Source organism: Cajanus cajan, chromosome 1 (assembly GCF_000230855.2).
Source record: "Cajanus cajan strain Asha chromosome 1, NIPB_CcT2T_4, whole genome shotgun sequence".
Classification (NCBI taxonomy): domain Eukaryota; kingdom Viridiplantae; phylum Streptophyta; class Magnoliopsida; order Fabales; family Fabaceae; genus Cajanus; species Cajanus cajan.
In genome coordinates, this window is record NC_138517.1 from 83,533,215 (window position 1) to 83,605,019 (window position 71,805).

A 71,805-nucleotide genomic window follows, 5' to 3' on the forward strand; every position below is an offset into this window, starting at 1 on the left:
ATAAATAGAGGGGATTATTATATCTAATATAAAAATTATTGTACAAAATAATGTATTATATTATATATTATAAATATTTTATTATTTTTGTATATTATATTATATAAATAATATAATTATAATATAGTTTAGAGAGAGAGAAAGCAAAATTAAGGATTGGGGGAGATTTATCTTATTGTTGTTTCCTAATTTAATTGTTCCTTTCATGAAAAATATAATAACTTAAAATGGTAGGATAAAAAAATTGTGATAAAACTATCATATTTTATTATTGTAATAAATAATTGGTTATAAATAATTAATTGAATAATATTCTATTAGTTAAGTTTCTAATTTTAGATCTAAAAGTGCAAGACGTTATTATGAAAGATGAAATTAAAAAAAAAATCTAAAAAATGTTTTTCGATATTCAAGTTGATTCTTAGATGGGTAATTATCAATTAATGCTATTAACTACTATTCATTCTATATAACTATCATGTAACATGAACCAATTTAAAGTGATGTTATATAAAAGTGACTAATTTGGAGTATTTTATAACATTGATCTTTACATTACAAATAATAAAATATTATTGAGTTAAATTTGAGTCATTTTTAATCTTAATTTGACTTTAACTCTTAAATTGGTTTACATAATTTGGTGTTTCTGTATAAACATGAATCAACAAGGTTATCACTTTGAGGAGGAACAACATTTAAGGTTGAAATTATAGTGATTTGTCTATTTAATTAAAATATTGTTTATAGATTTTCTCTCATTATAAAATATTTTTATTTTAACATTAATAAAAATCAATCTTAAGAGCATAGATAAATTTCCACATCTTAGATGTGATCTTACAATTATGAGAACATAAAATATATTAGTATGATACTTATTATGCCATGTTAACTTTAATAATAACAACTAACAATCATCCACTGAGAGATTAATTATTTTTTATTTATTAAAATTAAAATTATGGTATTATAAATTAAACTTAAAATCCTATGTACACCGGTCTAAATTCCTAACTGTTTTTATCCATCAAAATAAAATTACAATAACTGATACAAAATTTTAAATTTATACCTTAATTATAATTTATAATTATGGTTTCTAGCCCCCTTACTTGAATGAAGAAAGCTATTTTCAAAGAAATTTTTAAAATTGTTTTTTAATTTATCATATTTGTTAGACGAAATTGTAACGACCGTATACTTTCACATATTAATTAACATGAGAGTTGATCGTATTGAATCATATCGGATCACGCAGGAATATGTATATATTGAAAACGAAGGGGCGGCGAAGGGGAAGGAAAGGAAAGGAAATAGATAAGGAAAGGTGAGAACCGTACCGTACGCAAGTGGATCTGCTGCAGCGAAGTGCAACCTCAACCGGAACGCTCGGGTTGAATAATCTGCAGAAGCGATTCGATTAGATGCGAGGGCACGATTGGATCAACACGTTGCTACCCGACGAGATAATCGTCGAGATCTTCCGTCTCCTCGACTCCAAGTCCAGCCGCGACGCCTGCTCCCTCGTATGCACGCGCTGGCTCCGCCTCGAGCGCCTCACACGCGCCGCCATCCGCATCGGCGCCTCCGGCTCCCCGGACCTCTTTGTGCATCTCCTCGCCGCCCGTTTCTCCAACGTCACCACGGTTCACATCGACGAGCGTTTCTCCGTTACCGTCCCCACATTTGTAAGCCCTAAATTTCTTCGTTTTTAAATTTTTTTTTATCTCTTATAATTTCTTCATTTGGAATTTGTCTTGTTTCTAACAGGGGAGAAGACGTACGAGAGATAATTCCTCTTTGTCGGATAAAAACGGAACTGCATCCGCGGACGGCGGTTTTGATTCGCACTGTTTGTCTGATTCTGGTTTGGCTGCTCTAGCCAAAGGCTTTCCCAAGCTCGAGAAGCTTAGGTTAATTTGGTGCTCTAACGTCACTAGCAACGGATTGTCATCGCTGGCAAGGGAATGCACTTCTTTGAAGTCCCTGGACTTGCAGGTATTTTATTTTGCGATTTTGTTTTCTAGCTGATTCTATTTTGGTTAGCGGTTGCAATTGTTTATCTTTATGTATTTGGTTTGACAGTGTATTTTTATTATTTTATATAGAAGGTAGAGTGTTTAGCCTTCTTGTGAAATTACATAAGCATGTATACGACTATGGGAGTAGTTTCCTTGTGAGTCTACCAATATATGTGACTCTGGGAGTAGTTTGGCGTGAGTTATGCATATCCCTCATTTAATCGATGAGTTTTTCCTTTAGGGGTGTTATGTTGGAGATCAAGGTTTGGCTGCTGTTGGGCAGTGTTGCAAGCAACTTGAAGATTTGAATCTGCGTTTCTGTGAAGGCTTAACTGATACGGGTTTGGTTGAACTAGTGTTAGGGGTGGGGAAGTCATTAAAATCCCTTGGAGTAGCAGCTTGTGCTAAAATAACCGATGTTTCAATGGAAGCTGTGGGATTACACTGCAGATCCCTTGATACCTTATCATTGGACTCTGAGTACATCCATAATCGAGGGCTGCTTGCTGTGATTAAAGGATGTCCACATTTAAAAGTTCTAAAGCTGCAATGTGTTAATCTTTCAGATGATGCTTTGGAAGTTGTTGGCACTTCTTGTTTGTCTCTGGAGTTATTGGCTCTATATAGTTTTCAGAGATTTACTGATAAGTGAGCTGCTTTCTCATTATTACTTTTTTTCTGGATTTGCTTTTATTTGACTATGGTTGAATTAGCAAAAAATCACATGCAGTGGGCTTAGTACAAATAGCATATTTTTTTCTTGTGTTATGACTTGATCAACAGTTTGTAGAGTTGATCAATTCAGAAAGGCTTTTCGAGCAATTCTTTTTGATGATTTTTTTTTTTTTTTTTTTTAATTTCTGGTTTGTAAAATAAAGTCCAATGGGGTCATTTAATCCATTATGAACTGCAGCATTTTAGTTTTACATGTGGGCAAAGTCTTTTTCCATGTCTCTAATTATTAATTTTGCTTTCTAATAATTCTCCCATTTTTTTTGTTTAGTAAGTAATACTTTTTCTTTTAATAATGTCTAAATCCAGGGGTTTGTGTGCTATTGGGAATGGATGTAAGAAGTTAAAGAACTTGATTTTAAGTGATTGCTATTTTATAAGTGAGAAGGGTTTGGAAGCAATTGCTACAGGCTGCAAAGAACTTACTCATCTTGAAGTGAATGGGTGCCACAACATTGGATCTTCGGGGCTAGAATCTGTTGGAAAATCTTGCCAGTATGTTTCAAACTAAGCTAAGTTGTCTAAAAAAGTTATAGATGCATATGCATGGACTATAACTCTTATTTGCAACAAACTCCATATTTAGGAAAGATAAGTGTATGGAATTAGATAACTGTTCTAGAAGGAAGAAGCACAACGAATTTTATGTCTCTCTATCCAACATTTGTGTTGCTTTTTCCCTGCATGCATTTTTGTTTTATGTGCCTATGCATGTGCGGAACTGCATGCATATTGTGATTCACCTATGTTGCTCTACATGCATTATTAAAATCTGATAAGTACTCCCAATGTAAGCTGCAAAAAAAATTTATATATATATATATATATATGTATACATACATACGTGTGTGTGTGAGGAGGGATCGACTTATTCCAGAAGTAAGTCTATCAAGATTTATTATGTTTAATAACTCATGTTCTACATCAAATTTCAACGATCCATCGTTACTTTAAAAGTTCTTAATGTTTAGATTAGGTTTACAAATTTTTTAAAAAATTGAAAAATATTTGATATTTTGTTTCATTAATTCAAATCAACGTATAAAATGTTTTTATGATTATCCATAAACTTGAATTAATGAAATGAAGTATCAATTAATTTTTAAATTTTAAAAAACTTGTAAACTTGATCTATACATTAAAAACTTTTAAATTAATGATTGGATTGTTAAAATTTGACGTAAAATATGAGTTATTGAATGAAATTTATGTTTAGGGTGTAGGGTTTAGAGTAAGTCTAGGTAAACTTACTTACTATTGGAGTAAACGAATCCCTTTTCTCTCTCTTTCTATATATATATATGAGGAGGGATCAAATGATTCTAAGAGTAACTCTTAGTAAAGTTACTCTACTCAATAACTCATGGTATATATTGAATTTCAACGATTTAATCATTAAATTAAAATTTCAAGTCTACAAATTTTTAAAAATTTTGAAAATCATATGACACTTCATTATATAGATTCAAATCAATGTATAAAATGATTTTATGATTATTCGTCAATTGGAATTAATAAAATGAAGTATAAAATAGTTTTCAAAATTTTTAAAAATTTGTAGACTTGATCTATATATTATGAACTTTTAATTTAACGGTTGGATCATTGAAATTCAAAATACACCATGAGTTATTAAGTGAAATAACTTTATCAAGAGTTACTTATACTCATTTGATCCCTCCTCTCTCTCTCTCTCTATATATATATATATATATTAAGAATTTGGGTTTGGGTCTAATTCAACTCTACAAAAGTAACAAAACTATGTAAGGTGAGGATTGTGTTGTGTTTAAATGCAAGCGTAATTACAATGGAAAAAGTCTAAATATCAAATCCAATAAACTAGGTTCAAACAATTACCAACTTAATTTTGGATTTTAGCATGTTGAAGAAATAAAGTTAGATTGGAGATAATATTGATTTAAGAATTAAGAACAAAATACTAGAAAATTGTTATTAAAATTCTAAGATAAAAGTCCTAGAGTTATTACTTATTGTTCTCGATCTCCCAAGATATAATTTATAAATTATAAGACAATGTTGCCAATTTTACTTATGAAATTTTTGACAATCCTATGGTTCCATGAAACCAATAGTCTTTATCTTACAAAAAAACCTAAATTGATTATAAGAGTTTTATTATAAAAATAAAGCATATGCGTGCAGAAGCAAATTAATTTAATTGGAATTTAAGAAAACAGTTTGATCATTGAAATTTCTAGGGTTCAATTATTTTAGGGTTCTGTTAATTATAAGACTTTCATACACTTCTAATTAGTTGAGATAAGAAATAAAATACTATTATAATAATACGATAGTAAAAGCAAACAATTCATGGATTCATCATTGGGGGCTCACAAAGAACAATAATATCACAATCCTAGAATGGAGGAACTAGCCAGACATACTGCTAGAACCCATTAAACAGAGGAAAAGAATTAACTGTAATTGAAAGAATACTTATTCAAGGGTTTGCCTTTAGCCTCTTACAAAACCTCAATACCAAATACGAGAGAAAAAAATATAGAAGAAACTAAAACTAAAAATTGAATGATTACAACATACTTTGGACATTCATATTTATAATAAGAAACTAGGGCGAACAAGCACGATCATGTTTAACAACATGGGTGTGCTTCAACAATGATGAGGGCATGCTTTGTTATCTGAGGGCACTTTAGAGGAAGCATGGGGATGCTTATGGGCAATGAGGCCTTGCTTCGTAGCATGGCCGTGTATCTGAGCGTGCTTCTCTTGAAGCAAGACCGTGCATCAAACAAGCACAATTGTACATATCTTCAACCTTCACATTTGCTCTATTTTATTCCTTAATTGTTCGATATCATTATTTTTTGTATTTTTCCTATTTATTGCACACTTAATAAAGGAAGTGAAGTATTGCCAAAGATTTAACATTAAATTAAGGCAAAACATTAAATATTAGGTTCTTTTAGACGCAACATTTTGATGGTTTATCATATTGTTTCCCACTTATATATTCTAATATGGCCTCTTATCTATTGATGTGAGATTTGGTTTTTCCCAATACACCTCTTAACACCCAGCATCATTGGGCTTGCTACAAGGATAAACAAATAGTGACCTTTTTTTTTTATCCAAAATAAGCGAAACTTGGGTTTTTTTCCAATATACTCCCTCACACCCATCACTATTGGGCTTGGGGAGTGACCCTATTTAGGATATCTAGGATATCTTTGATATCATCTTAGCATGTGGTAGTGTGAGTTTAAACCTAATTCAATTCTATAAAATTGATTTATAAGATGAGGATTATTCCCCACTTATAAACTATATTTTGGCCATACCACTAGTCAATATGGGATCTCCAACACACCTCTCACATTGACAACTAGACATCTTAATCGTGAAATTTGTAGAACTAGACATTTGCAGGTGATCTGATTGTGGGTCGATAGCGGGTGACACAATAGGCCTAACAACAATCAATAATTGCTAGGATATAGGCTTTGATATCACTTTTGTGCACCGGTTGTGCAACCATATTAAAATGTGGGTGAGCCTAATTCAACCCTACAAAACTGTTTTATAAAGTAAGGGTTGTGTTATCTCTAGTCAATGTAGGACATGGGTTTTTTCCAAAAACACTCCCTCACATCCATCACTATTGGGTTTGGTGCATGGATAAATGGTAAGTGACCCTTGCTAATGGATATAGGATAGTTTTGATACCATTTTAAGAAAGTAGATTGGGGATTTAATCTTACAAAATTGGCTTGTAAGGTGAAAGTTGTCCCTCACTTATATATTCTTTATTTATCTTATTTGTAGTCAATGTAGGACCTGGGTTTTTCTCAAATAATATATATATATATATATATATATATATCACAAATCTACGTCTCCTAAACTCAATGTGAACAGGAGATACTGCTCCTATTGACATTGCTGTGTGCTTGGTAACAGACCTGGTTTGATGCCAAGAATGTGAACATGGAGACTACGGATAACAATCTTCTGGGTCCTGTTGGTGGTGCTATGCTAACAGTCTCAATTTAATGTAAAGCAGCAAACTTTTTGAACCACATGCTTTTTGGATATTTGGCTAAAATTCGTATTGTTTCACCAGCATTCTAAAACATCATTAAAAATATGTTTTGACCTAGGGGATTTGTGTGTTATCAAGCTTGTGTGAACTTCTCAGTTCATCTTATCATCCATGTTATTTTCATCTAGCTTTGTGCAAACACCTCTTAAAGGTTTTAACTTAAAAATAAATACCATACCAAGGTAATTTTTGGTTCAGTTTTACTTTCCCCCTTCTCTTCTCTTTAAAAATACTAAGGTATTTTTGGGGACAGAGTGCTCCCGGTCATTGAAGTTTATGGAATCTGATTTGGAGGAGTGAGTCTCATCCTCGTGAGAAATACTTCCTTTAGGAGTGCCTTCATAATGGATTAATAACAAATGCCTTTCGATACTCAAGGAGTATGACACATTGTGATCGGTGTCTGGTGTGTCATGGCTGAAGAAACTAGTATATGCATATCCTTCAAGATTGCCCAATGGTTGAATGGTTTGGCGCTTCTCTTCTGCCAACTCTGATGGATCAGTATTTTATGCAGGATATGGTGGTTTGGTTGGAGGAGAATGTAGGCAGCAACATGATAATAAAGAACGGAATTAGGTGGTCTTCAATCTTCTCAATTTCTCTGGACCTTATTTGGAAAGGCTGTGACAATCTGGTTTTTAATCAGATTGCTTTTGTTCTGAAAGACATTGCTACTACTGCTATTAAGCAAAGGGCCCGTCAGTTGACTTGTGCAGGAAATAATGTGGATACGGCCAATTTCACAGGTAAGGCTTATCATGGGTTGCAGCAAAATAATTATGCAGAGGTGGATATTTGTTGGTACCTGCCACAAGGGGGCTGGATTAAAGGAAATTCTGATGGGTCTCTTGTACAATAGACAAAGCTGGCTTCTTGCGGGGGGCTGTTTGAGAGATGAGTATGGTAATTGGGTGGGTGGATTTATGTGAAATCTTGGTTCCACCAATGTTGTCATGGCTGAACTTTAGGGGGTTGTGTCTTTGCTCCAGCTAGCTTGGAATAAGGGAGTTCACAAACTCATTTTTGAGTGACTCTAAACTGGTCATTCAAATTATTAATGATGGTGTTCATTCCATGCATGATGCACCCTTATTGGCCTATGGTTAATTTCATTCTGCATTGGCAATATAGGGATCGAGAAACCCAGTTTGTTCATGTTTATAGAGAGGCCAACATGGTTGCTAATTGGTTAGCTTCTCAAGCCCATGAGTATATCCAGTTGGGTGTCATACTTTTCCTACTCTGCCTGTTTTTCTCTGTTGCTTCTGGATGTATGGTTTATCTTTGGCCTGTAGCATACTTGTGTAATCTCTTTGGGTTATTGCCCTCCTTAATACCAAAAAAAAAAAAAAAAGAGAAGCTGAGCCAAACACATTTCTAGAAAAGCTCTTAAATAATTAAAGAGCTTAATTATAAAAGAAAAGAGGGGGAAAAGTAGCCTCTCTTCCCCTCACATCTTGAACTAGTCAATGTTGAACACCGAAAAGAACCTTTTAATTTAAATGTAACTTCTAAGTTAAAAACTGTCTAAAATTATTTATTTTTAATGTTCTTATTTTGAACTTTAACTTTGTAGTGGATTTTTGACTCTGAAAAAAAAAAAGCTCAGCCAAACAAGCCTGAATGTGAAAGTCAGTCAGACACATATCCATCTTGTGGCCCTATGTTTGAATATTAGCTCATGATATTGACATAACATTTGATCTGATGTCACAAGTTGAAGTTCCTAAATGTTGAATTTTTCCATCACCCTTTCATCAATGATGCAAATTTCAGCTTTCTATTGCAGACATCTGACTGAGTTAGCATTGCTTTACTCCCAAAAAATTGGTGATGTTGGCCTCCTTGAGGTTGGACAGGGATGCAAATTATTGCAAGCGCTTCACTTGGTAGATTGCTCAAGCATTGGAGATGAAGCCATGTATGGTATTGCCAGTGGATGCAGGAATTTAAAGAAACTTCATATCCGTCGCTGTTATGAGGTACTGTTGTTTGGTTTTCTGTGTGAAAATGCCATTTTGTGTGTAACTTCATTTTTGGCTTCACTTTTTTTGTCTTGCTTTCAATATGCACTCTCCACCTTGTAACCTGGCACACATTATGCATGCTTCTATAACATTATCCTTATTTATAATTATAATGTATAAATATTTTAAAATAATTTGTAGTTCTTTTGGAGATTTCCCATTCAAAAGTAATTTTACCTTAAGGTGAGTCCTTGGCACAATCCAAACAAAACTAATTCTTACTTTTAGTCAAAAGTCTCCAAATACGAAACAGTTTTTTAAAGTATACTCTTGTCGAAAGTCTACACAAGATATCTGAACTAGCTATCTCTTTATCTCCTCTCTCCCAGTTTGATTAAAAAAAATGGAAAAGATGAATTTCTTTTGTTGCTCTCGACACTTCCTATTGCATTGTTTTTGTCAAGGTTCCTTGATAACTGGATGACTACTTTTAGTCTCTCCTCTTTGATTTTAATTTTGTTGAATTTTTAAGCCGACAAATATCAGGTTGTTCTAAAAGAAGGGATATACATACACTGCATTGTATCTTGGATTTAATGAATTCTTAGCAGTATCTATATGTTATTATCTTTTAGGGTTTCTGTAGATTTTAAAAGATAGCATAATTAAACCATTTTTTTATGACCACAAACCAATTGTGCAAGTTAGTTGCCGTCCAAGTCCAGTGCTGTCTCTTCCCTTTTAAGCAAGATTGCAACTTGTTATTTACCTTGTTACATCAACTCTAGCCACCCCCTGTCAAACTATGATATAGTTGAAGTATTCACATTTGATGTAGTTTGCTACTGTTTTTGACTCAATGGAAGTGAGAGAAATAAAAGTATTTGAAAGTAGTGTAATACATGAATGTTAATTATACATCCAGTGTAAATCAGTAAGCAATTTTTTTTTATTGACTTTATATTTAAGTTCTATAACAGATTTTTGTAATTCTGTTTTCCCTTTCTCCTCATCTGCCTTGCTTTTTCTCCCTGTATCAGATTGGGAACAAGGGCATCGTTGCTGTTGGTCAGCACTGTAAGTTACTCACAGATCTTAGCATCCGATTCTGTGATAGGTAAAACCTTTATTTATTCTCCCTCTCCACTGAAATCCTCTCAGATATAGTTATTCTACTACTATTACTACTATGATCCTGTTAGGAAGTTTGTATTATATCTTTTCTTCTGTAGTTTCCTTTTGCATTCTTTTGCACGGTCTATTTTACATTTGAATAAATCTTGTATTGTTCATTGTGCATGATGTCTACCTTAACTTTGTTAAATTATTAGGGTGGGTGATGAGGCCCTTATTGCTATAGCTGAGGGCTGTTCCCTTCATAATCTGAACGTAAGTGGTTGCCATCAAATTGGAGATGCTGGAGTGATAGCCATTGCCAGGGGTTGCCCTCAACTCTGTTATTTGGATGTTAGTGTACTGCAGGTGTGTATTGATGTCTCTCTTTTTATTCCCGAAGCAATGTAGTCTTTATTTAGTTTATTATAGCCCTGTTTTTCAGGAATTTCTTGTGCTTTCTTTACTCAGTTATAATTTTTATTAGAATATTGCTGATGAAACATACAGATCACGGACTGCATAGTTTTTAGCATATATTGGAGACATCTCAATACCAAACCCTTTAAATACATATATATTATCATGGATGTTCTCTGATGCGAGGAAGGTTGCTTTACTTAAATAATGTCACAGAAGCAACTGCCTTTTGTAACGTTCATGTACTATCTATGTGAATGAGCTTAATTATAAGTTTTTACACAAGAAGCTATGAACTGGTCAACTTGTAAACCATATCCCAAGAAGTCTATCTACTTATTTGCTCTGCTCTGCTCTCCTTTTTCTTTTTGTTCATTCTGTTCCTCAATACAACTGCAGAATTTGGGTGATATGGCTATGGCTGAGTTGGGAGAACACTGTCCATTGCTGAAAGAAATAGTACTCTCACATTGCCGGCAAATAACAGATGTTGGGTTAGCCCATCTTGTAAAAAGTTGCACGATGCTTGAGTCATGCCACATGGTTTATTGCTCTGGTATAACTTCATCTGGAGTGGCCACAGTGGTTTCTAGCTGCCCCAATATAAAAAAAGTCCTTGTGGAAAAGTGGAAGGTTAGCCAACGTACAAAGCGCCGAGCAGGCTCTATAATTTCCTACTTGTGTGTAGACCTTTAGACCTCCTTCGGTATAGATGCATATCCCCAAGCTTTTTACTGTTATATGTGTGAATATATATAGAACTGCAGGTTATGACAATCGGCACAATAGTAGGATGCATGGTTGTGCATGTTTTGCTGGTGCAGGACTTTCGATCCCTTGGTGAATAAGGTTTTTTCTTGTACATATTAATATCGTTCTAGTGTCAGGGATTTGTCATAGGAGAGTGAAGAGTATAGAAACTAATAGGCCTGGATAAAAAGGTGTGGCTTTCAATAACTTGATTTATGTATATATATATAGTTGAAGAAATACTATGACTCTGAAATTGTTTATTCCAAAATTAAAAAAAAAAATGTGCCTTTCATATTGATGTTTCACACAAAATTTGTTGAGTAAAACCAAGGTTTGCTTTTATCTATTTGCTTTTAGCCTTGTATGGTAAATTGATTATTTGCTGAAGTAGCATGCAGTAAAGTTGGTATTCTCCAAACAATGTTTATCTCATGTGAAAGTGATTCACTTGACATTTAATGAAATTTTTTGTTACAAGTAAAACTTTATTTTTATTAGAGAACAATATCAACAGTACCATAAGTATTGTATCTATGATTTTGTATATAAGTTTTGTACTAAAAATAATAGATTGTTTGAGATTAAAATTCAATCATAAACATCTCGTATAATACCATTGATCCCACCACCACCTCTTCCCTAATTGTAGTTGTCATTGTGCCAGGTCAGCCTAATAAGTGAGGTCAAAATAAATTGAGATAATTTTTTTTCTTCAAGTGAGAAAAATGTTTTTTTTTTTTTGTTAAAAATGTTATTTTATTACTTTGTAAAATTAATGCAACTATTTTTTGCTGGGTGTAAAAACTGAAATAAGTTTTTGTTGGTGGACATAAAGTTTAAGTTTTAATAACTTTATCTTTGGATTAACCATGCAATTGTAGAAATTATCATATTATTATTATTGTCAGTACTCTTACCATGTGGTGATGGTAGCAAAAACAACATTGATATATCTAAAGATTTATTTATAATTGAATTTTAATTTTAGTGGTCTATTAATTATAATCCTAATCTAAGAGTTATTATTTTTTATTTTCATGTTATCACAAAATCAAGTATTCTCAGAGTAATCATTCCCGTGTATAAGCAATTAATATTCACCGAAGGTGAAGATTAAGGAGACTAACTTGAAAATAACCCAATGAAGTCATCTTAGGTTTAGATAATTTACAGAGGCTTGATTGTAAAATACACAATCTAAAAAGAAAAAAACTTTTACATTTTGAGTTAAAATATTTGTTAACCTCTATAAATTTATTTATTTTATCTTTTAATTCTTATAGTTTAAAATAGTTTTTTTTATATAGTTTCTATACTTATCCTTTTCAATTTTTTTAATCCTTATAATTTAAAATATTTTTTTAGTACTTACATTTGTAACTTTTTCCTTATTTTAATTTTTATCCTTAATTTTTTTATAATATTGTTTATTTTGTGTTAACATGTCAAAAATATTAATTTAACTTTATATGTTTGAAGTTAAATTTATTTTGTTAAAATTATTCAAAATTAAATCTCTCAATATTTCATATCTCTTTATACCCTCACTTGCAGTGTTTACCTTTATAAAATTAAAATTCTTTATTATAAAACATGAAACAAATGATTTTTTTTTAAAAATAATGATAAAGATTAAAATGTTAAAAAAATTAGAAATATAAAAATTAAAAAGATATAACTTAAACTATAGAATTAAAAATATTTAAAAAAAATTAAAAACTAAAAATATTTATTTTAAATTATAAGAGGTTAAAAAAGTATTTTAACAGAGTTGAATCAGAAGCAATTTTGCTCCATTTATTCAGTATTAAAGCGTGCAAGAACAGGAAGTATAAAAATGTTGGTATTTAAGGCGGAGAGAAGAAATTTCTTATTCTTCTTGTTTTTATATACTTTTTTATTAGAAATATTTATATTATTTTATATACTTATTTTTTTCCTTTTCCTTTTTTTCATACAACCAAACAAGAGTAAAACTTTTATCTTTCTTTTTTGTCATTTTTTTCTCTTAAATAGCTTAAAAATTATCTTACTTTGTACTCTTTTTTTTTCCTTTCCTTTTCTTTTATTCTCTCTTCTCTAAACCAAATATATCATTAAACAAAAATGTAAGTGTTTCTCTCTCCACACTATTACACACAACAAGAGAATAAAAAATTATGCAAAGTTGCTAGAGAGATCGCAGGTGGAGTGCTTAGGTCAGTTCGGTGGATATTGAGATACATATAATGGTGACACTCAAGCCAGCCGTCACCGCCTGCCTTCCCTCTTAGAACAAGACAGCTCTGCCATGCCGGAGAAGACACAGCCACCGTCGGGAAAGACAGGCTCGCCGTCGTAGAAGACAGATCGACGGATATCCGCCGGGGAAGACAGATCCGCCGGAAAAAGAAGAAAAAATTTATCGCCCACCCGCGATCGCGCCGCCACGCTCCTCCGCTTTCGCGGCCGCTCCTTTAAAGCGCTCCGCAACAAACTTTCTGTAGCGGCACGGAGCCGCTCCGCTCCGACGCGTCGAGATAGCGGCCGCGACAACCGCTATTGACTACTATTGATTCGGAAATATTATCAGTGTAGAGTAAAAAATGGAGGCACTGAAAGCATGTTATGGGGATGGATCTTCTGATTCGGATTCTGAATCTGCCCCTTCAATTCCAACCGCTGCTCCCTCAGAAGTATTCACACCCTTGCCACCACCTCCTGTCTCACTCCTTGATCCTCCAAAATTTCTTGGTATTCTACATTGTATGATGGTTTTATTTACTCATCACTAGAATATAAAATGAGATGTAAAAATACATTGTTTGATAGGTTTAAGTGCTCCATTAGGAAACAATAAGAATTGCAAATTTTACCAACCTCAAAATCTAAATTAATGGTACTTTTCTTTTCTTCTGAATTCATAAACTCATATTTCTTATATCGAAAGTTTCGTTTCAACTAAATAAATATTCAGTTGTTATTTATGTGCAAGTATGTTATGTTTCTTTGCAACTATTCGTTGTTTTGACTGTAAAGGGCTTCTAGATTTTCAGGTAGGTCAGACAACTAGAGTTAGGAGCTTCCCTCATGTTGATGGTAACTACGCCTTGCATGTATACATACCAAGTAAGTTGGTTATGATCTCTATAGAAAGTTGTCTTAGTTTGAACATACTAATTAATGTTTTTCATGCAATGGTTATGCTGTTGCAGAGATTTTATTGAATTTACTGTGTATTCATTTGTCTATGCACATAATAATGCCCCACGTTTAGATTTACCTGCTAGCTGGCAGATCAGTATATATGCATGTATATGAATTAGGAAAACTGACCATCATAATTTTCTTAATATGCTTCTGAGTATTGTATTATGTGTCTTGCTTTATACTGTACAAATTTTTTCTTGTTTCTCCCTTGTTATCACCGTTTTCTTCTTTTCTTGGAGACATGAATGTATAATCATATTCTCAAGTTGGGCTGCAATTGTTCTTGGACGAAACGGGTTTTAGCTTGCATGGTATCTTGCATTAGACCTCCTTCTTTGTTATTTATAAAAAGGAAGAAACTTAAAAAGGGAAGATTTAGGTTGTGTACAGATGCTTTCTGTCATTAAAACCCATGTATAGCACAAGCCTACTTCTGATACACGTGAGGGATACTCATTAAAAGGTTATTTCCTAACAGTAGCATAAGATATCTACCCCTCTAAATTATTGAAGTTATTTTAACTGATCCCTCCGTATGTTTAGATGATCACCCTGGGCCCTATCAAAATCAAAATATAAAAAAATAAAATTAGTTGATGCATCTGCAATGGTCGCAGAGCAAGTTGCACATGACCTGGCATTTCAAACCGATGGTGGAGCTGTACAACTGAGACTGAAGGTGAATCTGCTATTTGTCAGATATGGACAAACACACACTATCTTTTACCTATAACAAGGTACCTCCTTAGGTCAAGGATAACTGGTTTATTGTTTAATGATCATTGGTGCTGCTAATACCAATGTGTGAACTTTCCTCTTTTGAACCATGTAAGATTCTGATGTAGGCACTGAATCACACGCAGGATACAGACTTATAAAAAGTGATTCTTGAAATTGAAAGGGACATGCTAAGATTCACATATGATAAATTTGTTAATAAATTATTAGTCTAACCCAGAAAATCCTTTGAAGATATTTAAAGGTTTTGCCCCTCCTAACCTGTTGATCAAGTTCAACCACTGCATGCAAGGCTAGTTTTCATTTCCTGACGTACCTGTACCTTTTTTCATGCATCTTCAATTCAATTCACCATGCTTTTAAATTTGTTCAAAAGTTTTTCATGGTATATAGTATAAGGTGCAGTCACCTGGGACTCAGACTGTAGTATTTTTTTACAGTTTACATTTCATCTCCAAAGAAAGAACTGGTTGCTTTCTTGAAAAAAGTCTCATCTCAGGAACCAAGTCTTAATGTTGTTGATGTTGACGTCCCACTCAACATCCTCTGCAATAATGATGAGAAGCTCGAACAAGTTGTCTTAGGAAGAGAATTTCACATAAGTTTAGGAAGAACTGTTCCAATACGAGTGCACCAAATTGATTCGATGGTCTCAATGCTCAGACAGAAGCTTCAAACTCAACACCAGTCAGTCTTAGTTTTTGTATTGATCAATTATGAAAATGGAACAGCATATTTGTGTCACCTCATCTGTTTACCTAATTGCTTTCTTGCCTTTTTTGAAAAGCAGGTATTGGATTAACTTTAACAAGTGGGAGGTTTTTGTTAATGATGATCACACACGTACCTTTGTCTCGCTAGAAGTTGTTCAAGGAGGGTTAGTAGAGATAAAGAAGCAAATTGAAGCAGTCAATACAATTTACAGGCTTCATAATCTTCCTGAGTTTTACGAGGATCCACGTCCTCACATATCCATAGCATGGGCCCTTGGTGACATTTCCCATTCCCTGAAGAAAGTTATCAACGAGGAAATGAAGTGTTCTTTTGGGAAATCTTTAAAGTTTATTTTTAGCTGTAAATTTAAAGGTATCGAATGTAAGATTGGCAATAAAACATATACAATATGCAAAATTTCAGATGGACAATAATACGTGCACATTAAAGAAAAAGCAAGAGGTTTCCTGAAATATTTCAGGTTGAATGGAATTCTGTTTGGTGGGTTTCTTGGCTTGGTGGAAACTGGAAACCTGCTCATAAATAGATTTCTAGTTTGATGTGAATGAGTAACTTGGGTCTTTATTCCTTGTGAACATGCTTTGTTATGTTACGTGTAGTGTAATTGTAATTTCTATCAACATATCTGTAGTTTTGCTAGATGCGGTATCTTACAAAAACAAAAAACAAAAAAGACAATAGAATGTAAAAAACTAAGAACATGATATTATATAATTCTATTTTCTAGATATTCTCATCTCATTTCTAGTCTTTTCCTAATCAGTGTCAGTTTCTGTGCAAGATAAAAAAGAAACAATCCGCTCGGGCCCTCAACAGCAGATTTTCTAAAAAGATTTCCTTGTATGAGACTTCGGAAGATTTATATTTCAACCTTGATTTAATTCAGTTGTCATGTCACCTTAATGATGAATGACATGATATAAAATAGCCCAATGTTTGCAATTTCATTTAAATAAAGCTGCTGATTTAAAACATATTAATGCTGTCTAGACATTAAACATAGGATTCTATCCCTAATATCATATCAATATCGATTTAGGGAGGGGTGGTCAGATTAGATATTGGGAGGGGTGGTTAAATTAGATATTGACCGAGACTACTTATATAGAGGAGTCAGATCGGATTGTGATCGACATAGTACACTTATATCTCAGTTAGATCGGATTCTGATCGTCTAATATTTCACTATTATAAAATTGTATATAAATAAAATTATAAAACTTTATATTCAAAATAAATAATATCTTACTATTATAAAAATTGTGTGTAAAATAATCTTGGAAAAATAATAAGTTATAATCATTTCTTTTTATATAAATATATTCTCTCAAAAAAAATTATCAAAAATAATCCTAACAATAAAATCAAATTGCTTTGAACTGATCATGTACAACATACAAGTCTACAATTACAAAGCAACAACTAGGGAACAATCATATGTGCAGATGACTCCGAATTGGAACCTTACAAGATGCCACAAGCTATAGGTATTGCCCTATGTCTTAGCCACGCAAAAATATAAGAAGAAATTGTCAATATAATATTTATTTGAATAATTATAAATTTTCTTACACTTTGTTCCTATTAATCTTTTTAGGTATTAGATAAAGAAAGTGTTGAAACTTTTTCTTTAATACTCTTAAGATATTAAATCCATTCTTATATTTAATAATTTTTATAAAATATTTAAAAGATGAGAGTATAAATGAAATTTTAAGAAGACATAAAATTAATCTATTTATTTATTATGATCCTTCACCACTGTTGAATACTTGGATTCTCATTCTAGAGATTAGTGAACTCCAAATGTGAGTGAGAGAAAGTGTGTGATCTAATACATGTTTGGAATCGTATGCAATAAGGTAAATAAAATTTCACACCTTTTTAAATATAAAATTAAGAAATAATATTAGGTTGTTTTCAAGATGAATGATAATCTAAACACACTAATAGTTTTGGTTACTTTGGATGGATTAAGTTAGAAACTTGGTTGATGCTGAAAAAAAAGAAAGTTAACAATGTAGGGAATCAATTCAGTTAAGTGTTTGCCTTCTGTGTACTTTTCCTTTTTTTCTCAAAATAATTTTGGTATCATTTTCTCCTTTAGTTACTTAGGTTAGGTGGCATGAATTTTCTTTCTCTAGTGTTTGGCACATCTATATTTGTTAAAAAAAAATAGATAAGCCAGTAATAAGAAGCAAAAGATGCTTGATGGATTGAATATTAGACCATGGGCATCTTGGTTGATAGAACAAAATGTGCATCTTCATGTACTTCATCTTGACATAAAGGTGACATTTTTTTTATCCGAAGCTCACACATGCATGGTCATCATCAGGTTTGACGATAACTATAAATTCTTCATAGAATCGCTACAGGACAAAGCTCTCCCTCTAACTAATTAATCCCATATCTTGGCTAATGAGTGCAGCAACATTGTCTAATATTGATGCAACTATGTTATCTGCATAATTTTATTCATATATCCATTGATCCATTGGGCTAAACTGAGTCCGTGACCCAGCAAGATACAAGCATTATTCACGTCACGTTATGTATATGTAATATACTCATAACATAACAACTTTATACTAATTATATAATATCTATACTAAGATTCAGACCTTTCCTAATCTTAGTACCAATCCTTACAGACAGCTCTAAACATTCTTTATGGCTTACTAGAAGATTCTTGTCCCCCTGTAGATTTGCCATTTGTTTTTTCCCCAATACAAACTAATACGTATACCATCTAGATTAATTTCTTAATCCTATTTATGTTTGGGTTGAGACACAGAATCTTGGCAGGGAAAAAGTTCACCGCAAAAGGCTATGGCTTCTAAGCATGCCATACATTTTGAGACAGCTATCAACTAAATTGTTAAAAAAAGGGAGAAATCCAAAGTTCAAACAAACAGTACAATAAAATCAGAGTTCATGCTATGATTTCGATTTAAGATTTCTAATTGATAATATGCGCATGCCTACCTATTTTATTGTTTTTTAAACAAACCCAGTAGCTACTTTATTAGTTGTTTTTCTACATCTAGAAGCAAACATAAGACCATAGGTACTCTGATTCTTTACATATATTTAAGAGTTTAATAACCATATACGGCCAATCAATTATAAATTATGATATGTATGATTTTTAAATAGTTTTGTAAAAATTAATAAATTTATTAATTATAAATGACGATTTCTAATTGAACAACAATGTGACGAGTTTTTCTATAATTAAAAAATAACCAAAAAAAATCAACATTTAAAAATGAAGATTAAGAGTTCCAAGACACAGAAAACCTAATCAGATTTAGTTCTATTTGCCCTTTGGGAGGGGGTAGATATTATTAACAATGCTATCAAAGCTTTTTCAATGTCCAAGAGATTTGGCTTTGTGAAAGCTAGAAATTAATGGATGTTGGGAACAAGTTGGAGTGAGGGATATAGAAAGTTCAATTAGTAAGAAAAAAATAGTGGAATTAATTAACCATATAAGCTTTATGAAGAGGACAGATAGTTAGGAGCAGAGGGAACATGATGACTTGTATCCATGCCAATGCCTCAACCTCTCTCTCTCAGACATTATTAATTGCTTCAAAGGCATCTCTTGGTTTTGTGCTTGAGACTTGCAGATATCAAATCTAACATCTGTGACTACAAATTATTTTTATACTAATAATTATTCTTTTTTTTTTAAAAAATATTTCATGTGACCTTTTGCTATATTGAAAATGTTTCCTATTTATCAGCAATTCAGCATGGAGCATATAGACTCTATGATGTGGTAATTTTCTTCCTCTCTTTACGTTTCCCGAAAAAATCAGATTTAATTCCACATACTTTTTGTTAAATAATTTATTACTTGAATTAACCAACACTTGTATTTGGTATATATCTCTTTGTGTAGAAGAATATTTGGCCCCTCACTCTATGAGTATACGCAGTTTGATGCAGTTCAATATATATGTTACTGAGCCAGCAATAGCATCATCTTGGTTGAACAGAGCAGACATTCAGATAGATTTCCAAATTTGACAGCTGAAATAAAAACTTTAAAATACATATGACCCTTTCATTACTTAAACAGATTAATGTATGTTATTTTTTCTGTGCTATTGGTGTTAGGTTCGAGCATTATTCATTTTTATCGATAAAAAAATTATAATAACAATAATAAAGATTAAACCTTATTAAATTTTCATGCATTTATTCCTGTCCTAATATATTAAGCCAATCTTAATGGTTTGATTACTTAACTCCTTGTATTGTTTTCTTTTTATAAAAAAAGAATGAGTACGATAATGTTCACTATTTTTTTCGGTAATATTATATCCTTTTATAAATCTTCAATTCCTAAAATTTTATGAAGAAATTATTAAGTAAAAATTAAATAAATTTAAAGCTTTAGAAATTTAGAACACACCTTCAATACTTTATTTAAGAAAATTAGTAATAAAAAAAAAAACAATTGTAGAAGAATTTGAAATTCTATTTTATTTTATTCAAATTATAAGAATTAACAATAATAAAAATAACCCGTACATGACGATATTTTTCTTCTTTTCCTTCCACGTACTCTTCTTAGAGCGTGAAGCAAAATAACATTCAAATTAGGGTGAATCAGTGCAATTCCAATGGTTATGACACCACGTTTATGTCAGCACTTGCTCAGATTCCACTAGTGTTGGTAGTTGTGGTTGGGTATTCATAAGTTGGTTTAACAGTAAATTAATTAATAGTTTAAGGTTTAGGGTTATATTTAGTCAATTATTATTTATTAACGTTAATGCTCTAGACCTTTGTTCGGGGGATTGCTCCGGTGCCCTCTTATTTGAAGGGGTTTTGGTGCCCCTCAGTACAAAAGTTGGGTTTTTAGGGGCAATAAGGTAAATTGATAGCCTTCGGTCAATTTATCAATTTATCTTATTGCCCCTAAAAACCCAACTTTTGTACTGAGGGGCACCAAAACCCCTTCAAATAAGAAGGCACCGGAGCAATAGCCCTTTGTTGGGGTTAGAAAAATAGGTAGTTGTAAGAAAAATGGCTATTATTGTCTCCAACTTTGTTAGATTCTGTCATGATTGGAGAGGGTGATTTTACATAAGAAAGTACTTGTAGTATATTTTAATTAACTAATGGTTTTATTAGTTAAAATTAAAATTTATCTCATAACAAAGAGAAGGTTGGGACTATAGTTATATGAAGTGAAAGTCTAATTTTGAATGAAACATAATACCCACATCCCCATTAATTTATTATATTTTTAAGGTATATATAACAATATAGAAGAGCAAATAGCACAAGAAATTTGAAAGACAAAATTTAACTCGCAATAATTCCAACAATGCAAGCTTGCAAAATGAAAATCAGACGTACGTCACAGTTGCTAGTGGTTACACTTACAGGGCAAGAGATCTTCTCAAGTCTTAATTAAGACCCCAAAGTTACGTCAATAAGATCTTGCATGTCATCCACTTGAGTGCCACTACATTCTCTTTTTCAGGGTCAAAGTTAAATATCCAATTACATTATAGGTTTTTTTTCACGGGTAAAATTTATTTAAGAGTAAACACGATCAATTTACCCCTTAAAAATATTACTTCATATCCAATTTAGTCTTTAAAAATAATTAAATAGTCTTTCAAGCTCTCACTACCAAGAAAAAAGAAAATAAGTGTGAGACTCTTTAGATGCTCCCTACAGTTTTAGACCATAATTGATCCTTAAAAAGTGTATTTGTTCAAACCTAGTCTTTGGTATAAACATTAGGAACTCAAATTAGTCGGTAAAATGTTGACTTAATAAAAGAGCTGAAGAACTAAAGTGTCCTACATCTATAGTTAACTAATTAAGTCGAGTGGTTTCAATTAAAAAAGTATATTTAGTCTTTATTTAATTAAGATCACAACTTACTTCCATCGATAATAATAACTAATAGATAGTAGTCTTTTTACAAATCAGAAAAGTTAGACTTAGATAAAGCTAAATTTAATTACTTGATAGTATATATCATCACACGTAAGTTTCAAAATTTGATTCAAACAGGAAAATTGCGGTATACTTTAAATTTGAAATAAGATAAATTCTACCTTCTGTTAATAGTATGGTGGAAGCCTTCTTAAATTGCATGCATAAATATGTTTAGGCAGAGAATAGTAAAAAAAAATATATAATTTTGAATAAAAAAACAGTAGCATGGTTGTGAAGATGGTGCAAGAGGGCATGATTGGGTAGGATTTGTGTGTACACCAAACTTGTATTGTACGGGAAAGTAAACGAATAAGACACGTGACAGACATGAATGATGCATGCCAGGAGCAATCAACAGATATTCCAAATTCAATTGCAAAAAAATTGATAAAATAGACATGCAAATGCAATATTTGTTTTCAAAATCAGAGGACGCAATGCAAGAGATTTGGTTTTGTTAAAGCACAAGAGGAAGGAATGATGTGCCATGTGTATATATATGTAGGTATATGCCAAATGCCAATCCAGTATCTCTACCTTTTAGAGATAGATTAGATTTTGTTCTGCCATTGCCAGGGCTCGAGGTCTCACGTTAAACATTTCAAATAATCAATTAAAATATATTTTTTTTATTATGCACTTTCTATTTTCAAGAGATTGGCCACTTAAAAGCTCAGAACATGTTTTGTTTGTTTCAAAAAATCTCAGCACACCTGCGAGGAATGATTCTTGTGGGAACCATCCTTGATCCTTCGCAACAATTATATATCTTTTGTTGATATACATTTAATTACTTATTTGAATTAATGTAGTTAAATATTAAAACCTTTTTTATTATTACTAATCATGCACTTATCCTAAAATTTTGTTAAGCATGTTCATACAATCATCAAGATTCTACTTTGATCAGAACTGCTATATCTTAGTCTCACAATCAATTAACACCTGAGGTGGGGTATTAAAAAATTAATAGTGTTGTGCTTATATTGGTTTGTTTATTTCATTCAATACTATTGAGTACACAGGATTAATAAGTTCCTGTTTATCACATTTGTAGGAGAGATGAAAATGTCAAAAGAAAAGAATAAAACGTATCAGACCCACACCAATTCAGCTCTAACCATGAGCTAGCCAAAAATCAGAGATATACAAATTTTTTTTTTAAAAAGTAAAAAAAATAGAAGAAAAAATAATAATAAAACTTAGATGCAAGTATAATGTTATTCTTTGATCAGAATTAGAATTTTACTGCATAAATCATGTTTATGAATAAAAAAAAATTAGATGTTTATCATTTGATGAGTTTTTTTATTGTACAGAATGTAAAAATAAAACTTCAACTTTAACAGAAAAATCTAAGATTTTGTCACAGAAAATGAATGAAGCATCCACCACTTTTCATGGTTATGCACTAAATATGAATATTATGAGGGAAGGCTTTCCAAAATTTGATGTTGCAGCCAGGTGGGGTCCTCTTGAAGCTACAATTTCACCAAATATTGTGCGCATGGTACAGTTGCACTTCTAGGATGATTATTATTAGTAGTCTACACTCTTGTGAAATGAATTTGCAACACTTATTTGTGTGCCAATTCGCTTCATCCATTCATTCATTCATGTATGCTGAAACTTGCGCATGCAAGCAAGTATGGCGGCTAAAGTTCACTTGTTCCTTGCCAACTTATGTCACATTGTCTTGCAGTTAAGGGCTTAGTGGGGTCAACATGTCCCTCAAATCTCATTAAGACTTGAAACAAAGATGGACCTAGTTGTGCCATGAAGTTGGGACACATGCTTAGATGATGTGTACCCTTGTGGGGTCATCCACGGTGGTTGTCTAGGGGGCACATAGTGGGACCAATTATGGGTTTGGGGTTTGCATTATTATGATCATTTGAGTAAGGTGGAGAAGAAAGTTAAGAGGATGTGTATGTGGCGTTTAGGCTTGTATGGGGTTTAGAAAGGTGACCACTTTTAGTGGGACCAAACTTTAAGATTAAGATGGGTTTCAATTCCAAACTTTTTACACTTTTTTGAAAGGAAAAAAAATACCCTTTTCTTTGTTTCTTTAAATTACCGAAGTCCTTGCCAACAATTAATTTAGGATGACCAAGATTTTGCTTGAAATTTTCGATGTGAAAAGGTGAGATTTCGTTGAGAGTTGTTTTGAGACTTTTAAACAAGATTTGATTCAGCAAAGTGGGTGACCATTTTTATGAATATGCACTAATGCAAGGGAGTAAGTGACTGTAATTGCAGCAGGAATGCCAAAAAACGCCAAAGAGATCCAAATTATCCAAAAACCAATTTTATCCTGATTATAAAATTTGATCCATTTTCGAAAAATACTCAAACCAATCCATTTAGGAAAAACAGTTTGTTTCCTCGATTCATTTTTATAAAACAAAACTGTTATGATTTGATTTGATTTTTGAAAAAAAAAATACTTATTTATAAATATAAAATAAATAATTAAATTGTATTCAATCGTGTTAATCCAATTTTAAAAAATCTAATATATTTTTGTAAAACGAATTATTATCAGTTAAATTTGTATTTTTCAAAAATCTGATACATCATCGATTCTAATTTACAAGAATCAATGTGTGTACGTGCACGTATATATGGTTTTGTTTGGTTTCCTTGCGTGTGAGAGAACCAAGTGTGGGCTTGTGAGATAGTGTCGAGTTTGGTAGTTCGCGTGCATCACAAAGAGGTGGATATTGTGCTCATTATGGTGGCTGCCAGCCACAACCATAAGATTTATTGATGACGACATACACTCTACATCATTTCAACCCCTTAAAACTGCAAAATTTTGATTCTAACTCACAATTTTTCATCATTGCCTTCCCTCAATTCTTGTTTATTCACTCCCCTTTACCCTTGTGTTGTAAATAGTGTATTTTATACTAATTTTTCCTTTTCATTTCGTCTTTATACAAATTAAGGAGAAGCTTCTATGTAGTTGATTATGCTGAATTATTATTGATATAATCTCCTCAATACTCGTAAATTGGAAGTCAAGGAGACCACCTATATGATGGAGAACTTAGTTTTACATGTCGGCAGAGACAGGTTACCAAAACTTGTTCCAAAAGACCATGATATACTAATTACTTCCTTTTACTTCAAAATTACTGTTACTTCTATATGAGACTAGTTAAACATTATGATCCAAATCAACTTTATATATGTTCCAACAAGTTACAAATATGTGACCTGGGGTTTGGTTAATTAGTAACAAAATTGCAAACTGAATGTGATTTATAATCTGTTGCTGATCCGCAGTAGATACAAGTCAGAACCATAAGCATCTGATGGTATTATTCCATTAGTCTCTAAAAATATTTTATGTTCAACTTTCATGGTAACATAATGATGAATGCTATTTAGTTGTTTTATAACCCAGACTATTAAAACTAAGCACTTGGAGAATAAAGAGAATCGTTTTTAATTTAGATGTTGACATGGTTAACAAGTGTGCATGCATGTTTTGATAAATACAGAAATTAAATTGATAAAATAGGTTAAATAACGATAATGCCACCTAGCTACATGAAACTGCATGAAGAATAAAAATGATGTTGGTGCTTTTCATTTCACGTACGGGCCTCCCCAATTCAAGGATATTCTCATTATTTACCTGACACGCCTGATTTCTTTTGATTTTTTCATTTGGTTCCTTCATGGTTTTTGTTTTTCTTCTGCAAAATGGTAATAATTATTATTATTCTAACACCAAATACGGATATGATATTTTGAGCACGTCAAGATTTTGGTTAATTAACACATGCTCTCTTAGCAATAGACAAAGATGTCTCCATCAACTGAGGTGTCTTCACTTTTCCATTATGCAGTGGCCATTATCTATATCAGAGTATGCTCATATCTAACAGAGTCACAAGTGATTGGGTTTCTTACTTCTAATTTTACTTTTTGGTTACAAAATGTTCTGTTTTTAACTAGATTAGCGCTTTGTCAAAAAAAAAAAACTAGATTAGTGCTCTAATTAAAACAGTCTATTCATCATAATTGTTGTTTTGCATAACAACAATACAGCATCTGGCTCCGGATTATGATTGTGTCTCTATTTTAATAGAATTATCATTGAAATAGTTAAGTTGAATGCTGCATTTTGACTCACCTCACCAAATCAAATTTCTTTGAATGAACAAGGTCTACTAAATCTCCAGTTTATTTATGATTGTGAAAAGAAATGTATGATATGGTCTCAACATAATTATTTCTGGCATTTCTCATCATCAGTTCAACCAATCATTCTAGTCAAATTAGCCCCACATATCGTTAAAATTTCAAATTTAATTAAGTTCACTTTAAACTAAATTTCTAGTTGCTAGACATGTATACAGAGTCCAAAATGTATTGTAGAAAATAATGTTTGAAATATTAAACCACTCCCCTAACCCTCTCAATACTCGACCTCCACTTTTTCAAATTTATTAGTGAAAAAGGAAATATAGAAAACCACTGTTGATATTCTTATATATTATTGGAAGCTACCTAGAATTAGAAAGCTGAAGAAATGTAGAAATTAGTATTTGACCTATATTAAAACGACGTCCACCCTTCTCCCACCCCAAAAAAAAACCTGTCAATACTTTCTCTCACTTTTCCAGACTTATTTAGGTAACAAAATACAGAAAGTAATATGTATGGAAATAATCCTTTTACCAGAGAAATTATTATTAGTGGATCACATGATTCCTAGATTCTAACTAGTCTTTATATAATTGGAATGAGTGTTATTAATTTTTTTCCGTAAATTGAAAAACTTAAATATACATCCTATAGTAATTAATTGAGATTATGGACATTTAGTGATTTTAGATTATTTAATAGTTTTTCCTTCCGCAAGCTATTTGACACAAAAGAAAGAAAATTGCCGGTACAATGAGTGATATACACGATATAATAAAAAGAGAGATAAAAACTTGCTACGAAATTTATTAATATATGAATGTCTAAATATTATTATTTAGTCAATTATTATTCTAAAAATAAATTTTTGTTTAATAAAGAAGTATAATTATTTTTTATTGATAAAGCGATATTTTTAATCATATTTATTTTACTAAATTTTAGTCCTCGGTTAATTAAGAAACACATGTTAAATTATTTATACTAACCACTTTTAATATTATTCTCAAACTGATATATGATCACCGAATAATCCGATAGATTCGATTAATAGTTAAACATATTTATATACATTGTGGAATAATCTATAGAGTGAGAAATTGGTGTTTGATTTTGGATATATCATATATGTAAAAATTAGTGAAACTAGCAACAATCAGAATAGTACTAGGCTTTGAGTGAGCTAGCGAGGCAAATGATACGGTGGTAGCACCAACACCAAGTATTGCTTGCACTTGAAAGACTCTCCGTTATATGAGTATGACATATATAGAGAGAGAGATTATTTAATATTTAAAAAAGCTGTGTTGTGTAGATTTAGAAGGGGTGTAAGAGTGATGAAGGTGAGGCAATGAGGGTGTTGGTGTCTGTGAAGATTGAAGTAAAAAAAGAGAGCAAAATGGTTGCATATGATGATCCTAGCTACTCACTTGATTATGGCTAGAATGATGATTCTTGGTTCCATCATCCATGACCCGCATCCGCATCCGCATCCGCATCCGCATGCCTATAAATCCAATCCTTTCTCCCTCACACCAGCTTCAAGGCTTAAACTTCAACACACATCATCACCATCTCCAATGGCAGGTTTCGAGGGGTTCGAGAAGCGTCTGGAGCTCCATTTCATCGGGCACGATCCAACCACCCTCCAACTGGGCCTCAGAAAACTGGACTTCCACTGCATACAACAAACCCTACAAGCAGTCCAATGCAGCGTCGTTTCAGCCCTCGGCAACTCCTTCTTCGACGCCTACGTCCTCTCCGAATCAAGCCTCTTCGTCTACCCGACCAAGATCATCATCAAAACCTGTGGCACCACGCAGCTTCTCAAGTCCATAACCCCTCTTATCTTCTACGCACACACCCACCTAGGCCTCACTCTCTCCTCCTGCCGCTACACCCGAGGAAACTTCATCTTCCCCACCGCACAACCCTTCCCTCACACAAGCTTCAACGACGAAGTCACCTACTTGGAAACCACCCTCCCCACAACCCTCTGCTTCAGAAAAGCCTCCATCATGCCCTCCAAATCCTCCTCCCTCGCCTGGCACGTCTTCACCGCCACCTCTCACCTCCACCACCACCCTTACGCTTACACCCTCGAAATATGCATGACCGACCTCGACCCCACCCTCGCCGCCAAGTTTTTCCGTCGCCCCGCCGACGGAAAAAGCGGCCACTCCGCCGGGAAGGAGATGACGGCGGCCACGGGGATCGGCGAGATTAATGAGCACGCGCTGGTGTGCGATTTCGCGTTCGACCCGTGTGGGTACTCGATGAACGGAATGGATAGTGAGTGGTACTCGACGATCCACGTGACGCCGGAGGAGGGTTACAGCTACGCGAGCTTCGAGTGCGTGGGGCACGTGAGCGGTGATGACGTGGACGTGGACATAGTCCACGTGTTGAGGAAGGTGGTTCAGATTTTCCGACCTGGTACGATGTCGGTGTCTACGACGTCGTTGGGGAACAACGAGGTGTGGAGAGAGGTGGCGGGCGCGGTGGAGCCGATGGGGTTGAAGTTGAGGAGTTGCGCGGTGGACCAGTTCCCGGAGTGTGGGAGTGTTGTGTTTCAAACGTTTACGCCCATTCGTCGGAAAAGTGCACACTAGGTAGGGACAATAATTGGACGAGGTAGGGTTTAGGGTGGGGGATTTAGGAGTGCTCACGTGGCGGGATGTGATTGGTTTTTTATGGTGGTGAATATAGTATATTGTTTTTAGTGATAGAGGATTGGTTTTGGAAAAGGGTGAGATGGAGGATCATGATAATGCACCCCACTTAGGCTTGTCACGCCTGAGATTTTTGAGGATGTGTTAGTGGCATGGGTGTAAAAGTGCTCTTGTTTTTCAGGTTATATATATATATTCAACTTCCTTTCTTTCTTCTCTCTTTCTCTTTTATGCTTTCTTTAACTTCTCATACAACCTGCTCTGCTCTCTCCTACAGTTAAATCAGCCACACCTCATGATTTTGTTTATAGACAAGTTTAGCGAACTAAATTATACACTTTTGAAACATCTTATTTTCGCTTAATATTTCTCATTGTTGCACCATATGCTTTAAAGGATGAAGATGCACGAATTAGCATATCCAGAGTTTACAATTATAAGCAATAATATTGAGCTGTAACCACTTTTGCATGGGCTTTTGTCTCCTTATTTTAATTAATTATGTAAATTCAAAAGGATAAAAGAAATCCTTATACACGTCAGAAAAGGAATTGAAGCGCAACAAAAAAAGGGTATTTGTGAAAGCGTTCCTGTCGTCTCATTCTTGTAAGAACATTAGTACGTGAATTATATATACTATAAAATGTGAGTAATTTGAGTACGTTAATTAGAACTGATGCACATGCATTACGCAGGAGTATTGTACGTAGTGGTGGCATTGTATGGTTATTAAGAAACTTAAAGTGCACGTGGCCATAATTGAATTTGGGTGACACGCCATAGAGAAGGCGAATATATAGTTGATGACGAAAATAATTAATTAGAGACAGGTAGAGAAGCATTAATAATATATGTTCCCAAATTCTTAGTTGCCTTTTTATAAACTAGGAGATCTTCCGAAAAAGGTTCATGATTAGTGTACCAATTTGACATAATACAAATTACACGACAAAAGACGTAAATACAACTCACTGATTTGGGGTGACGATTTCTTGACCTTATATACACGTTCATGACTTTGAGTGAAGTCAAAATAAAGGGCACATTACGTAGGGTACACTATTTAACCTTAACTTTCTACTTTAACGTTATTGGTTTAGTTAGTTTCATTAGAAAGTTAAATTTTGAAATTCAACTGATTGTCTTTGATCAAGTTCAATATCAATGACCGATCAAAAAAAAAATCTATATCAATTACTAATTGTTTTGAAATATTGCATAACATGTTTATAACTCAAATCATGAAGTAGCATATATAAAATTTAAATAATACATAAACAAATTGTTCTTATATTAAATATCACCCCCCCCCCCCCCTCTCCAGCCCTGCATTAATCCAAATCACATAATTCTGCAAGCAACAAATATTCCCAGACATGCACAAATTTCCTAGAAACAACGTTTGTAATCTTTGGATCAAAAAACATCATATACGGAGTAAGTTCTCAAGGAAAATGAGGAATAGTATTTTGCTGGTTTTACTCTCTCTTTTTTAATTTTTACCAAATAGATTCAATATGGATCAATTTCAGGCTAACCGGTTGGTGTTGATTCATTTCATAAATCAACTGTATCTGATTGGTTGACTTGTGGCAAATCAACAACATATTCTATTATCGGATCTTTTATACCATTGTCAGGACGAAATTATATAAAAGACATAAGTGATGCATGTCTGATCCATTAGCGGGGAGTCGTGAACCCTTCATGAAATTAAGTGTCAAAGTACCAAAAATAGCCTATCTGTTTTTTTTTTTTTTTTATTTCTTCTGAAACCCTATTAAGAATCATATTTGGTTAAAAAAATTAACATAAATAAAATTTCTTAAGTTGTCCAAAAAAAAAATTGAGCCTCTAACTAAAATAATTTAAAACTTAACTCGAGTCGAGTACATATTTAGATTAACTTAGTTTGAGGGGAAAATCTTATTTTATAACTTCTTAAAAAAGTTAAAAGAATATGTTTCTGAATAAATTGAAATGACACAAAGGTACACATAAATCAGTTAGTTACTTTAATACAATTGAATGTATGAAGACACACTCAATCATCTGGCTGGTTTGCCCGAGAGGTTAAGGGGGAAGACTTAAGATCTTCTGCACATAAGTGCGCGTGGGTTCGAACCCCACAGCCAGCACTTTTTTAAATTTAATTTTTGGTGTAAAGTTAACAAAGCTTAGCGTTTATCTTAATATTTAGAACACTCCTTTTTATTTACTCCTCTTATTTTAAAATTGGGCTCTCTTATCCTTAAAAAAAAAGTGGGCTCTCTTCGTATCTTAAATTGGGAATTGTAACCAACCCATTATTCTGATGGATGGGCTACATATCAAAGGCTCACTTTACAACATTTGGCATAATATAGTCCCAAATCCGGATATCCCAATGTTGAGGTCACTTATTACATATTTAGTCTAAAATATTATCATTTAATTTATTATAAGAATAATCATAAAGTAAAAGACATGATTATTAATTAGGAGAACACATTAAAAAAAACTTAAGAAATTAAAAATATCAATAGTTTTGGAATAAAAAAAAAAACTAAAACTTAATAGCTTTGGATACAATTATCAATGTAATATTGACAAGTTGTGGATCTTTGGTTTGAAAATTTTCTGACTACTTGACTAATTACCAATTGTGAGTCACTTAACATATATCATCACTCCCAAGTCCTATTTCCTTGGCTATTTTAATTTTGCAATTCAACATGATTTTGTATTCAACTTGGTTATTATTTGTCCTAAACTCAAAGTTAATTAATATTTTTATTACTACTTCGCTTAGACCTTCAATAATGACTCCTAACCCTACTATACTTGAAATCTATTGACATGATCCATCTTTTTAGTCTTTTTGTTCCTCTGATAAGGATGTCAACCAATCCACAAAATCAAACAGCACGTATGTTATGATAGAATCTTTAACCTCATACATTATGTTAGAAAATTGGAAGGCCCAATTCTTAATGGGCTCAAACGTAACGAGAAAAGTCCTTCATGGTTAGTGGGCCTAGTTTTTATTTTTTTTGTTGTTTCTTTAAAGTCTAGATTTGATTCTTGAATGGCTCAGATTTGTTGACCGTTACCTTCGTTTTAGCTATTTAGTTGTTGAATTGTAATGTTGGAGGATAAGAAATATGATGAATTTATTTTGAATTTTCTATTTATCTCTCTTTTACCCTTGGTTAATGTTAGAACCTAACATTTTGGTGCTTTCATTGTTGTCCCTATGCCTCCCAAAGCAACTTCCTCCAAAGAATTTGAGGACATGCTCGCTAAAAAAATTAACCTACTCACTACATAGTTTGATAATGACTAGTCCTTCAGTACTCTCGACATGAAAATGCCATTATGTTGCTGGCTGGAGTTATAGAGCAACTTGTTGTTTCAAAACCACCTAATGCTCTACCCTCCCTTCTTAGTTCACTTTCTGCCATGTCTTGGGTATGCCTTTAATGAACACCTCTAGCCCACTCGTTTTTCCTACCATTTCCTATCTTTCCAACCAACTGAAACTTGCACTCCTCTTTCCATTTCACTTCCATGACATTCTAACCATCAATTCAGTACCATACTCATTACTTACCAACATATTTTTGACTCACCCCTCCTTGTTCTCACAACCACTATATTAATTTGATTCCCAATCACATTCTAGTTATATTGCCACTCACAAAAAGAAACAATATATGACAAATCTTATACAAGAGACGTTGATGGTATTGTTGTCCTCAATAACAATCCTTATTCTTTCCCATAATTATTAGTTTAAAAAAATGGCACTTGACGATTTTGTGTTAGATTATAAGGCCTTGAATGTTCTTACTATTAAGGACAAACCCTACATATTCATTTGCGCTTCCAACAAGGTCTTCTTCACTTTGCCACCAAACTCACCATGGCTAAACTATAAGCTACATTTGCATGGCCTGGCATGCACTTCGATGTGAAAATGTTCATTAGATGTTGTGCAACCTGTCAATACAACATATACATACCCATAAAAAAAATCAGGATTTTTGCAACCCTTATAAGTTCTTGAAAAAGGTTTGGGATGAATTATCAATGGACTTTGTCACCCATCTACCTAGTTCTTACAACCACACAATAATATGGGTGATTTGTAATCGACTTACCCATTTTGCTCATTTTATTGCCCTTCCTACTTAGTACTCTATTCAACAACTCGCACAACAGTTTTCTATTGACATCTTTTGCCTACCTAAGGCACTACAGCTTATGATCCCATCTTTCTTATTTCCTTTTGGACTCACCTTTTTAAGGCGCCCAAGGCAATGCGTTAAAATGCATTTTGTGGTCAAATAGAAATCTTAAACCAATCCTTGGAGGCTTATCTTCACCGCTTCATGAGTCAAAATGCCAAGAAATGCCTTAGTAAACCAGAAGGCCCCATGCTTAATAGGCCCAAATGTGGCAAGAACAGCCCTTCCTGATTATATGATTATTATTAAATAGTGGACTTATTTGTTTTTTTTTTTTATGTTTTCCCTAAAGTCTAGATCTAATCCTTGAATAACTCAAATTCGTTGACCATTACCTTCTTTTTTGACTATTTAATTGTTGAATTGTATCGTTGGAGGATAGGAAATATGATGGATTTATTTTTAATTTTAAAATTCTTGTATTTTTAATCCTCGGTGAGATCTCAAGGTGTTGTTTTCACAAGGCTGGTGGTGAATGGAAGTGAATAATAGAAATAGTGAAATAGGTATGAAGGTGCTTGTTATGTTTGGATTTGCAAATCAAATGACAATGACGCAGAAGGAATGCCACACCAATTCCTCATCTCTAAAACAAAATAATGAACCAATTTGAGAAAGAATAGAATGGGTAACGTAACGTAACGTGGATCAATTCGAACCGGTTACTACAACTCCACAAACAAACCACCTAGTGTATACACACCGGAAAATTATATATTTTTCTATTTTTTAAGTCCACGTTTTATTTGTGGGCTTGTGGAACCCATTAGTCCACATTCTCTATATATAATCTCAGTCCAATTAATACCTAACTTTTGGATTTACATGACTCAACTCGCCAAATTTCTTGTCACTTTAACTAACTTATTTTGCTAACATTATATTTTTTTAAGGATTTAATTCTTCTAAACTAATTTCTAAAGGGTAAATGAGAATTTTTACTAGTTAGTGAAAAGATCAACTGCTTATATTCTATGTATATGCTTTACAAATCATAAGTATGCTGAAATATTAACTACTATTTTTTTTTTTCATCAACCCTTGTAGTAATGCGAGAGATATTTAATATTAGTTCTTATAAAAGAAAATTTAACAACACTTTTGGTTAAGTCTTATAAAACAGACCCGTAAATTATATGAGAGTATGACTTAACCTTTATATTGTTATAACAAAAATATGTTGCGAAAAAATTGTTTCAATGACATACCGTCCTTTGTACTCAAAGTATTTCTTAAATTTTTGATCCATTTCCCTCAAATTTTAACTTTGTGTACTATATTCTATATGTTTGGCTCCTTTGAGAAACTGATTTTTGTGTGGAAGCACTAAAAATGAAATAGGTAATTTATTAGGACGTGGACGTGAAGAACAATGAGCGAAATTGTGTAAGTTAGGAGGTGGACAGGTGAAACGACAAGAAATTGGCTGTGTCTCCTATGGAAGCTGTGAGTGAGACAAGGCATCAATGGGGTGAGATTATGAGATGAAAGAGGCACCAATATGAGAGCCAAATAGTGTTTGTTACATCATCATATTCATATCATTCACAACAACTAAAATTAAAATAAAAACACTAGTGAACGTGTGATTGTTTCAAGGATTTAAAATATATGTGAAATTGAAAATGCAATACTATCACATTTGTTATGACTTTTTAAATAGAATATTTTATGATAATGATCAAAAACTAGTTACACCATGACTTGTTTCATTCTCATATGAACGTGATAATATATATATATATATATATATATATATATATATATATATATATAACTTTATTATGACTTTCATTTCAAATCTTATTTTTATTTTAATATTTCATAATTTTAAAAAGGTTTTATTATTATTTTTCTATAATTTCATTAACTCTATTGCTTAGTCTATGTAATTAAAAATATCTCATTTTAGTCAATGTACATATTATTTTTGTTTTATTTTAGTACTCAAAAGGTTTTATAAACTTAACCTTTTAGTCCTTATAAAAATAAATGACAGATAAAAATATAAAGATATATTTAGGGAATAAAATAAAACATTTTTCATTATAGGAATAAAAAATAAAATTTATAATACTATAGAGACAAATTGGTAATTCAATCCTTTTAAAAATATTCTTTGAGATGTTAAAATCAAACTAAATATATTTTTAAATATTCTAAGAAATAACATTTTCAGTTATAATATACTTGTGAATGTGATTTCTAAGAATCCAATATCATAACTTAAAACAAATGTCCCATCACTGAGGAACAAATTTTTAAGTATGACATGTGATATGATCTTAAAAAAAAGAAAGAAAGAAAAATGATGTGTTTTTTATTTTTAGAATATATAGATTTTTTATTTAGATTATATGGTATATTTTTATCTTATGATATATTAAGATTATAGAGATTTTTATTATTCGCTAAAATTTATTTACATCGCAAATAATTTTATAGCTTTTAACATGTAACAAACATATTAAATTACTTATAAAAATGTATTAAATTTGAATTATTTGAAAATGTATTAAATTTGAATTATTCAATTGCTAGATTAAAAAATATATTGAACAAATCATATTTACATTTTATAATGTTTAAAATTATATTGCATAATTTCAAATTAACGTACAATAATTTTACTAAAATACGAGTAAATGAAAGTTATAAGATTATTTAATTATAAATATTTTATTTATCTAAAATTATAGTCATTGAGATAATATCAAAAGACTTAATGATTAAAAATCAAATTCCATATTAACTCAATAGTTTTTTTTAGGACATTATTAACTCGTTTTTTTTATAGATAAACTCAATAGTTATGTACATCATTTTTTAGATAAATTGGACATTTTTAGTTATGTAATTTAATAGTCAAAATTAAGGAATATTTATATATATATATATATATATATATATATATATATTAAATTAAATTTATATTATAGAGTATCGAATAGTTGTTTAAAAGATTAGTGAGATCAAATTAAACTTAAAATTTATGTTTTTCACATACCTTAAAAATTTACATTTTAATTTTTTTAATGAAATTATTTCTTCTATATTGGGCAACTATCACTGACAATTTTTTTAACAAGATATTGGTAAAAAACAGGAGATGGAAGTCCAAAATCAGAAAACATATTCAACTACATAATTCTTCGTCAATTTAAAAGTTATTTTTTTTATATTAATATAAAAAGTTATGTTACCAATTACCAGAGTAGATTTGTATGAACTATATGAAATAAAAAATGATTAAGTAGATTGACAAAAAATAAAGACTAATAAATATAAAATCTTGATAATCATAAACATTTTCTATTTTTGTACAATTCATCATTTTCCTAATTATTATTAATATAGAAAAAAATGAAAGCTTCGTGCCAAACTGTATCCCGTACTGCGTTTTAATTTGACTATGGAAGATTTTGAGACTGAGTTTGTAGTTTAATTGACCTCAAATATGTTGATATAATATAAAGTGACATTGACCAATTTGTTTCTTGGATTTCAACGTGAAGATCAAAACCAAATTCAAAGGGACATTTTTCTTCCAAATGTAAAAAATGAAACCACATGCTTAAATTTAAGCTCGACAACTTTTTTAGGTTTGAAATTTCTAAAAGCTTCAAATCAATATATATGTTCTAATTCATAACTTTTTTATTTTATTCAATAAAATGAAAATATTACTTATTTATAGATCATATATTTCTTTAATAGACAATCATATTTTAATAAATAGTTATATTTAAGACAGATAAAATTATTATGTATTTTTCATACCAAATATCTATCGCAATTAATATTTGAGTTTGAGATCATTAGTTAAAGTAAAATAATTTTATATTAATTAATTTGTATGCAACATCGAATATAGTAATGAAAGGTTAGAATAGTTTATATAAATTTGTAAATTGTATAATCTTATTATTATAATTTCATATTAAAAATATTATTTTTATGAGAATAAATGTATTATTAATGAAAATAAATTATGTTTGAGTTAAATAAGATAATAAAGGTGACAAAAGTTTTCTTTCTCGAATATTTAAGAATAAAATATTTTAAACTTGAATTTGAGATGATCAATAACTTAATATATTAAATACAAATATTTATTTTGTGCGAAAATGTTTTTAAGAATTTTTTTTTATAAGAAGATTTTTAGAGAATTTTTAACTTCTTTTCTAATTTATTTTTATTTATTATAATTATATATAAATTAAATTTAATATTTTAAAATAAATTATACATAAATAAAAAATTATACTACAATATAAATTATTTATCATAAATTTAAAATATAATTTATTTATTATTGTCAAAAATATATATAATTTATATATTTAAAAATATTTATTTATACTCAAATATAATATTTATTTGTATATATAATTTATTATAAATATTGATTATATATAATAAATATTTAAATATGCAATGGTCATACTAAATATTAGTTAAATTAAAATAATCGTGCATGCATTAACTCACATTTAATAATATCTCATTGCCTCATTAATATGTTTCATTTGAGATATAACTATTTTACCGGTCAAATTCTACTTTTGATTCCTATAATATTTAGTCCACGATTTTGTTTCCAATTTTTAAAAATTTCATGATTTCAGTTTTTATTTATTTATAGAATTTGTAATTTTAATCTCACCACTAAATCCACTAAATATTATTAACTATTAAAATTACAATAATGACAATAAAAGTATAATTTACTTAAATACATTTTTATTTATTTTTTTTTATTACCAATTTTATGAGATAAAATACAAATTAAAAGTATAATTTACTTAAATATGAGTTATTGTTATTTCAGCTTCTTAACATCAAACTTTAATTAACATTATAATTTGAGGTTTTAATAGTTTAACAAATGAATATTGAACGATGTAACCAAAATTACATATTTTATAATTTTGAAAAACTAGAATTGTGAAATTGTAAATTAAGAGACAAAAATTGTAGATTAGATATTATAATAAAACTAAAACAATAATTTAGCTTATTTGTTTTTGATTCAATTATAAACAAAATTATCTAACTTATACACTAATTAAAAAATTTAATTAACATCATTTATTTCTGATAATCTCAATTAAAAAATATTTTCTATATTACCATTCATTGAAATCAATATTAAGAATAAAAAGTTATTAAAAATAAAATCTCAATTAAATAAAAAAATATTATAGAAATAAAAATATTAAATATGGTAAAATCATTTGAAATTTAATCGTAGTGAATTCTGTAAGTCTATTATTCATATAAATAATTTGATAAGAAAAGCATATAATAGGAATTAGAGTTGACATGAGTGTAGTTGTTTGGTTGGAAGTTGGAACAAGGGGCTTCTCGGTAGACAAAGGCACTCATAGAATAGAATCTAAAATCCTGTCCCTGCCACTGTGTCTGCGTGTGCGTGTGTCACTGTCATTCTCTTTGGAGAACAAACCCATTCCCTTTGGACTCTTGCTTCCTACAACCATTTTCCTTCGATGCTCTCTCTCTTCTCCCAAACCAAAAAAAGTACAATTCTTCCTTTCCTTTTCACCAGCCCCACTCCACACGTTCTGAATCCCAAGCCACCTTTTTTCCTTTGATCAAACCCCTAAATGTCTCTACCTTTTGGTGGGGCAAGCTAACCCTTCCTCTAGGGTTCTCCTTTTCTTACCGCCTCATACCCATTCTCATTTTTTGTTCTTAACTTGCCCTTTTCTTTTTGTTAGCCTCTCATCACAATTTCCTCCCCAAAATCCCATTTTTCCCCCCTCCTCATCACTAGGGTTTGTTTTTCTCTCCTCATGTTTCTCAAAGTTTCAACCTTGGAGCCACATTGAGCTTTACTTTCTGCATTTTCTCCTTCTGGCCTTGTTTAGCTTTCATTTCCAAACATGGGTTGTGTCCATGGCAAGTGCTGTAGCCGTTACCCTACACCGTCAGTGGGTGGGTCTAGAGACTACGGAGAACTTGGTCCTTACTCTGCCCAAAGGAAGCACATTCTCACCCAGAGTTCATTGCAATTTGTTCCTGTCCCTTCCCATAACTTCACTTTGGAATACTCTGTGCTCACTCAGAGGGGTTACTATCCTGATTCACCCGATAAGGAAAACCAAGACAGTTTCTGCATTAGGACACAGTTTCAAGGTAGTCCAAGTGTCCATTTCTTTGGTGTCTATGATGGGCATGGGGAATTTGGCACCCAGTGTTCCAACTACGTTAAGGATAGGTTGTTGGAAAATTTGTCAAGTGACTTTGCATTGTTGGAGGACCCTGTTAAGGCCTACACTTCAGCATTCTTGACAACAAATAATGAATTGCATCAGAATGAGATTGATGATTCCTTGAGTGGCACCACTGCAATTACGGTGCTGGTTATTGGGGACACCCTTTATGTTGCTAATGTTGGTGATTCGAGAGCAGTGCTGGCTGTTAAAGATGGGAACCGGGTTGTTGCTGAGGACTTGTCCTCTGATCAGACACCATTTAGGAAAGATGAGTATGAGAGAGTGAAGCTTTGTGGGGCGAGGGTGTTGAGTTCTGACCAGGTTGAAGGGCATAAGGATCCGGATATTCAGAATTGGGGTGATGAAGAGAGTCACGGTGATGATCCTCCTAGGTTGTGGGTTCAGAATGGGATGGTTCCTGGGGCTGCTTTTACAAGGAGTGTAGGGGATGAGTTGGCTGAGACTATTGGTGTCATTGCCGTTCCTGAGGTGTCAACGGTTCAGCTTACACCTAACCATCTTTTCTTTGTTGTTGCAAGTGACGGTGTATTTGAGTTCCTATCAAGCCAAACTGTTGTTGATATGGTATGACATGCAACCTCTTGATGTCTAAAGTTTATTTAAGTATTCCGATAATGTTTTCGTTGGTTGAATTTTTTACTTACTGTCTTTCTTGTAATACCGGTCATCTGCTCCTTTTAAATTTTTAATGAAATTCATAAATTGTATGTTTTCTGTTGATGGCTAGCATCTTGCAAGTTGCAATTAAAAGCTTGGTTGAAAATATGGATGGGTTATGTTTTGTTTCGTGTAGTTATGTTTTTGGTTGTACAGTTCCACGAAAGGTTTTCTGTTCTGGTATGTGTTTTTTACCTTTTCTGCTTTCCTATCTGTGACATTTGTTGCGTGGAATAATGTAAATGTTCCTAACTGGTTGCCATATTCTGCCCTACAATTCAAATTGAAGTTTGCGAATATTATCCAACTACTGGTTCAATATATTATATATGTAATTATCTTATTTCTCAATATTACTCTTTATGTCTTGCTTCAGTTATTGGATTTTATGACAACAATTTTAATGGTATTTAGTACCTTATTATTCTTATGAGAGAAGGATACATCAGTTAATGTAATCTTAAAACCTAAGTGCCATATTCTTTTTGAAGATGAATTTCTATTCTGATGTTTCTTTTTTAAGGCATTTTTCTTTTCACGTATTGACTGACAGAATTGTGTAAGCTTGATCTGTAAATGGTTCACGAGACTAAGTACTTATTGTTAATCATTCTTTTAGGTCCTAAATGTTTACACAATCTGTGTAGGTTGCTCAGTGAGAGAAACTTATATTTTCCACAGTTTACTGCTGATCATCTCGGATTTGTTGCATAAGTGTAGACCAATGTATATTCACAAATTATTGTGAAACTGTTTGTGTAAAAAATAAAAATTGACCTTTCAGTAGTTAACTTTTCTAATTTTTAGCTCTACGGTTGCTACTAAATCTGATGAGTAGAACTAGGATTCAATGTCTTGATAAATTCAATGATTTCTTTTATGGTGTAGGCAGCAAGTTATTCAGATCCTCGCGATGCATGTGCTGCCATTGCTGGAGAGTCTTATAAACTATGGTTAGAACATGAGGGTCGAACAGATGATATAACAATTATCATTGTCCAGATCAAAGGCCTGTCTAATGTATGATTACTTGAGTATTCCTTTGGCCTCATTTACTTCTAATGTTTGCTTCATTTAGGCTTGGGTAAAGATTTTAAGCTTATTATATCCACAATTCTCCCCCTTCCCTCCCCAATGACCTATGCTGATCTTGAGTAGTTAATAGTTATTTCAGGCTATTCCTATTCAGATGGTAATTTATCGAAAATTTTCTTTTATGTATGTAATATATCTGAATGCGGGTTAGGGGTTTATAAATGATTGACGATCAAGTTTAGTCAGCTGACTACCATATGGTGATCTATAGTTTATCAGTCTCAAGAAACTACTACAATTAACAAAATACACCGTGTATTTTTACCCTTTTTTGTTTTAATTACATTTTCCCTTACTGAGTATTGTATTGTGATTTGATCATTGAATCTATCCCATCATATAAAATTGCTTATCTTATCTTTAAATTTTTTTGTAGTCGGGTACATCTGGACTTGGATCAGGTGAGATAAATGTCAGTGCTGTAACGCGGACCAAGAGCAAGAGGGTGAAGGGAGCATCTGAGATATCTGCTACTACTGGGTTAGATGTTTATCGTTCTGTCAGGAATGGTTTCTCTGATTTGCAGTCATGTCCACAGCATGTGGTCTCAACTAAAAGCCCAGCCATAGTTGTCCCCTCTCCAGCATGTCAAACACCGATTGCATTGGTACAGTCACTCAAACATTGTTCCATATTAATAATCATTTGATCAGGATTTGTGTGATAGTTTTATTTTACTTTATTTCAATTCCCTCATTTCAATTTACAGTGATTGGAGAGAGGCTTTGTGGAAGCTTCACCATGTTTCCTCATACTTTCTCCTAGGTATGTACATTTTATGCCAATTCTTCTTTAGTCTTCTGCATTACTTCCGTAAATTTTGCTTGTTTGCACTATATTATTAAATCAAAATGTTGATAAAATTTTGCTATGCTGCTGAAGGTAGCTGGTTTGAGATGCATTATCTTGGCAGCTGAAGGACCTTTTTCAGAAAACGTAGAAAGCACAAATGATTAATGGTTTTTTTTCTTTTGTTCTCAACCTTTAGCTAATTCAAGTTTCTTGTTATTTAACCACACAAAAGCACTTCAGGAGGACACTAAAACTTGTGTTCCCAAATAGCACTGCACCTCCACTCTCCAAAATTTAAACTTTGGAATGGGGTCTATAAATAACTTAAGATAAAGGAGAGCCGTTGGTGACTAATTTAATACTTGCACTGAATTGTAGTCAATGGTCAACTTGGAAGGCAAGCCATGTGCTATTATTTAGAATGTAAATCCCTTATCCTGTGTATCTTCTAGAAACATAACTGATTTTTTTTATTGCTTTCAAGATTAGTTTCATGTTTTTACTACAAAATGGTAACTCAATGAATGGTTATGGGTATAAGCAATTGGTTCATTTTAACAACGTAATAATGATGTGAATTGCGGTTTCACGTGTTACAATTCCGTTAAATGAATGTAGGAAATTTCTTACCAACATACACTTTTTAACATTTTCTTTTCTGATAATTTGTTTTTATTAGGTGAAACTTGTGTATCCGTAAAATTAAATTTCATATCTAAACAAGTAGTTTTCAATTATTTAGGAAGGGTGTGTTAAAAGTAAAGTAGTTAAAACGGACCACCCGGCCTGGTCTCACCTACCCCAAGTTGACCATTTGGTGGGCTAACTCAACTCGGCTCATTTATTAGTGAACTTAAAAAAATTGAACTTGGCTCGACCTACTACGGTTTGGTAGGTTAAATGGGTTGGTTCACCTAATTTATAAAAAAATATTTTTTTTCATCTTTTGTTTTCTTTATATATAACTAAAGTTCAAAAAGTTCAAACCTATTTTAAAAATTTGAAATTCTTAATTAAGACATTCATAAATGAATCATTCATTTCAAACATTAACAAGGTGTGTGGCACAAGCAGTGGAGCTAGGACAACAGTGGTAGGTGGCCCCTAAATGATGTGTGCAGTGTGAGGTGGCCTGGGGTGGTGACGCGTGGTGGCTCGTGACGTGCACAATGGTGTGTGGTGTGAGGTGGTTCACAACATGAGCTGTGGTGCGGTGATGCAGGGTGGTGCATGTCCCATCGTGCCTTGAGCTTAAGCATGAGGCACGACCACATGGTGGCGTGGTGCGGTGAGTGAGCATGAGAGGGTTGTTGGTGGTGGTGGGTGAGGTCGTGAGCGAAGGTGGCTCTAGTTGGTGGGTAAGGGGCTGGTTGGGTGGGTGAGGGGTTGGTTGTGTTGCGGTGAGGCATGAGGGGCTATGAAATTCAGTAATTAAAGGTTGAAACCCAATCTCATCTATAATCTATCTAAACATAATCATTGGACTGAAATCTGAAAGTGAAAATTTGCAAAGAATGAAAAACAGGCCCTATCTCATGTTAGATTGCACTATATGACCCAATAATTGTTGCATTTTTTTTAATCACAGGTTGGTGAGCCAGTCTGGCTTACCACAGGTTTAACCCAGGTGAGCTGAGTTATTAGTGAGTCGAGTTCAAAATTGATCTATATTGAAATTTTCAGTTTTTTTTCAATCCAACCCAGCTCGAACCGGTGGTGGGTTAGATTGGTTCACCGGCCAGAGTCCACTTTGACGGCTCTAATTAAAAGAGTGTTGTTACACGGGACACCTTTGTGCTTGGAGCATCGGACACAAGTAACGGTTGCATACTGGCTGGGGCTTCCTCCAATAATTGGAGCTTGGGAAGAATCCTTCCTTGCTAAAATGTCTGCATGATAGTTTCCCTCGGAGAACACAACCAATCCCGTTAAAATTTGTAGCTTTTGCCTATTAGGGTCATTAGTGAATGTATTGGTGCTTCGAGTATTATACATGTTTTAATAGACTATTTTTTGTCTTATTATTTACTTATCTAGTGTCTAGTGAGTCAATCCATGACTTACCTTTTTAGTTTTTATAACTCATTTATTTGATTTTTTAAATTTATAACATGTAAGCTCAATCCACGACCTACCTAAAGTTAAGTTGGATTTTCATCCCTCTTCAAAATAGATTCAACCTAATTTAGTAAAAAAAAAATATTGACAAATTAGATTGAATTGGTCCATTTTACTACTACTAATATGAATCTAGGAAGTTACAGTTGGCGGTCTGTATGTAATTTTATTGCCAGTCTATAAAATTAAATATTTAAGTGGACACTACACGAGCCATTAATGTGAAGACAGAAATATGGTATGCAGGAAATGACACGTTTGGTTTCGTACCATGTGCCTCAACTGATACTAATTCAATAAATAGAGTAATGGCATACCCTTGTTTAATATTTACCTCTTTTTGGGCAATTCTTATGTTTCAAATATAGTGAATTAAATTATATTTGTATGATAATTTAAAAATTGATTAAATGCAATGCAACATGAGATTCATGGCTCCATGCGTTTGTGTTAATGTAGCTCTGAATCTCACCGCTGCGCTGCGTATGGTGTGGATCATACCGCAACATCCAAGAGCGATTCTCCTTACACTGTCCCATGTTATTTGGTCTATTTATGCATCGAAAGATGTGAAACATTAAGATATACACGTTTTTTTAATGTGATTTTTCGCAGTGACAGTGCATTTAAATACAAGAGTTAAAACAACTCTTTTCATCGTAATGCTAAATATAATAACCATCTTATATTTTCATGTATTTTAGTTTTAAGCTTTGGTATTATAAACTAATTTCATGTTCTATTCATAAATACATAAGGGGAAAAGTTATCTAATTTATATTTGTAAAATGTTTAATAATGATGTCTAAATGATTTCATAAGATTTTTTTTTAAATAAAAAAAGCGAACATCTATTTTGATTAATATAAAGTGGGTTTGATAAATTTAGTATGTTGGACTTGGTTCATTTTAGAGAAAGTTACTTTTTACACTCGAGGGAGCTAAAAAAAAAAATTCTAAACACGTACCCCTTCCACAGTCGTAAAATAGTACCAAAATCATCCATTCAAACAAAATTATAAGATTGCTGAATTAAATGTCTTTCTTTTTCAATTGATAGATTAATTTGATAATATTTTTTTGTGAATAAGGAACCAATTTAATGTTATTTTTATTATCAAATAATTAAATTGATATAAATTGTTTTAGAACATTGAATTAATGTCATTTTTTTATATTTGAGGAATCAAATTTATGTATAACCAATTTGAGTGTCACTTGCAGTAATTCTAATCTATTCTATTTATCGAATCCTAACATAGTGTATAGATTTTAGTTTCTACATTGTACGGAATAAATATTTATATCCGGTTAAAATATATATAATTAACAAATATTTTTAAATCATAATATACCATTTATAATTCTGAAAAAGCATGTTTCCCCAAGTCCAATGGTTTTGCACGAGATGCTTCTTTTTCCATAGTCCATGTCACGTTTATGAACTCGGAGATGGAAACGAAATGGTACAACAAAAGAGAAAATATATATAATTTACTTATGGCACAAAATTTCCTAACTCAACACTTGATTATTTCTTTTCCTAGTTGAGGATACATACAAAATATAGAAACACAGATGTCTCGTGGCCATTAGAAATATATAGACAGCTTCTTATCTAAGCCATCCTGCAACAATTTACATTGCTCCAACAACTTGCTTAACTTGTCAGCTTCTTTGGTTGGTTTCCCATTCATTAATGCTCCACTGTTACCATTGTTTACACCATATGTTCTACCTGTATCCATGCTTGGAGATTTATCAAGTGGATGATTGCTTTCAGCATCCATCGGGTCAGAAGTATCATGGAATACATCATTTGAATCCCTCTGTGGAAGACATTGACGTGCTTCAGGCCTCAGCTGATAATTGACAGGAAGAGGAGAGCTGAAGCAGTCACTGATCATTTCATCTAAAGACATATCCGGATAATAAGATGAAGATGGCCATGTTTCAGTGCTCACTTTTGAAAGAGCAACAAGATGAGATTCTGAGATGTGAACCATGGAGATTTCCCTGCTAGATAAACCCATTAGACGCCAGTTGAAAATTCGACAAAAAATCATACCCCAATGTGGAACTACATGGTAGTTTGTGCCACGTAGCTCAAGTCTGACACAAGTTTGCACTGTGACACGTGCCTCTTGTGTTGCCAAAGGAATGCCCATCATCTTACTAGTGTGAGTAAAGTACTGCATCAAGCAATTCTCAAGCTGTATTTTATGGTTCTCAATATCTTGTCCAACTGTAGAACCTCTGGCCAACCAGGATAAATCATCAGGAAAAGTAGGGAGCTTAGTATTTCGCAAAGCAAACATAATTGGTTCAATTTTCACATTTGAGCTCCATCCCGAAGTTGGCAGGCACATTTTTGCTACTCTATCTTCATAACAAAACTTCTCAAGTAAACCAATCTCTGGACATGGCCAACCAGTAGGATTTGAATTGGCGGTCCCGATAATTTCCTTCATCGAGCGATCTAAGGCTTCATTGAACAAAGAGATATAGTCATTAGGACCCAAGTTGGAGTTAATGATGATGTCCTGCACCCCTGAGAAGGAATTAAGATGGCCGTGAAAAAGTTCTCGTATTTTCACACAGCCAAGCTTGGGTTGCAGGGGTGATTTACCTGCCAGCCATTGCAGCCCTTCCCTTAATCGTGTATCACTGAAAAATCCACCTGGGGTTTCACTGAGGAAAACAAGAAGAAAGCTACTAATCCGTAATTTGTCAACATTTTGAAGGCCCAGCTCATTAATTATAGCATCAGAGAACCTTTCATCATATGAGCCACATAAGATCAGCAGAGGCAAGCAGGCCCCAGAGGGAATTGACATCAGAAGATCATGAAGATGAGCTCTCTGAAGTTCCAATGAGATATTCTCAGACACAAGAAACAAAACTGCACCTGCCCCAGATACTGCCTCCTCTGGACTACCAAATGCTGTATCCCTAACTACAGAGAAGCAGCAGGTAGGATTGACGCCAGATTGACTAGAAAGCCATTTCCTCCACATCACCAAGCCAGGAGATGAAATAACCACATCTTCATCACTAGAAGGCATGAACTTTGAGGTCAACCACAATCTTGCTGCCCCAGTTTCATATTCACTGTTCATCTGAGAACATAGAACAATTTTCCAGCACAAGCAACTAGCATTTGGATTTCTTCTGCCTAGTGTACCAGCAACTACATCAGAAACATTAAGTCTTGACCATGATTTTTTCTGTTTTTCATATCTCTCCCTCATAACCATATCAATGTCAAACTTGTCGATTTTACTAGGTTGCTGCATCAAAAAAGGAACCATCAAAGTCAATAATAAATAAACCAAGTCAAAGATTAGGTAGGTATTCACAAAAAATTCCTAATAGACAGTCAACAAATGAAAATTGCCAGATGATATTTGTGTTCATGCACACAGTGGCAACACTTAATTATGCAGAATAGGTTTTCGTTAATTCGGCAACAATCTTCAGGATAAATGGAAATTCAAAAGTGGTCAGCAGGAAGTCATTAGCTAAAATGTTCCAGATGAGTATAAAATGATCATCCAACAAAGGGTTTCACTAATTTTATTCTGTAGCAAGAACCACATTTATTTTTAAAAGAAGCACGATTAGAAGTAATCATCTCTACTATACTCTCATCCTCAAGACAGCCATCTTGCAAGAGCAATTTACTAAAATTCATAAAAAACCTGTCAAACTTACATTTTTATAATGTCGAATAGGGGGGCCCAATGACATCGAGTCTAGAGCAGCATGAGATGCTAATTGCCTCTGTTCCCGTAACATCCTTAACTTTGCCACTCGCCTTCTCCATAACCTGACAGAAAGACAAGGACAAGGACTTAAAAATAGTAATGAAACAAGGACAATGACTTAAAAATAGTAAAATGCCACATTATATATGAAAAAATCTAAAACTGTGTAATGAAACAAGGCATAAAAACCTTAAGAACAATTTCAGCTTGGCCTCAGCAATTTCCTCATCTCGACAATTTTCTGTAACTTCATTAATTTTATCTTCATGTTTTTGGTGAGTAATCAGAGACTCGTCCTTGGATACATCCTGAACCACAGGAGGTGGCACAGAAAAACTATAACCTAAGGAATTTTCTGGTGGAGCTGGTTTTAGTACAATCTCCAATGGCCTTCGATCAACATTAAACTGAAAGTTTCTCTTTGGAGAGCCTCTGGGACTAGGAATCATATCAGAATTGGTACTCTTTAAAATATCAATTCTAGTAGGTTGTGGTTCAGGTATAATATTACGAAAAGGAAAGCTCAACGGAGATGGACGATTACTGGACATATCATGATCTTTTTGACTGTCCTGAACATCCTTTAGTGCCTTTCTTGATTTACTATGCCTTGGGGAGAAAATAGGTTTAGGGTCTGGAATTTCCTCATCAAGTTTCTGGACAGACTTATCATTTTTAACAGCTGAAACTACTTGTGGCTCATGCTTGTATGCCTTCCTCATCTGAATCTCCTTCATAGTCTCAACATGTGGTGATTCGGCATGAATTGAAGGTGAAAAATCTTCAATTATCCTTCCAGACCTTTTCTTGAGCACAAGTTTTGAACACTTAGTGGGATAGTCAACATCAACATTGAGAAATGGGCCTTCCTTCACCATATATGGTTCTTCAAATGTTTTTAGCGAGAAGCCATGATACTCCAAGAGACCCTCTATGCCTTCATCCTAATGAAATAACAAAGGTGAATGTAAGAGAAAGTTGGAAAATACAGCAACACAATCCCCTGCCCCAGGCACTCAACCCACACACAGAAAAAGGAAAAAATGAGACAGCAAACATTCACATCTATCCAAGAAATATACCTCCAGAGCAAGCCAGTTAGCAACATGAGCAGCAGGTAGACCTTGGTTATTCAGCAGACCAGAATGTAGAGAAGCCAGTGCCTGGGTACGCAACTGGTAAAAGTAACACATGACATAAAAGGTTAGTATAAAAGGAAGACATTGAACGTTGTGTAGTGTATGCCCACATATTCCCTTTATTTATAATCATGTATTAGGGTACAATAGGATCAAGAGAAGTGTTAGCAATACTCTCTAACACACCTCTTAACACACTCACTTTTATTGGTTTTAATTTATTAGAAACTACAAAATCAAGAGAGAAAGTCATTAAATAAAGTGTGAAATCCACCAAATTTTGGATTTTTCAATAAATTTCAACTAATTAAGAGTGTGTTTATAAGAGTGTGTCAGAAAATGTGTTGCTAGCATTTCTCATCGGATCAATTATAAATTCAAAAGAATCAATCTAAATCCTTAATTTGTAGAAGCAGATATTGACATGTAATAAGTGTGCTTTTCTAATGCTCCCTCTCAAGCAAGAACATATATGTCATATGATCCAAGCTTGTTCCAGCTATACTCAACCCGAGAACTTGAGTAACTTAGTGAAATGTCAGCCAGTTGGTCACTAGAGCCAACAAAATCAGTAGTGATTTCTCCTAACAGCACCTTCTCTCTTACAAAGTGGCAATTTATAAATGTTTTTAGTTCATTCATGAAAAACTGGATTTGATGCAATGTGAGAAGCGAATACGTTCAGTATCTTAAATGTATACAAACTTTAGCTGTTGGTGGAGTTGCCTAAGCCATGTAATATATCATGCAGCCGCTTAGGAAGTTTCAATATCTACATGCCCTAATTTGTAGTAACGGTTATTTCCATATTGACATGTAACAAATACTTCATTTTTTTACATGCAACGGATATTTCTATTTTTTACATGCAACGAATGAATCTAAATCCATAATTTGTAGTAACAGACATTTCCACTTTTACATGTAACAAGTTTGATTTTCCAACAGATAGGATTTTTTTATCAAATGTAACTTAGTCACACCATAACCAAAATCATTACTAAAGTGAATCCCACTAGGCATGGCAAATGTCCCTGGACACAAACCCGCCTTGATTTTGATGAGTTTTCCCCACTTTGACCGGGGTTGGGGACAAGTTTACCCCCAATTATCAAAGACGAGGAGGGTGGGGATGTTGATATATGCCTCGCCCCCAAACCCACTCAACTACAAAATTATCCTTATATGTAATTGTCTCTCATCACTAGGTTCTCATGTCCCTCTTTTGATTCTGATTACATTCTGACTCTCAGATCTCATTCATTATGGTGTATCACTCATCTGTTAATGTTAGGTGGTTTGTGAATGAGGAGCAAGTGCAACAACAATGGTGGCACTTTGTGGAGGAAAGTGTTGATGCACTTGTGATGGTGGGGATGGGGGCAGGGCAGGGGCAGATACTCTTCTTTTTACACCCAGAGGGGATCAGGGGTGGGGGCAAGGGTGATGTTGCCAACCCTAAATTCCAAACAGTTCTTCCTAATAATGTGTTGCAGACTCAAAGAGCTCCCATCACAAAAATAAAATAAAATTAATTTTTCCGAGTAATCATTTAGAAATTTATGCACCAGAAGACAGCTGCTCTGTACAAAAATGAACAAGAAAAACCTTGCCATTAAGCATGAAAAATTGACACTATTGTCATATATCACATAATTAATCTGCATATCTAACATGTTCTTGAAGGAGAAGAAACTACTTCAGTTTGTCTCCAATCAACTTAAGCAATTTCCTAAATTGCCTGCAATGATTGAGTAAATGTATTGCAGCCCTAAGCATCACAAGGGCAAGTCCAATCATATTGCCTTTGTTGAGCACAAAATAGAAGACTGGAATATCCTATACCTTCGCAAAGTGAGCATGCATTAGACATGCTTGAAGATAAGTTGCTTTTCTTGCAAGCCGGAAGAAGGCAATAAAATTACCAGTTCGGCACGCTCTGCAAAACCAAACAAGAAGGAATGGTCAAATTGCAAACATAATAACCACCCCCACCTCAAAACCAAACTAACTGCTACAGGAATTACAACCTGGCTACACTGCGAGCAAATAGAACTTCTGGAGTCTGCCTTATCTCTGGAGTCATCTTAGCAATTTCAAGGGAGAGCTCTGCAGGTTCAACCTAGCATGACTTTCTTAGTTCCTTGTTTTTTTCATAGCAAATCAAACCATACAAATTGAATCTTCACAAAGGTTACTTACTTTATAACCTGGATGCTTATCCAATTTAAGAAGAGCATAATAGCCTCGAAACTCTTTTTCAGTGGGAATATTAATTCCTTTCTTTCTGTGATCATCATACATCTGGAACAGTTCAACCGAAGTTTTGTTCATCTGTTCAATATTGAGATGAGCATCAAAGCCCTCAGAAAATCCTTCTCCTTTAGTGTATTCACATAATTCATGCATTGCAATGATGTGTAATTTTATCTGAAACCACAGAAATCAGCTGCTTCATTAGTTTTCATAATCATCATGTTCTAGATATCAAAAAATTAGTCTACTAAAACATAAATATGAAATTGATAACCTAATTCATATATTTGATATAAATTGTACGAATCCACATACTTTTAGAGAACTATGAGGGGAAAAAAGCTTGATATTATCTCTTAAATAAGAACAACAATTTGGATTTTATACGTCTTATTACAAGAAAAGCATGAATATAAGCTTTGGCATATGCTTTTGATTGTACTATTACTATACTAATAAGGATTATCCAAACAAACTGGAAAATCAAGGCATCTCACAAGCTATACATGTTCCAGTGAGTCAGTGACTAATAACAACTTGTGGCAGTAATGTCACAACACCAGACATGACTAAACCAAAAGGAAATTTTCTGAAAGAAAAAATCAACAGGTGCCCAAGTTCAAAAATATACAAGTATTGGTGCAACAAATCAAGACTAATTCAGACAGCATAACTTTAGACTAACAAGAGACACTTGATCATCAGTCCAACTCATTCAAGGTCCTTCAGTGAAAAGTTCACACTGCTAAAATTTAATAGTGCACAATGGATGAGTTACATGTTTCCATATTTTAGGCTGATAATGGGAGATTTTATGTTTCCATTGGGAAGTAGAAAAACTGTAACTGTAAATGTTTCCCCAAGTATTTTAAACCCAAGCTTTTTACCATGCATGTTTGTTTATATAAGAGGTGACTAGAACCAATGTTTATGAGCATGTATGGAAAAAACAAACAGTGATGATATGGCCACAAGGAAGTACCATCTGTTCCAGCATAGTAATAGCTGCTTGATTGAAAATGTGCTGCATTCTCAGGTCCATCCGGATTGCTCTCATCCTATCCCACAAAAAGTTGTACACACCAAGAAACCTCTCATCATAAGGCTGATCTAGCAAAGTGAGAAGATAATCAATTGTCTTCTGCAGGATGGGCATAGGCCGGATCAAACTGGCTTCCCTCTCTGCTGTCCTAGTATACTGTCATGAATCATGATTTATGTTATTAATAATAATACTTGAAAAGGTAGTAAGCTGTTTTGTTGGAAAAACAATTGTATTTACTAATATGACAGGCACCTTCTTAACTGCAAGAAGACTGCTAGTTACATTTCTATCCCCATCAACGCGTTCATATTGGTCAAGATCTCCTTTTCTTTCACGCTCTCCCCTTTCTGACTCTGAGACAAATTAAAATTTGGGGATAAGTTTTCAGCCTGTGCAACATTTTTTAACATCCAAAAGAAACTCCAATATTTAGTCAGCAATGGGGTTCTCTCAAACTACAGTTTCCCACATTAAAAACAAATAAGGAATCCCAAATGTTTCTTGAGAAAAGATTATTTCATGTTTAGAATTTGAGATCAGACAAAATATAACAATCACACAGATTCACTCTCAGATTTAAAATCTGAGAAATATACCTGGACACATATCTGGACATAAGCCAATGATTACACTAGACGTTTCTAAGCCTTCATTATCAGAAACAGCATGGCCACTGGTAAAGTTGCTTGCTGAATCTATTAAATGCCCCCTCACGTATTTCTGCTCCAACTTGGACTGTTCATGTCTATTTGCAAAAGCCTTCTGATCGGTAATATCAGCATTACTTGGTTCTGATTTGCTTAGTTCTACCTTAAACCGAGCTAAACGCTTTGCCTTGGCTAACATTTCACTGAACAACACAATAAGAATAAAGATCCTTTAAGAATAAATAGTTTAAGATAAAATACATTTATAATGGACAAAAAAATGGTGCTATTGCACCTAATATCTTACCGTTCAGAGTTGTCTTCTGAGAAAATTGAGCTTCCTTCAAGGGTTTCATTGGCTGCAAATGATGGAGGTGATCTTGTTCTTTTAGGAGCAATAGAGCCAATGGGCTTGCTTATAGTGGCTTCAGAAACAATAGACGGAAGAGTTTTCTGGTGAATTTGTGAATGAGGGACAGTCCTTGGAACATTTGATGTACTTCCCAATCTAGGAGGAGACATAGAAGGCCTGGAAGAAGAACCATTAAACAGGCTCAAAAAATTAGAGATGGGACTTCACATTTTTCAGGGAAGTCATGGACATAAAGATGATGCTATGCATGAACTATTAGCATAATGAATCTAAATTAATATCTAAAATATTGTCATATTGTTTTTCTCAACATAAGGAAACACCAAAAAGGGCTAAGCTATCTGTTCCATTTACTCATTTCAGTTATCCATGTGGATATACTATAACCTTGAATTCAGCGAACTGAGACTTAGGAGGATTTTTTCATGGAAAAAGTTGTTTCATTATAAAGTTCGAAACAACAGAAACTGATATAATATAATCATTCGAAAGTCATCTCATATTTTAAAGATATAACATAACTTTAGTCTATAAGACTGGACTGACATATTTCTGGTTTATACATATGATATTCAACTCCAAACAAGAAAAAACTGATGCAAGGGTTAAGGCCATGATACATGATAAATTTAAAGAAATATGATAGTATTACATTTTATAGTTATCTTACTTATTTCTTAGGACAGTTTGATCAGAATTCCTCAAAGCATCAACATCCGCATATGATATGGTAGATCTGGTTCTCTCTGGGTTTGGAAATCTTGAAACTCTGGCTGTAACACCAGTTACGGAATCACGTGAAGCAATAAATGTTGCAACTGAAATGGGCCTTTCAGGAGTATGGGCATCCAAATCGTTATAATGTTTCTGCCCATCACTCCAACTGGAAGAGTCAATTGATCTGAAAGAAAATATGAAATATGAAAATGCATCACACAATGGACGTGTAAAGGTAAACTATAACCACAAAAAATATCTTGTCCAAACAAAGGAAAAACATAAGTTCTTTTCAAAAAAAAAATTGGTTGTAAAAAAGTGAACCTTGTTTTGCCATAACAGGTGGGATGGGAACTTTGTGTATGTGAAAGAGAAAAAAACAAAAGAAACAATCAAATGGGTATCACCAAAAGTGTACACGGAAACTGTTTTGGCTTTTATCCAAATTCTAATATGTAACTATTGCTCCTATTATACCCAACAATATTTTCAGAGCTAAACACAGCAACCGAAGTTGATAAAAGGACATTAATGTGAACCTGCACAAAACCACACCACATATCAACAGCCAAGCTTTATCCCACATTTCCACTACGTAAAGTCGGCTACATGGATTAAACAACGTCATTGAGAGTAAAGATTATTTTTATGGTTTCTTCAATTCTTAGATTTTATTCAATCTGTCTCTACCCCTTCTAAGTGGAGTATCTTGCAATCAACACACTCTTCACATTGGGCACTGTGTTGAAGTTGAACTTCCCCGCACATAACCAAACCACCAAAGAGGAGTTTCCATCATCTTCTCCTTAATAGACAGCAACTTACTCCCAAATAGTTATGTCCTTTTTGTTCCTAATCTTTTATCTTTTCTTGTATGTCCACTGTTCCACTTCAATATGTTACACTGATATTTTGCTCAGGTGCCCAACATTCACTATCTTAAGAGAATCATGAGCATTATATTAGTACAATAGAAAATCCCTTCATTTACAAAGGCCTTTAATTTAACCATCACAGATTACATCCAAAGCATTTCTCCATTTTATCTATCCAGCTTAAACCCCAAATTTTAGTGTTTTGTTACATCTCCGTCAGTTGTACACTAATCCAGGATGCCTAAATCACGTAAATTGTGGTATAAACTGATGTGATCCCCAATTTTCACCTCCAAAACACTGCTAACATATGCCCACCCTCTTACTCCTATTTAAATAAAATAATCACTAATGCAAGAAGCAGCCAAAAAGATTTGAATCCTTCTTAGAATTTGGGTGTCAGCCTAACTTAAACTAAAAGCTAACCCATGAGGTGAGGGTTGCTCAAACATACACTATTTTGATCATATCACTAGTAAAGACTATTTATATCAAAATATGATCCTTCACGGAAAATTGGCATATTCTTAAAATCTAGAGGAAACTCACGTAACAACGTAAGGGAAAGGGTTAAATTAAACGCTTTCTGATTCAAATTCCTCGTTCCATTTCAACGTGGGAAAAAACCCAGTAAAAAAAATAGATTTTAGGGGTTTATCTGAGGATATTGATGAATGAAGATAAAGGGTGTTGAAGAATGGACGTACCTAGGCGTGGGTTGCGGCGAAGGAGCAGGAACAGGAGAAGGGTTGGTGAGACCAAAAGAGGGTTGGGATTTGAGAGGTGCGGTGGGTCCAGAAGCCTTTCCGAATCCCCCATACGACGCCATTTTCTTCTCCTTATTCCTCTTCTATGGCATTAGGGAATGGAAGCGAATGAAACAAGTCCAATGTTTCGGTTCTTGCTCTTATAACGACAACCAAACCAAACAAACGAGGTTAAGGTATCGTTTTTCTCAGAGGCCAAGCAAGAGTGAAGTGATTAATCGATCAAAATTGGCAGAAGGAGAAGCCAAGCCATTTTAAATACATTGAAATTTTCAATTTCGATTTAGGTTCGCACTTTCGCACAATGAATTGGGAGCCAAAATTTTCATTTCATCTAATTTGGTAATTTTGGCTTAACGGCTTGTTTAATTTACTTGTCATCACTCTATTTTGATTTGATCTTTTAAAAAAAAAATAATATATATATATATATATATATATATATATATATATATATATATATATGTGTGTGTGTGTCTTGCTAACATACTCTCGTCTATCTCATACGTTTTCTTAAATGCCAAAATTTCTAATTTTTTCCCTCGAGTTTATTATTTTCTATATTATTTGAATTTTGAAAATATGTCATTTTACCCATTTACTTTCCATCTAATATCCTGGACACAAACCGAATGTAATTACATCATGACTAACATATTCATCTCACCTTTATAATTATCTTTCTTTATTTTACGTTTTGGTCGTCATATATAAAAATTGTAAATTTTTATTTTTAACAAATAATTTTTTTTTCAAAGACATTATTAGCATATTATATAAAAAAATTAATGATGAAAGACTAACATATTTATAACTATAATAAAGGAGATTGAATTTTTAGGTATACATGTGATGCATGAATCTCTCTCTTTTTCTTTTATCTTTCACTCTCTCAGTCTTTCTAAACACTTTTTTCTTATTTTCTCAAGGCTCAATATCTAGTAGAGGAAGGAAACTTGGCTTCCAGGTTGGAATTCTTGTTCTTCTCCATTCCTCTTCTTCAATATTATTCTCATCTTCTTGGGACTTCAAAAATTGGGGTTAGGGAAGTTCACTTTCAACTTGTGTGGATTGAAAATGTTGATTTCTTAATGATGAAAATGATTTGTACACTTGTTGGTTGAGTTGCTTATGTGTTGTTTAATGTTGATGGTGTTATATTGATGTGTTGCAATAAAAATATGTTGAGTAGATAAGGTGAAATGTTAAGTTGTATGTTGTTTATGTTGTAAAGTTGATTAAAAGTTGCTAAGTTGTTTAATAAAGTTGATAATATGCTACCAATAGTTGTAAAGTTGATAAGTTGAGGACATAAAGCTAATGATATATGTCTTATGTTAAGATATATAATATTGAGGTAGAAGTTGAAAGTTGTTTTAAAGTTGAATTCCTTAGTACTTATGTGGACAACATGAAAGTAGTCGATCCATGTTATGGTTAAATGACCAAGTGAGTAAGGTGTCTAGTTAGAGATGTAGTCTTTAACTAAGTATTGGAGGGTGCGTAGTACTTGGAGGGCAGTAGGTGGACTAATTCTACATGTTGATTGGTGATGCAAGTCATGGTCGTGGTAGGCTCATACCCAAACCCTTTTGTCCTCACAGGAATACTGGACCTCCGAGTCTAAGTGACACACCTGAGAAATCAACTATTATTGTCTATACTTAGTTTTCTTCGGAGTTTCCAAAGTTGTACTATACCTGACTTGACTGAGATAAGTCTAAAGTTGAATTCAATAAGGTATATGTCACACACACACACACACACACATATATATATATATATGTGTGTGTGTGTGCGTGTGTGTGTGTGTTCTTTAAGTTGATAATTGATTGTTGAAAGTCGAATGTTATGTTCCATTTAGTTGTTTATTATATAATGATAATTTTATATGATGATTGTCTTTGTAAGCTTACCCTGACTGTTTTCTTGTGGTTGGAACTGTTATGACCACACTACTATAAAGTAGATCAGAAGTAGATGCTCTGATGTGATGGGTAGGCATTCTTTTGGCTGAGACTTAGTAGAGGAACTGATATTTTGTTGTTTTCTGTTGTGATCGACTGCCTAGTTATTTTGTATAGGATATTACAATCATTTACTTTCAAAGGTATATGTATATGGAATCTTTAGTTGTATATTCTCATTGTACATATAATTATCTGGTTTTGATGTTTTTATTTTATGCAAATTTCTGTATGATATGGACGATGTTATTGATACACTTTTCACTAATACTATAGACTGTGTGAGATCTATCGGGTCGTTACAATACACAATTTTTATCTAATTTTAACTCATCATTACTATTTTGTAAATTACAATTTTTTTATTCTTTTACGTAAATTTCACTCTATAATTATTTATATTTTCAATAATTACTTACCATTGTATAAATTTTATTATTTATTATTTATAAAAATAATTCACAAAAACACAAAGTTCCTTTCGGTAATCCTGATGATATTTATTATAGTTTGATTGCAGTCTCAGGTCAGTCTATCACTTTCTCAGTTTCTAAATATTCCTTCTCTTGCTCGTGGTTTGCCATTTATGTTTTGACCAAACCTTCCTCGTGGGAGCATTTATGGGATCATCTTACCTTTTTGAGGGATTCTATAAAAGGTCCGTAAGTTGTTTTAGGCGACATGAATGATAATTTTTTTCCTTTTAGAGGTCAAAGGAGGTGCTTACAATTCCTCAAACAACTAAAAATAATAATTTTAAATTTCAAAAATAAAAAAAAAATATTTTAAATTTAAAAGACCAAAAATATATTTAAATTTGTATTTTATTGTAAGTATTTTTCCAGTTCCAATAAACAGTATGATTCAATGCTAATTGGGAGCCTAAGTTTCAATCTTAAAATAATGTTTTGTAAGTTTAGTTTAAGTTATAATTTCAGCCTTAAGCTTGCTTAGGTCTTTTGCTTATGACTCAATTGAAAATATTTGAATAATATTGAAGTTTGTTCATTTTTGAGTGTGATTAGGATTTTTTTTATAATTAGAACTCTTTTTGAATACTATATACAAATGGATGAATTGAATAAATTTTTAAATAAATCATAATAGATTTTATAAAAATTTATTAATCTATTTAAATATATTAAAAATTTACATATAAATTCAATCCATTTTAAGTATAAAAAAAATTCCAATTCATCCATTAACTATTTTTTCTACAGATGAATATCCAATTCATTTATAAAAGTAATGTTTTAAAAATTAAATAATTTTTATTTCTCTTTTTTTTTATAAGTAATTACATTCTTATAAAAAAAATTCGCTATATTTATTTATTTTTATATATTAAAATAGTCTTTTTAAAATTTCAATTCCACAAACATCTTATATTATAATTTAATATTTTTTTAAAAAAATTAATAGATAAATCACTAATTATCTAAAAAAATTAAATAAATAAAATAGATTCAATCAATTATTTATTTTTATTATAATGATTAATTTTGAATCAAATGGATAAGTAATTTCAATTTTCACCCCTAATCTTATCAAAGTTTTTTTTTTTTAATCTTTGTGATAATTCATTGATTGGTTTATTACTCTTTCTTGAGCGTGTGGTCTTCTTTTCTATTTTTCATTTTTTACTTTTTATGCGTGATGTTAATTTTTTTTTTGTTTACTTTATTTTTTGCGCCAATAATATAATTTTTTAAAACTTGCACTATTTTTAGCTCCTACCTCATTTAGCGCTTTTTGATTATAAAATTTTCATTTTCGAGATAACCAACTCAGACGCAAAAAATAAGAGAATTTTTACGGTACCCTATGTAAAAGAAGGGTACCGGTACTGTCGATGACGTGTCGATGATGTGTGATCCAAATCACTTATAATTTTATAATTATTTACAATTCAATATCCACGTCAATTATAATGAAATTCACGTTTTTTAATATTTTTTTGGAGTGTTTGTTTCGTGTTTCTTCCTCTCTTTTTTTCGAAATGTTTGCTTCGTGTTTCTTCCTCTCAGCGGTAATGGTCCCCAATAGGGTTATCACAGGGCTTGGGAGGGAACCAGTGAGGAGCAAGATGCGGGGTTTACCTCTCACGAAATTAGGGTATTCGGGGTTTTGGAGGAGCCAAGCCTTGCATTCTTCGTCCCAATTGCGGATCTTGGGGCCCAGGCTGTAGGTCACGTTAGGGTTCAAGGGGGCTTGCTCGTCGGGGTCGTTGGGGTCGGCGTCGGAGCGAATCTCGGCCAGGATGCGGTTGGTCTCCTCCACGAGATTCTGGTTGACGGCGTCGGCGTCGGAGGAGCCGAGGTTGACGCCGATGGTGCCGCGGAGGACGAGGATGTCGTCAGAGACAAAGGTAACCTTGGAGGAGTCATGGTCGACGGTGGAGAGGAGGGAATAGTGGAGGGCGGAGGAGGAGGGGAGGGAGGAGTGGTAAATGGCTGTAGCGAGGGAGTTCAAGAAGTAGGGAGAGGGGTTGAGGCGGAGGGGAGGGGAGGGGAGTGGGAGACGGAGGGGCAAGGGAGAAGTGGGAGACGGAGGGAGGGGAGAGGAGATCGTATAATTATAAAAATATTAATAAAAACTTAAAAATAAATAATGTAAAAATTTAAATATAAAATAATTTTTATTTAAAAGGTTAACATGGCATTTAACATGGTATTTAGATGATGTGTACATATACACATTAATTACAGTACCAAAATCCCTCATTTATCAGGGGTACAGTAGCAACTCCCAAAAAAATAATATGAATCCAATTAGGATAATATCACACTAGAGTCATGTTAGTACCATTAAAACCGATATAGTGAAAGTTGTAATATAATGCACAAGATCCTAGTACTGAATTCGAATTTCAGTACGACTATTGTAAAAAAAAAATAGACACGTGTCCATCTATTTTTATTTTTTTTATGCATCAATTCAAATACAAATATAACAAAATCCTATGTAAATGTTGAACATTCACATTACATTGATGAGGATGAGCATGCATGTAACGTGAATGTAAAAAAAAAAATAGTCTTGATTATTGAAATTGATATATAATAAATAATAGAAATTGATTCATCTATTAAATTGTTGTTCATCAATTCAACGGTTGCCACATTATCTGTTTGTGACCATTTACATTATTGATTAAAACACTTTTATAATTAGAAATTAAAGAATTTCATTTATAGGTTTATTTACTTGGGAATTTGTAAATACGAGATAATAGGATCTATAATACTCTTTCTGATGCTTATAAGATAGTTTTAAAAATCACAAAGACTAATATAAATATAGTTATCTTAGTTAATTTTATTAAATTTATAAAAACAAAATCATGATTATCAATTTTATCTTTCTTACTATCATTAAATTTTTATTAAAGAGATGAAGATATTATTCTATATTAAAACTTATATACCAATACCAAAAAAATTAAAAAAATGATAAATGACAATTAGATTGAACTGGACTAAACGTTTTGTCTTGGTTAACTTTTTGCTGAACAAAACAATAAGAATAAAGGTCTTTTTAAGAATACATAGTTTAAGAAAAAAAATACATTTATAATGGACAAAACGGTGCCAATTGCACCTAAAATCTTACCATTTAGAATTGTCTTATGAGAAATTGAGTTTCCTTCAACAGTTTCATTAGCAGCAAATGATGGAGGAGGTGATCTTGTTCTTTTAGGGGAAGTGGAGCTGGTGGGATCGCTTACAGTGGCTCCAAAAACATTAGACCAAAAAGTTTTTTTTGGTGATTTTCTGAATTAGTTTGGAACATTTGATGTACTTTCCAGTTTAGGAGGAGACAGAGAAGGATTGGAAGAAAAACCATTAAACAGGCTCAACAAATTAGAGTTGAGACTTCACATTTTTTAGGGAAGTCATGGATGTAGGATGATGCTATGCATGGACTATTAGCATAAAGAATCTAAATTAACATCTAAAAGATTGGCATATATTGTTTTTCTCAACATAAGTAAACACCAAAAAGGGCTAAGCAATCCATTCCATTCAGTTATCCATGTTGATATAATACTACCTTGAATTCAATGAACTGAGTGTTATAAGGATTTTTCATGGAAAAAAGTAGTTTGAAGATAAAATTCAAAACAACTAAGAAATTGATATAATTATTTGAAAGTTGTCTCATATAATGATATAACAGAAGTTTAGTCCATAAGACTGGACTGACATGTTTCTGCTTTATACATATGATCGATATTCCACTCCAAACAAGAAAAAATGAAGCAAATAAAAGATTAAGGTCCTTAAATTGTATATGGTAACTGTTTGGATTTTATCCAAATTTCAATGATCCAATCAACACATCCTTCACATTGGACCCTGTGTTGGTCTTCTCCATAGTCCGCACACGATCAAACCACCAAAGAGGAGTTTCTATCATCTTCTCCCTTATAGGAGCAACAACAACTTACTCCTCAATACTTATGTTTTCTTGTTCCTAATCTTTTATCTTTTCTTATATGTTCATTTATCCACTTCAATAAGTTACACCGATATTTTCCTTTGTTGTCCTACATTCTATCTTAGAATTTGTTTAGATACAAACTAAAAATGTTTTTAAGAATTTTTTTTACTGAAAATAAAAAGTATTTTCTAGTAGAAAAATTTCAAAAAATAGTTTTAGATTGTATTTAAACATGCATTTAGAGTATCATGGGCATTTCAGTTGTCCGATAGAAAATAGCTAGTCACTTAACCATCATACATCTAAAGTATTTCTCCACTTTATCTATGCAGCTCAAATCCCAAGTTTTAGTGTTTTGTACATCCCATTAATCCAGGTCCCAAGATACCTAAATCATGGAACTTGTGGTACAATGTGATGGGATCCATAATTTTCACCTCCAAAACATTGCTAACATATACCCCTCTAACTCCTATTTAAATAAAATAATAACTTATGCAACAAGTAGACAAAAACATTTGAACCCTTATGGGAATTTCGGATTTAGGGTTTACGGTTGCCTGCAGTTACATAAATTATTTAGATCATATCACTGGTAAATTGCAAGCAAAGCAAGTTCAATGCAATGCACCTTCGCTCTTCCTCAATAAAGACTATTAATATCAATATATGATCCATCACGAAAATTTGACATATTCTAACAATCTAGAGGAAACTTGCATAACAATGGAATACACATAAGGGAAAAGGTTAAACGCATATTGATTCAAATCTCTTGATCCCATTTCAACGTGGGGGAGAACCCAGTAAAATAAAATATAGTTTTTAGGATTTAATGGAGGATATTGATGAAAGAAAATAAAGGGTGTTGAAGAATGGAAGTACGTGGGAGTGAGTTGTGACGAAGGAGCACCGAAAGGGATGGGATTTGAGAGGTGTGGTGGGTCCTCAAGCCTTCCCAAATCCCTCATAGGACGCCATTTTTCTTCCTCTTCAAATGATTTCTTGTTCTTGTTTTCTTCACTTGGGTTGAAAGAGACTAACAATGAGAGGACTTAAAATAAATTAAAATTTATCATTATTTTTTTTAGTTTTGAACCCATGTGATGGGAATCTACTATATTGAATAAAAATCCAATACTCACATTAGTTGTTATACACTAAACCACTACTTTCACATTTTTTAGTTATCTCTAAGATTAATTACCCTCATCTCGCAATTCTTCTAGCTTGTTACATCTATAGCTTTCTTTCTCTTTCAATAGTGAACAGTTCTTCCAACAACTGTGGAACATGTATTCCTCATGTTTTCTATTTGCTTTTTTTTTGCAACCTTCATTACACTCGATTCTGTTGTGGACATTATATATGAAAAAGATAGAGACAGGTACCACAAACAAATTTGGAAGGATATGAAAACAATTTTGACTCACAAATACCACAAACAAACACCGATAATACTACTCGACCAGCAAGGCTAGTTCATCACTCACATTGTGATGTTACTACAAATAGAGTTGAAAGGTTTGGGCAAAAGAGTAAATTTCAATGGTGATGCTTCTAACACAAATATCGAAGAAACCCGAGAGTGAGTTTGGTGACCAAATTGAACAAAGTACAAAAAATTACTCTAATAAAAACAAAATAGTTTGTAATTGTTGCAACAAGTTAGTCATCCGTGTATTGATCCTTGATAAAAAAAAATGGTGAATTACTTGAATTCAACCACAAATGAATGGAAGGTACTTTGACGGCTATTTTTGTAATTGTAAACATAAATACTGGTATATATAAATAATTTTAAAAATATTTAATAAAAATAATAAACGTTATTATTATCGATAATTTTACTGCCTCAAATGATACACTGGTGAGGCACTTACCTATATACTTTGCCGTAGAAGTGCGTGAAAATATTCCTCAAATGAAAAAGATATTTGTGCTCAAGTTTTAGGTTTAGGTAAACATTTTCTTTGATAGAATTTAGAAAAATACTTGTTGATGTTTATGAGAGTGTTTGATAAAATTTATAAAATATCTTGAAAATAGTTCATAATATATTTAGGTTTATTTTGATAAATTTATACAAAAATTTAGAAAAATATCTGTGTTCAAATCTTGTCATCAACATAATTTCTTTTAATTCTTTCATTAAAAGTCAACTATTCCTTTTCTTTATAGCATAAAGAGGTTTTCATTCCTTCCTCAAAAAAAAATTGTTGTTTCTCTTAATTTAATTTTCTCATTTCCTCTAATTTTTTCTCTTTATTTTTTTTAAATTTTTTCATTAATAACTAGTTTTATATATTTTTTCTTACTTATAGAGGTTTTCGTTTTTTCTTACAATAATTTTTTAATCACGATTTTATATAACATATGAAATTGACTTAATCTTAGTTACATATATATATATATATATATATATATATATATAATTGATTTATCATATTTTATTGTTAGTTTAATTATTTTATAAATTAAAATTAGGTAAATGGTGATTAGTAAGTTTTTTTATTATAAATATTAGTGTTATATAGTTTTTTTAAATATTTAGTTACTTTTAAATTATTACTATTTTTTAGATTTAATTTGTAATTATTTTTATTTTTCAAATGAGACAATATCTTATAAGTGATTAAATAATAATATATTCAAACACTCTAAAATGGTACAAGTTTTTGTCAACATGTATATCCAGTTGTAATAACTTAAATTAAATTTTTAAATACTTATAACATGTTTTCATTACATCGAAGATAATTAAAGATGTTAATTAAGTTATTTAATTTTTTATTTATTAAATCTTTCTAAATCCGAAATCATTCTCTAATTGTTTGATTTTATTCGATTAACAATAAATTCTAAGAGGGTGTTTGGTAGTAGGAAAATTTTTTCATGTATGAGAATCATGGCTCCTAAAAATCAAGAATCATAAAAATTTTGTGACTTATTAAATCTAGTTAGTTTGTTGTAAATATTTTTAAAAATATTTATGAATATTACTTGATAATAAAATATTTTTACTGCATAACGTAATATTACAGTCACTAGTAGAAAAAAAAACTTTTAAAATCGGTTATTTTTAACTTTTAAAATCGGTTCTCTAACCGATTTTACCGATTTTAAAAGAGCCGATTTTAAAAATCTAACTTTTAAGATCAATTATTTATAATCGATCTTAAAAATCCTTGCTTCTAAAAAAATAAAACTGGAATAGACCGTTTCAGGTTGTTAAAAAGACCTAAAACTGTCGTTTGGAACGAGTCGTTCCAGCATAGTTTGTCATGAGTTAAAACCTATGCAAAACAGTCCATTCTCCTTGCAGAACAGGCTGTTCTCATTGCAGAACTGGTCGTTCTCCTCACCGGCCGTTCTCATTGTAGAACCCTAAATTCGAAATTTACCAGAATAAACCAACAACGAAACTAGAGACACGAGAAGAGCATGAGAATGTTACCTTGATATACTAGTCTTGCAAAGAAAATGAGAAGTTGGAGACTTTAGATGAGAGCACGAGAGAGTAAAAAAAGGAATGGAGGGAAAGATCAAAGAGAATGAGAATGGAGGGAAAGATAAAAGGTTTCTGACGATACTTTTAAAATCGGTTATTTAAGAACCGATTTTGTATATATACAAATTCAGTTCTTAAATAACCAATTTTAAAAGTAACACTTTTAAAATCGGTTCTTAAATAACCGATTTTAAAAGTAGCACTTTTAAAATCGGTCATAAAATAACCAATCTTAAAAGTACTTTAAGATCGGTTAAAATTTAATCGATCTTAAAAGTTTTCATATTATTTACAAAATTATTACTGCGTCACTTTTAAGATCGGTTACCTTTTAACCGATCTTAAAATTCCGATTTTAAATCTAATTTTTGCACTAGTGAGTAAAACATTAATTTTAACTTAAGAATGTTAGTTTCTCACTTATCTTTCATGAGAATAATTTGAAAAGAAATCTATATAAAAAAACATCATTGGAACACCATGTGTTCCTAGTAATGTTATTCTTTATATGAGAAACAAACATTTTAAATTTGAGATTATTGGTAAAAATATTTTGCATGTCAATATTAAGAATAATAATAAAACTATTTTACAATAGCAATATTAAATGATACTAATTGTAATTAATTCATAATTAAAACTATTTTATATTAGTGAGCATAACCATTAGACTTAAGTGAAATGCCACATATCATTTAATAAATCTCTTTCATTAATTAACAATAAAACTCATTAAAATTTATGATTTTTTATTTAATAAGAAAAATATCAAGAAAAAAATGTTAAAGATAATGTTAGAGATCCAAACTTGAATTCATATAATAAATGAATTAATTTAAACAAGAATCAAATTATTAATTTATTTTATGAGGAATGATAATAATACATTCTCTAATACAGTCATGGAAAATTACAAAATAAAAAAGAGAGTTTTTAAATAAAGAATGAGATATACTAAATTTTAACCATGTTTTAAAAAAGTGTGTGCTAACATTGATTATTGGCTTAAATATGTTTTTAGTTCTTAAATTTAGAATAAATTTATTTTTTGTCTTATAAATTTAAAATTATTGTTTTTAATCCTTATAATTTCATAAAAAAAATATTATTTTAACCGTTATATTCAAATTTTGTTAAGAAATTTATCAAATATTATTGTATAAAATTTATCTATTAATATCTCTGATAATGAAAACATCACATTAAATTTAGTTGATATTACATAACCGTCTTAAAACAAGATTAAAAATTACAGAACTAAAAATAATAATTTTAAATTTTAAAAATCAAAAATAAATATATCTTAAATATAAGAAATAAAAAATATATTTAAGTTTTTATTATTTTATAATTAGAGTACAGAAATAGTTAGAATAAGGCGTGAGAAAGGAAGTTGATGAGCGTGCGACGTGTCCCAATGGAGACCCAATTTTCCGTCCAAGTTGATTAGCATCTAATATTTCTGGGCACTATATAACCGGTTTTTGTCCATTCTGTCGTGGATCATCCGAAAAATGGCAGCACCATCGCCGATTCATAAAACAGAAGAGGAATGGAGGCTCCTTCTCTCTCCTGACCAGTTTCGGATCCTTCGCCAGAAAGGAACTGAGTAAATTCCCAATCTTCTCATTCTATTGTATTCACAATTCTTATTTATTACACTCTCTTTTCCCTCTATATGCTTCATTGCCTGCATCTCATCATTTTTTCTTTTGGGAAGGGGTTGCTCAGCTTTTTGGGTATGAATTTTAAGATAATCTTCATCAAGATGGAAGATCAAGTGTGTATTTTTTGGATGGAAATCTATAAAATTTATTTTGAATGAAATTGATTTTAAAATTTAAATAATAGGAGTGCCGTTTATGTTTAATTGTTTTTATTGTGAAGGCTTAATAATAAAATTTAAGTTAGTAGTAAAGCTTGTTTTCAAATTTTTGGTTCACTGCAAAAGTTGGTTAATCTTGTTTTAACTGAAAATTAACTCTAGATCCCGAATCAATTCTTTAACTTGAAATTATTCATGTGAATGTTTATTTAAATAACATCTGTTTGTATTTGAATGTGATTTTAGATTGCCTCAATGTGAAAAATGCACACACTGTCTCTAAGAAGTGCGAAGTGTAAAGGTGGATAGTTTTTTAGACACAGCATCACTGGGTGGTGAACTTTTGGGGGTAAATGATGAGATTGCTCTCGTGCAGATTCGTCTCTGTTTTGTGCAGCTTTTATTTAGTTCCATGCATTCTCTTGTTGGTAGTGTTTTATTGGAAATTAGAGGTGCTATTTAATTTATCTTTCCTTGAATAAGATGTTTATACATATTTGGATTGCATGCTGTTTTGGCTTGCAAAGTGTTCAATTTTATAAAACACTTGCCCTTCAAGCCATGAAATTGGTTTACAATTACATGAGTTGGATTGTAAATTTGCATGCACTGGGAACATGTGCAGATTGAAGGGTACAGGAGAATATAACAAGTTTTTTGAAGAAGGAGTTTACAACTGTGCTGGCTGTGGAACTCCTCTTTACAAGTCTTCCACCAAATTTGATTCTGGTTGTGGTTGGCCTGCTTTCTTTGAGGGTTTTCCTGGTGCCATCAACCGATCCGTGAGTGGTTTTTTGAAAACTTGTTATTGAATGCTCATTTTGCCTTGTCTGTAACATTTTTGGTTTGAAACTGGAATTAGAATTGTTTGGATGGCTTTAACGATTTTAGTTATTCAAATTTAAAATGGATATTTTTAGTTTCTGCAATTTAAAAAACACTTGTTTGTTTAGGATCACCAGTAATATTGACTAAGAGTTTGTTTAAATACAAGCTTAAAAACACTTTTAAGTGTTTCTCCTTGGAAAATACTTTTCATTTTTAGTAGAAAAACTCTTAAAAAGCTTCTAACTTATATCTAAACAAACTCCAAGATAGACTGAGTGAGCTGTGAGCCGAACAACAGGAAATGAATCCCCTCACACCTACCACCATCAACAACTCACACCTAGCTTTTTAATTCCTTTTTATTTTTAATTAGGGATTGAGATTTCGAACAAAAATGTCATATGAGAGGATCTAAATCCCTGTGCAACATTGGGTTTAGATCCTATCATGCAACATTTTTGTTAAGCGAAATCTCAACCCTTCAAATAAAAAAGAGAGAGAGAGAGAGAATTTAAATAATAAAAAATAGAAGGCATGAGATTTTAATGGTTGAAATTTTCACATGAAAACCCAAATAAAAATCCCACGTCTCTCCATTCTTGTGTAACATTAGCTAAGTTTGTTGTGATGTTAAGTAACGATGACATTAATTAATAGTTGGGTTTTGTGTGACAAATCATACTAGATGAATTTTGTTTGACAAATTCACTAACTCAATCCCACATGTCTCTCCATTTCCATGTAACATCAATTAAGTTTATTGTGATGTTTTTTGTGTGACAAATTATAATAGATGAGTTTTGTATGAGAAATTCAATAACTACATTTGAGTATGGTAGAAGAAAAGGATTGAGTTGTTTTTTCTTCAAATTTCAAGACTAAAAAAATCATTTTAAATTTGAAGGTCAAAAAACAATTTCAATTCATTTCATATTTGAGACACTAAAAACAACTTTAAACAATATTGAATTGATGGAACTTATGATTTTCAGCCTGACCCAGACGGGAGGAGGACTGAGATAACTTGTGCAGCCTGTGGTGGGCACTTGGGTCATGTTTTCAAAGGAGAGGGATTCAAGACCCCAACTGATGAACGCCATTGTGTGAATAGTGTTTCTGTCAAATTTGTTCCCGGCAATGCTATTGCTTCAATATGATGCCTTACTTTATTGTAGGTGTCTTTTGAATGATTGTCTTGTTTGTAATCTTATTGTGGTTTTAAAGACAACTAGCTTAGGCGAATGGAGATAAGCTTGAACGACTGAGCAAGTGCTGTACTTTGAATCAATAAAATCATTTTCTTCTTGTCTTTTCATGGCTTTCCCTGTTTCATCTAGTAACGATTTTGTAGGTCTGTGCTGCCTGTGCATGAATCATATGAGATCTTAAAGCTGTTACATTGAAAAAAAATATTTTTTTCACATGGTACACATATTTTAATATAAAATCTATTATTATTGAGATTAATCTGAACACATCTCAATCACATTTAATGATTTAAAGTTAAATATATCATAATTAATTTTACCAAAATCTAAGCGTATGTCAACTATGAGAAAGATAACACGACTTACCACTAGTTTGGATTTGCTATTTGAACTTAATCTTGTTAGAGGCCATGAAGTGAACATGATTTGAAATTTGTGCCAACATTTACGACGATTTTAGAGCAAGTTTCTTTTTGCATTGATATTATATTTTATTAAGGATTATTCTCGCTGCTATTGTGGTTAGGAAAAATCGTTTAAATACGTATTAATAAAAGTATCTAGACAATTTAACATTATATAATTAATTTAATAACATTGCGTACCCGTGTTAATAATTATATGTCTAAAAGCAATTTTTTATCAAAATTATCTAAATAATATTTAATGTATTAAAATTGCTTTAATGCACTCAAACACATCCTTTGATAAGATCAAATTTGTAAAGTTAATTTTATTCAAATTAATTTGGTAATATTGTTATTATTTTGTTTAAGGGCAAAAATAACCTTTTGTACTTTGAAAGCATACTCAAGATTTTAAGTTTGAATCGTGATATCATCATTATAGTTTTAACGTATATAAAAAAAAAGAATAGGATGCTTAATACTTTATATTTTTGGATTTTTGCATTGGAGAAAATTTAATTATATAATAATTCGTTTTTTTTAGATTTAATTATATTTTTAGTCCTCCTAGTTTATGTTGTTATATATTTTTTTATCTCTCAAATTTAAAACTTGTGTTTTTTAGTCTTTATAATTAAAAAAAAAATATTGTTTTAGTCTCTATACTTATTTTGTCTCACAAATTTAAAACTTCTATTTTTAGTTCAAAAATACAAAAAAAAAAAATATTATTTAAGTTTCAATGTTAAAATGTCAATGATAAATCTGTTAAATAAAATTCAGCTATTGTTGAATTTGCCACACATAATTCCCTTATTAGTATTCTTGTTTTTAAAAACATTTTATTAAATCATATTTTTTTCAATAATCATGCATATTTTTTTAAAATAGGCTCATTAATTGTGGGGTCATGGACTTCGCGAGTCGACTCACGAACATGAAAATACTTACTCACTTCTAACTAATACTAATTAACTGTCTCAATCTGTCATTATTAGTCATGTTATTAGTGGCATTGGGAGACTTAAACAATATTTCTGGTAATTATATAACTTGAAAGATAAATTTTAAATTTGAGAGATTAAAATAATAATTTTTACTATTTTGTGGACTACAATTATACGTTTTAAATTTGAAAGACAAAAAAAAAACCTAAATTTAAATGACTAAAAACATAATTAAGCCTTTATTTTAAGAATAAATATATTTAATATATTATTGTCAAAAAATATTAGTTACACTTTTTAATTGTAATTGTATATTTTTTATTTTATAATTTAACTACGTATAATATTAAAATTTATATATTATGCTTAAAAAATTAAATTAATTTAGTTTTATCTGAATTTATAAAGTTTTGATCGACTCAAGTTTGCATTCACAAAATTAACTTTAACTCTATCAAACCCCGCTACAAAAATCGTTTTTCAATGACGCTTCTAAAGGGAAACTCCACATAGACGACTTCATGAAAAAATAAAGGCAACCTCCAAATCACACATTGACAAAAACGCCCTCAGATCCAATGGCACTACACTAAAAGCCTCTACAAGCTCTATAGAAAATAGGTCCAATTCTAGGTTAGGCCCAATGCTTTGGTGTTGAGGTGACCATGGCAACGTGTTGTTAGAGTTTTTCTAAAAGCTCCCTTAAGATGATGCCACTTAGTGTGAGAAACAGGACAAGGGTGTGGAGAGGAAGCGTGAGAACTGGGAAGGACGCAATTGCATGCGATAAACACATAAGGTTGTGAGGATCGAACAAATGAACTAAAAACACATTCACCCCAAAATTATTTATCAAAAAGTGCTTCCCTTAAAGATTGAGAACCATTGGGCTTGCTCCATGTGCCATTTTGACTAACAATTAGTTTGAATAGCGACTATTTTGATCAACAATTAGTTTCACTAGGAAATTAGTTTATGCTTTTTTTATAAAATAAAAATTTTAACCATAGTCAACATCATTACATTAACTAATTACTACTTTGACTAACATCATTACACATGTCTATATTTTTCTCTTATTTTGCTACTCAACCTGTCATGATCTGGTAATTGTGTAATCGTTATACTTGATGTATCCTTGAAGAGGATTTGAAACTCAAGGCTCTTTATCTTTATAATTGCCTGGTACTCAAGTTCTTTCTCTTTCATCTTCGCCTCGTACTTGAGCTCTTTTTCCTTAATCTTCACCTGATACTCAAACTCTTTCTTCTTGATGTTCAATGTTTTCTCCTTCAGCTTGTTCCTTTCATTCTTGACATGGACAAAATCTTCTATAGCTGAAATTTTTAACTTTTGTTCCTTATC

The 71,805-nt window shown here is 32.2% G+C and overlaps 7 protein-coding genes and 1 non-coding gene across 16 annotated transcripts in view; 6 read left to right on the forward strand and 2 right to left on the reverse strand.

The window, feature by feature from the left end:
* Positions 1-1,236: 1,236 nt before the first annotated feature.
* LOC109808051 (uncharacterized) lies at positions 1,237-11,391 on the forward strand. Its single transcript, XM_020370871.3, has 8 exons — positions 1,237-1,691; positions 1,774-2,001; positions 2,266-2,672; positions 3,066-3,251; positions 8,636-8,828; positions 9,854-9,930; positions 10,145-10,295; positions 10,746-11,391. Exons 1-8 carry the CDS (start codon positions 1,428-1,430, stop codon positions 11,040-11,042), a joined length of 1,803 nt encoding a protein of 600 aa, XP_020226460.1. The 5' UTR covers positions 1,237-1,427; the 3' UTR covers positions 11,043-11,391.
* Positions 11,392-12,821: 1,430 nt separating this feature from the next.
* LOC109795251 (U6 snRNA phosphodiesterase-like protein) lies at positions 12,822-16,336 on the forward strand. Of its 5 annotated transcripts, none has more exons than XM_020354696.3 (4): positions 12,822-13,844; positions 14,127-14,207; positions 15,467-15,713; positions 15,817-16,336. In XM_020354696.3, exons 1-4 carry the CDS (start codon positions 13,685-13,687, stop codon positions 16,172-16,174), a joined length of 846 nt encoding a protein of 281 aa, XP_020210285.1. In that variant the 5' UTR covers positions 12,822-13,684; the 3' UTR covers positions 16,175-16,336. The 5 variants fall into 5 exon arrangements, with proteins under 5 accessions (XP_020210285.1, XP_020210286.1, XP_082921371.1 ...); XM_020354697.3 differs by having other exon boundaries at positions 12,848-13,832; XM_083065245.1 differs by having other exon boundaries at positions 13,699-13,832; positions 14,135-14,207.
* A 9,208-nt stretch (positions 16,337-25,544) lies between these two features.
* Positions 25,545-28,780, forward strand: BUD2 (Adenosylmethionine decarboxylase family protein). The gene has a single exon (XM_020354619.3). The coding sequence runs from the start codon at positions 27,305-27,307 to the stop codon at positions 28,505-28,507; it is 1,203 nt and encodes a 400-aa protein (XP_020210208.1). The 5' UTR covers positions 25,545-27,304; the 3' UTR covers positions 28,508-28,780.
* A 1,842-nt stretch (positions 28,781-30,622) lies between these two features.
* TRNAL-UAA (transfer RNA leucine (anticodon UAA)) lies at positions 30,623-30,705 on the forward strand. Its single transcript has one exon. It is a non-coding gene; the product is annotated as a tRNA-Leu (tRNA).
* A 7,463-nt stretch (positions 30,706-38,168) lies between these two features.
* Positions 38,169-43,762, forward strand: LOC109805479 (putative protein phosphatase 2C 35). Of its 5 annotated transcripts, none has more exons than XM_083065254.1 (5): positions 38,174-39,620; positions 40,602-40,733; positions 41,185-41,415; positions 41,518-41,573; positions 43,189-43,762. In XM_083065254.1, the coding sequence occupies exons 1-4, from the start codon at positions 38,703-38,705 to the stop codon at positions 41,518-41,520; spliced, it is 1,284 nt and encodes a 427-aa protein (XP_082921380.1). In that variant the 5' UTR covers positions 38,174-38,702; the 3' UTR covers positions 41,521-41,573; positions 43,189-43,762. The 5 variants fall into 5 exon arrangements, with proteins under 5 accessions (XP_020223162.1, XP_082921380.1, XP_082921382.1 ...); XM_083065256.1 differs by having other exon boundaries at positions 43,305-43,762; XM_029274525.2 differs by lacking the exon at positions 43,189-43,762 and adding an exon at positions 41,695-42,110.
* Positions 43,763-45,182: 1,420 nt separating this feature from the next.
* SAC3B (SAC3/GANP/Nin1/mts3/eIF-3 p25 family) lies at positions 45,183-55,649 on the reverse strand. Its single transcript, XM_020379684.3, has 13 exons — positions 55,245-55,649; positions 53,616-53,846; positions 52,880-53,101; positions 52,522-52,775; positions 52,178-52,278; positions 51,863-52,078; positions 50,827-51,054; positions 50,655-50,746; positions 50,470-50,563; positions 48,568-48,660; positions 47,675-48,429; positions 47,433-47,547; positions 45,183-47,008 (listed from the first exon to the last, which is right to left on the reverse strand). Exons 1-13 carry the CDS (start codon positions 55,364-55,366, stop codon positions 45,311-45,313), a joined length of 4,221 nt encoding a protein of 1,406 aa, XP_020235273.1. The 5' UTR covers positions 55,367-55,649; the 3' UTR covers positions 45,183-45,310.
* A 10,990-nt stretch (positions 55,650-66,639) lies between these two features.
* Positions 66,640-69,193, forward strand: LOC109789047 (peptide methionine sulfoxide reductase B5). The gene is made up of 3 exons (XM_020347912.3): positions 66,640-66,834; positions 67,676-67,832; positions 68,871-69,193. The coding sequence occupies exons 1-3, from the start codon at positions 66,740-66,742 to the stop codon at positions 69,033-69,035; spliced, it is 417 nt and encodes a 138-aa protein (XP_020203501.1). The 5' UTR covers positions 66,640-66,739; the 3' UTR covers positions 69,036-69,193.
* A 2,202-nt stretch (positions 69,194-71,395) lies between these two features.
* LOC109793335 (Cox19-like CHCH family protein) overlaps positions 71,396-71,805 on the reverse strand; it is a 3,972-nt gene continuing 3,562 nt past the window's right edge. The window contains exon 3 of the mRNA XM_029274517.2: positions 71,396-71,777. Within this exon, the coding sequence (XP_029130350.1) occupies positions 71,494-71,777 (284 nt within the window). The 3' untranslated portion in view covers positions 71,396-71,493. The remainder of the gene's footprint in view (positions 71,778-71,805) is intronic.

Coding starts and splice junctions, on each gene's coding strand:
- LOC109805479 (XM_083065254.1), top strand. CDS start 38,703: ATGGGTTGTGTCCATGGCAAGTGCTGTAGCCGTTACCCTACACCGTCA. Junction 39,621..40,601: donor GCCAAACTGTTGTTGATATG/GTATGACATGCA, acceptor TTTATGGTGTAG/GCAGCAAGTTATTCAGATCC. Junction 40,734..41,184: donor AGATCAAAGGCCTGTCTAAT/GTATGATTACTT, acceptor ATTTTTTTGTAG/TCGGGTACATCTGGACTTGG.
- LOC109789047 (XM_020347912.3), top strand. CDS start 66,740: ATGGCAGCACCATCGCCGATTCATAAAACAGAAGAGGAATGGAGGCTC. Junction 66,835..67,675: donor CTTCGCCAGAAAGGAACTGA/GTAAATTCCCAA, acceptor GAACATGTGCAG/ATTGAAGGGTACAGGAGAAT. Junction 67,833..68,870: donor CTGGTGCCATCAACCGATCC/GTGAGTGGTTTT, acceptor TATGATTTTCAG/CCTGACCCAGACGGGAGGAG.
- SAC3B (XM_020379684.3), bottom strand. CDS start 55,366: ATGGCGTCGTATGGGGGATTCGGAAAGGCTTCTGGACCCACCGCACCT. Junction 53,102..53,615: donor CAAACTGTCCTAAGAAATAA/GTAAGATAACTA, acceptor TTCTTCTTCCAG/GCCTTCTATGTCTCCTCCTA. Junction 52,079..52,177: donor GTCTTCTTGCAGTTAAGAAG/GTGCCTGTCATA, acceptor GATTCATGACAG/TATACTAGGACAGCAGAGAG.
- LOC109795251 (XM_020354696.3), top strand. CDS start 13,685: ATGGAGGCACTGAAAGCATGTTATGGGGATGGATCTTCTGATTCGGAT. Junction 14,208..15,466: donor CTTGCATGTATACATACCAA/GTAAGTTGGTTA, acceptor ATTTTTTTACAG/TTTACATTTCATCTCCAAAG. Junction 15,714..15,816: donor AAGCTTCAAACTCAACACCA/GTCAGTCTTAGT, acceptor TTTGAAAAGCAG/GTATTGGATTAACTTTAACA.
- LOC109808051 (XM_020370871.3), top strand. CDS start 1,428: ATGCGAGGGCACGATTGGATCAACACGTTGCTACCCGACGAGATAATC. Junction 8,829..9,853: donor ATATCCGTCGCTGTTATGAG/GTACTGTTGTTT, acceptor TCCCTGTATCAG/ATTGGGAACAAGGGCATCGT. Junction 9,931..10,144: donor AGCATCCGATTCTGTGATAG/GTAAAACCTTTA, acceptor TTAAATTATTAG/GGTGGGTGATGAGGCCCTTA.
- BUD2 (XM_020354619.3), top strand. CDS start 27,305: ATGATGATCCTAGCTACTCACTTGATTATGGCTAGAATGATGATTCTT.